This window comes from Mytilus californianus, unplaced genomic scaffold (genome assembly GCF_021869535.1).
Source record: "Mytilus californianus isolate M0D057914Y unplaced genomic scaffold, xbMytCali1.0.p SCAF_2, whole genome shotgun sequence".
Lineage (NCBI taxonomy): Eukaryota > Metazoa > Mollusca > Bivalvia > Mytilida > Mytilidae > Mytilus > Mytilus californianus.
Window position 1 is genome coordinate 5,995,245 of NW_026262668.1, and position 72,089 is coordinate 6,067,333.

At 36.9% G+C, this 72,089-nt stretch overlaps 2 protein-coding genes across 4 annotated transcripts; both read left to right on the forward strand.

The window, feature by feature from the left end:
* Positions 1–9,177: 9,177 nt before the first annotated feature.
* Positions 9,178–13,680, forward strand: LOC127729154 (integrase/recombinase xerD homolog). 3 transcript variants are annotated; one of them, XM_052236827.1, is made up of 3 exons: positions 9,178–10,067; positions 12,102–12,254; positions 13,635–13,680. In XM_052236827.1, the coding sequence occupies exons 1-3, from the start codon at positions 9,257–9,259 to the stop codon at positions 13,649–13,651; spliced, it is 981 nt and encodes a 326-aa protein (XP_052092787.1). In that variant the 5' UTR covers positions 9,178–9,256; the 3' UTR covers positions 13,652–13,680. The 3 variants fall into 3 exon arrangements, with proteins under 3 accessions (XP_052092787.1, XP_052092785.1, XP_052092786.1); XM_052236825.1 differs by lacking the exon at positions 13,635–13,680 and having other exon boundaries at positions 12,102–13,590; XM_052236826.1 differs by lacking the exon at positions 13,635–13,680 and having other exon boundaries at positions 9,178–9,677; positions 12,093–13,590.
* A 381-nt stretch (positions 13,681–14,061) lies between these two features.
* Positions 14,062–28,939, forward strand: LOC127729155 (outer dynein arm-docking complex subunit 3-like). The gene is made up of 12 exons (XM_052236828.1): positions 14,062–14,246; positions 16,609–16,730; positions 17,309–17,386; positions 17,779–17,958; positions 18,571–18,675; positions 19,140–19,388; positions 20,673–20,816; positions 21,546–21,706; positions 22,101–22,257; positions 26,695–26,850; positions 27,256–27,343; positions 28,079–28,939. The coding sequence occupies exons 1-12, from the start codon at positions 14,165–14,167 to the stop codon at positions 28,204–28,206; spliced, it is 1,650 nt and encodes a 549-aa protein (XP_052092788.1). The 5' UTR covers positions 14,062–14,164; the 3' UTR covers positions 28,207–28,939.
* The last annotated feature ends 43,150 nt before the right edge of the window (positions 28,940–72,089 follow it).

A 72,089-nucleotide genomic window follows, 5' to 3' on the forward strand; every position in this document is an offset into this window, starting at 1 on the left:
CCAAATGACATACTGCATCATAATGCTCCTGACCTGTTATGGCAATTAAAGCAACTTTGATATACTCCTGAGAATGCTCAGTGTCTTGTAAGTCAGGAATAATGTCATAAACTGAATTTGACACCATACTTGAATATATCCTTAATGGTCTGTTGTACATATTAGCTAAGGCCAAAGGCATGAAGTCAGCAAGTTCATTGTTCCAATGCCTATCAATACTACAATCTTGCAGTAGACTATCAAATTTTTGATTTTGTCCCTCAACAGTTGTTTCATGGTCAAACGATATGAACCTCTTGTAGTGGTAATCCTCACGTGACATGTGATAAACCAGCGTTTCCCTGAGGATTTGGACATTCGATCGTTCTATTCATTGCTGCCTTTTGGCTTAATCTGATGGCTTCTGTTTCTGTTAAGTTTGTTCTATTTGCTTCTGCATTACTTTCTTTTTCTTTAATTTTCCAGGTCCTGATCTGTGCCTCTGCGAGCTAGTTGCATGTATAATTTTCCTCTGCTTTTCAAACTTCTTTTTTAAACTTTTACCTTTTCTTTTCCAATTTGTGTCCCGATGCCTTTGCTTCGGTTTTACCAACTGTACACTGGATAAAGATTCTGGTTCACTTACAGAGTCCCTTTCAGATGTCATATCTGAGTCTGGAGATTGAAGATCCTTTTTACTTGGTTGATACAGTTCATCTCCTGATTCATCAGACAAATCACTTGTCGGCATAGGTGTCTGTTTCATTGGGATTTGTCTTTTACGGAAATGGTAAAGCTTTTTTCTTGGTACTGGTGTCATGTTGCTTGCTTTTGTACGTTTATCACGAACATTGTTTATATAACGTTTACCATTCAACAGCCTTTTCAAAGCACTTTTTCTCAAAGCATCTTGTTTCTTTAGCCTATGTTTGTTTTTAGTCAGCTTTATGAGTGGAGTATCATCATTTGATGAATCATTAGAGGTATAACCAGCTAAAGTTCGATGTTCAGAAGTTTCTGGTGTCGTTTTATTATTTGGAAGTACGCTTTGGTGTTTTGACTGAACATATTCATGCTGTACTTGTGTACTTTCTGATCCAATCTGCATATTTTCATCTTGATTTTCACCACTTATATCCCTTATAGTATTAGCTGATGATTGGTCTGTTAAAGTACTGGATAGTTCTATTTCTGATGTATTAGAACGACATGCATTGGTTTCATTTCTACCATTCCCAGGGATGTCATCATGCTGACTTGGCCTGTCTATGATTGTACTTGATGGTTGCTCACTTGAAATATTTGATGGTCCACTTTCAGACTCTTCAGAAACGCAATGGTTTGATTCATTGTCACCATTTCCAGGGCTCTTAGTATGTTGATTTTGACTGGCACTTGTTGTATGATGTGGTTCACTTGTAGATTGTCCACCATTTATTCATAATAGTTGTGAATTTTCAGCAGGTCAGTGCCTGACCAGTCTGACCATTCCTCCTCGCCATCCATCTGAAAAATTGAAATATTTTCACTTTTTTTTTTAATTTTTTATTCAGACCTATTTTATGCTATCAGTCCAAAAGTATCACAACATGAATTGAATACTTCTGTAGACACCCAGTCTGTCACTATATTTTGATTCAAGAGGTTAATGTATATTCAGTTCAAAAGAAGGATATCATATTTCCTTCTAAAATAATACTAAAATGAGTTTGAAATTTTTTATTTCATGATAAACAGAATATAATTCAAGTACTTAACTGTTATTTTATCAACACACCCATGTAGACCCTCAACATATTCTGCAATGATTTGCTTTGTTTTTGTTTAAAGGCATTTTTGGTGTCATAGTCTAATGAATTTAATTGTATTTACGCAAATAAAATTGAAAAATTATCATTTTTTTTTAAATTGTAATTATAGTTAATTACTTACCTTTATAATTTAATTTTCTTTGTCTTTAATGTTATTCTGTTTTTCTCAATGAATACACATTCATACACATATGTTATACATCAGCATCATGTAGAAAATAGGATGTTAAGTAATAAAATTAATAACACATGGCTTTTTCTTATCTAAATATTTGATCAGTTACTGAGAGCAAAAAGGTGCTATTTGTCAGATAGCATCTTTTTGCTCTACATGGATTGCAGATAGCACCCTTTTGCTCTTATGGTTTCTTTTAATTGCAGATAGCCCCTTATGTTAATTAACATTATTAGTTTAATTATTATAAATACATATTAGATATTTTTATACAATATAGAGTTGATCTTTTTGCATAGTTTTATATGAAAATGTAAGAAAAGTGGAAAAATGCAGATCGCACCTTTTTGCTCTGAACCCTCGATCTGACCTTGTCCTCATTTCACAGATCATTGGTCATTGGTTAAGTTTCAGTAGTTATGTCCTCTTTTAAAATACTACATTGTGTATAAGCAATAGGTCAACTAAATTTGTTGTTTAGAATGATTGTACGGTGTACAAGTCTGTCTGACCTTGACCTCTTTTTCATGGTTAATTGGTAAATTTTAAGCTTGGTTAAGTCTGTTTCTTAGATACTACGAGCAATTAGGTCAACTATATTTGATGTATGGAATGATTGTAAGATGTACATGTCTGTCTGACCTTGACCTCAGTTTCATGGTTCATTTGTCAATATTTTGCTTTCGTGGTTTTGTCTGTTTCTTGTATACTTTAAGCAAGTGGTCAACTAAATTTGATGTATGGAATGATATTAAGGTGTATATGTCTCTCTGGCAAGGTTCATCTGACCTTGACCTCATTTCATGGTTAATTGGTCAATTTTAAGCTTGGTTGTCTGTTTCTTGGATACCTGTTTGTCTGACCTTAACCTCAGCTTCGTGGTTCATTTGTAAATATTTTGTTTTCATGGTTTTGTTTGTTTCTTGTATACTTTAAGCAATTGGTCAGCTATATTTTGTGTATGAAATAATGGTAAGGTGCCTTGCTTTGTTTATCTAACCTTGACCTTATTTTCATAGATCATTGATAATGTCAAGTTTATGTGATACTTTTAGTAAAACTTTATCTACATAAAATCAGTCAGGGTTAATAAAGCAGGCAAGACCTTTCAGCTTGTGCACTCCTTGTTTTTTTTAATTTTCTACACCGTGAATTATGGCTATATTTCAGCTATTTCTGGACAGAGGCCACCCCTTTTGTGTAATTAATTTCTCTTCTTTTTTTTTAGATCAAGAGACTTTAAATTTATAAAATGTAAACATATACTTTGAAGATGTGTACCTCACTTTGTATTCACATTTAATTAATTTTTGAAGATTACCTGCATGGTGAAACTTGGTAAATTTGCCAGCAACATTCTCAATGGTGGGTTCCCAGTTTTCTTTGTAAACTCTTATTTGTTATCAACCAAGGCAAGAGCCTCTAATCAGGTCTTTCCACTTTTCCAGTGATTTTCTTGATTATTATTAATTTCTTGCATTGTTTTTTTTATTTCAGCTATTTCTGTAAACTTATTGTTTTCAACCAAGGCAAGATCCTCTAATCAGACAATTCAATTTCACAAGATGTAGCGTAGATATTTGATAAAAAATATAGAACTATTAATACACTTTTGAAGCTGACACCATTTAACAGAACATTTTACTTTGTAAGAGTTATCTTCCCAAATACTGTTTTTTCTTATGATCACTACTTCTTTGCAATTGTAAAAGATATGACCAAATCTTGTTCACAGGATATCCTGAATAATTTTGACTGAAGCGATCCAGAGACTCCATATGAAAGTTATTTCTCTTTATGTATTCTAGATAAGTGATTTGAATTGTAACTTGTAAACTGTAAGTGATAAAGTCATAGTGTCATTTGATTAGAGGTCATTAGACCATCAAAGAGAAAATTCAGTCCACAGGTATACATAACTGGTCAAGGTCATGCTTTCTTTTTTTACTTTTGCTTGTTATTGCTACACTTCAGAAAGGATATAAGATATTGACAAAAAGTTTTTACAACATTGTTATATTGTAGTTGCCACATGTTCTAACTGAAAAACTGGATCAAGGGGTAAGGTTGCATTAAATAGTTTTCTCCCCTGGAATGTTTTAAATTTACTGCATGTAGATTCAACTCATTAACCTTATATAGAAAAGTACTAGGGTCTTTTTTTTTCAAAGTTCTTACTGTATGCCCTTGAAATTTAAGTCATGGTCAAAGGTCAAGTCCTAGATAAGAAAATCAAGGTGAAAGGTTGATGTTCTAGATATTGACCTTGGCTATAACTATATACTGGTACAAGTTAGAACCATGGGGTCTTTTGCATTAGTTGAGGAGACATATTATCTTGAAAAAGTCATTTAGAAGTGATCTTGTCTAAATTACATGGAAGTACCCATTTTTGCGCTAGAAACAATATATTTTTGAAATCAGTGTGAACAACATGGTGAAGTGATACATCATATGAAACTGGAAGTGATCTATTGGTAAACAGGAAGCAACAAATCATCTCCATTTTTTCATTAAAACGTATATAGAAACAATACGTTTTTGGAATCAGTGTAAAGAAAACTATTATTTTACATCAGAAATGACTTTGAATAAACATGATAAACTGGAAATTGCTAATTATCTCGTTATTTCCTTTAAAAAAAACACCATAAATTTTCGTTTGGAATCCGACTGTAAGATTTATATTTTCATCCAAATTTTCTTATCAAAAGACAATTTGAGACAGGTGGAAAGATCTCCAATTTTTCTCTTAACAATTGGTTTATATTTTTTTATAGAATGTTAGTTCATTACTTAAATATGTGTACCTAGCTTTTATTTACAGTAGAGAAATTTTGCAGATTTTCCAGCTGGTGTTGATAATCTACTCTTGAATAATAATTAGTTTTAAGTAGTTGAATTTTTATTTCATACATTTTGTAAGTAACATGTATACTACCAACGAATGAAATTAATATTTTTTTCCCATATATTAAAGACACAAGCATCTATTTTGTCTCAATGAAGTAATACTAAGGAAAACAAAAGCATAGGGATATCAGTATTTTTCTTATTTTTCAGTTCAATAATCATTCACATACATTGACATATTGCTGAAACTTATATAGATCTGTTATATTTTCTGATATGCAAGCAGAAATTCATCCTCATTTTCCAACATGTACAGCGCACTTGTTTTTAATTCGATGTATGAAGATTTGATGGTCATTCAAAAAACCCATGAGTATTTCTTCAAATTTGTCTAATTGTTGGTTGTAGTTGGTGGATGTTCATGTAAAACTGATAATCCTAAGTCCGTCCACTTTTGTTCCTGTTCAGTAAGTGTTTCGTTGGTTGGTCCATTATCTGGTTCTAGTTCGGGTAATTCCATCTGTGGAACATTAATATCTTCCATTGGTAATTTATCTTTTCTCCATTCTTCATCCACTAAATCCATTAATCTTCCGTCTCTACAAACTTCACTGTCCATTTCATTTGTCTAGAAAAAGTAAAAACATTCTTAAAAATAACTCAAACATACAAAAAATAAATGTTGATTTCTGAGATATATCATAATACATAATGCATATTAGAACATTTTAAAAAATAAATATGAAAAAGATAGCACAACTTTGATCAATTTAACAAATTAAAGATGAGGTTCTTACACCCCATTTCAGCACAGAAAATCAAAGCCTGCTATGCTGTAGGGGTTTTACATTGTTTAATAGGGCAATTAAAAGCTGTTTGATGTACTTGTCTGGTATTGCAAATTTATAAAATAAGATATTCCAAATGCTTGAGAGCATAAAAGGTTAAACATTTCTATTAATTATCAATGAAAATTTAAACATGTTAAAGTTCAACATTTATTGAATTCAGCATTTGAACACATATCGACAATTATGTGTTATTAAAACAACAGCAGGCACTGATTTAGATGCCCCTCTCTAATAAAAGAAAAAAAAATTAAGTTTATAGGTAAAATTACAGCCATTTTTGGTCCTCTAACTTCCAATTCTCAGGAGTGCTCCCCCAAAATAAACAAACTTAAAGAATGCATCAGCTATTTGACAAATCTAGTCAAAATTACTCTCATGAAATAGTGTAATATAACTTATGGTCCATTGTTAAAAATGTCAAAAACATATATGACAGGGTATGCATCTTTTGAATATATTCAGAGGGTGGTAAAGGGTTATTTTCGTGCAGCCGTGAAAAAGGTTCGTTATTTACTGTGTTTCATGAAATAGGTAAAAAGATCAACGTGCAAGAAATTTTTAATAGTTCGTTCATCGTGAAATGGCAATTTTATTTCGCGTTCTTTCTTGCAGATACCCCCCTTTACGCCCCTCTATTCAAAATATATATGAAAAGGGTGGTGAACTGGATGTCTCCTACCACAAAGGATTGAAGTGCTACGACAAAAAAGAGGAGTGTGTCCTGTTCAGTGATTCAACAGTGATGCAAATGAGTGCAATTTATTTTTATGTGGTCATCAAGTAGTGACAGAATTTTTTTTAATTTATTTCTTCAAAATATATATTGTGTTATTTGTATTTGTTCCTTGGTTGATTATCCTTACTAAATTTTATCACATCGGTGCATACAGTACTTACTACTACTTATTCTTTTAATTATAAAAATTCTTCCACGAATGTGTTGTTTAATTTTACACTAAAAATATTTGGGTAAATAATTCGTATTCTTTGCCAAGGGAGGTAATTTCTGGGGTTACACTAAAGGCCTGAACGTGGACCTTAAACGACCTGAATAGACCTGAAGATATACTACTCGATTTATTCAAATTACAATTACTTTTTTACTATTCAAAGGATTTTCTCCAAGTCAGAATTTTATAAAAGGTAAAGATCCACGTGATAATAAAGATAAAATGTTTTAAATAAGAAACAAATTATTGATTCCAAAACTCGGACCTGAACGAAGAAATGAAAAGACATGAACGGACATGAAATTCTACGATCAGACATATTCAAACTTCACTACTAATGTTACTGAAAATATAAAAAAAGCCAGAACATCTATGTACAGTCTTATGGGTGCAGGATTACATGGGGAAAATGGATTAGACCCTGAAACACTAATTTCCTTATTTAGAACATATATCTTACCAGTTTTGACCTACGGCCTAGAAATCTTGATACCATCAGGTAAAAACTTAGATATTATACAACAACAACATAAAAGGTGGATTAAACAGATTTTATCTCTCAAACTAAATGTGGCTGACCCGGCTGTCTATTTATTATCAGGCCTTTTACTCCCACTTGAAGCAGAGATCCATATTAAAATTATAACACTATTTGGGAATATAACCAGAGCTGAAAGATCGTCCTTAGAGTGGAGAATAGCGAAACGTCAACTTCAAATTAAAACCTACTCAAGCAATAGCTGGTTTATTAATCTGAAAAAGATATGTGGCAAATATGACATCGTAGAGTTAGAACAGTATCTTGAAAAGCCATTAACAAAAATTGAATGTAAGAGGTTTATAACCAAAAAGATTCACAAGTACTGGGAGGATGCCATAAAGACCAAAATGAAGGGGTACTCAACCTTAAGATATCTTGAATGTGAATATGATATTGGCAGAATCCATCCTTCACTTAAAACAATAAGTGCAAATATAAATGAGATAAAGAAACTGTCTATTTGCTCCAAATTAGTCACAGGAACCTACATACTGCAATCTAATATTAAAAGCGGAATATTCAAATTATGCAACAAATCCGATGTGTTGACTCTGTAATAAAGCTGATGAAACTATTGAACATTTTATCCTACTGTGTGAAACAACATCACAAATAAGAACATCTCTTATCGGCAAAATACTACACGAAGGTAGTCTAGTTTTAGCAAGAGAAAGCCTGCAAATTCCTATTGACCTAATAACGTTAATAATTAACCCTTATTATTACTTCTCAAAGAAGATGTGCAAGGATATAGAAGACCGAGTCGGTAATCACTTGGTACCGCTATGCCGCCAACTGTTATATTCACTTCATTCCAAGCGCTATGATGTGTTGACAAAAATTGATACAAAAGCAAACAGAAAATGAAGAAATGTGAATTCATTTTTGTTATAATATATATATATATGTTGGGGTACACATGGATCTCCCTCTTTTATTAGTTTTAAAGTCTATTAAATTTTTTTTTACGGATTGCATAAACGGTGTTAAAAATTATAATAATTGTACTTTTTGTCTTTATTGTTAACTTATTTTTAAAATTAAGTTTTATCATTTTAATTGCATTTGAAATATTTTTAACACTGTACGTCGTGGCGTGAACATGTATATTAAATAAGATAACTTTATGTACGAACTATTGTGAACCATAAATTGAACTGTGTATATACTGGTGGAGGAATCTCATTGACGGAACTACTTTCCTCTATACGGAGGTGTGCCTTGATTGGCAGAAATTCGTTTACAGATTACAAACGGTTTTATTTTTTCAATGAAATTCAATATATTAATAATATTTTAAAAGAAATTGTGAAAAATATTATTGTGGTGTCAATGTTAATTTTTTCATTTTACAAAATCAAAAGTTGAAAGACTTCCATTGAATATTTAAAAAGTAATTGAAGTTTGAATAAGTCCAACCATATATTTTCAGGTCCGTTTGAATGGAAATGTATTTATAAAGGTTACTCGGGAACACGTGTATTTGTTTACTTTTAACACGTGTGTTTAAATCAAAACATGTTTATGTTTAATTTGATTGGACCATCAGTAAGTTATTACCGGTTTAAGTTATATCAATCATGATAACTTCATGCTAGAATTTTAGCGCTAAAATTATAATAAGATATCTAGAATTGTCATTCGAGGTTCGCCTATCCGACAGAAAGGTTCGTTTTTTCTTAAATCGCCACTTGGTAAAATGTCCGAATCTTCTCCACGTCTGGAATTGAATGAAGACATACTACTCGAAGGAGATAATAGTTTACCGCCACCTAATATTCATAAAGCAGCTGATAAGTCGTCTGATTTGGTAGATACTGTAGAGCTTTTTAAGACAATTTTAGACAGCAAGTTAGGTGAGTTGAAATCTGAACTCATACAAGAACAAGATTGCCTTAAGAGAAAAATTAAGGAGGACGTCACTCTAAAATTTAAGGGGGAAGGAAACAGAATTCAGTACACCTTTAACGAGGAATTATTAGACACTGTTAATAAACTTTCAAAATTCATCCCTAACTCCAATACTCAAGCCTATAGATTAGTTCTTGACATAACTGATAAGATCAAAAGCCGTAATAAGAAAATACGCATAGCTGATGCTTCCCCTGCTGGTTGGGGAACCGTTAGGGAATACGAATCCAATGCCGTGGCTTCAGATTCTGAAGATGAGAGAAAGATACGACAAGCTGAGACCAGAGCTATCCGTACCTCCAAGGAGAAGTCAAAATCTCGCCAGCAACCTTACCCAAAAAATCCGCCTCGTCAACAACCTGCGGAATCTTATGGTAACCCTGCTTACGCTCAGCATTATCAACGTAATCAGCAACAGCCCTTTCGTGGGAGCTTCGCAAGGCGTGAGCCTTGCTCAATCGACACGTGCCACTACTGCAAGCAACAAGGCCACTGGAGAAAAAACTGTCCTCTTCTCGCCAGTCTCAGGTCATCCAACAGCAACTCCACAACCTACCAGAAGTAGTAAAGTAGGGCCTGAACGTCACTCTCCAGTCATTGTGAATGATAAGTATTTAGACACTATTAATGACCAATTTTCTACATGTTTTGTTGATAACGATTATATAGAATCTTTTTTAGATCAAGTTCAATATTTTGAAAATTGTCAGTCATATGATAAATTTAAAGGGGTGAAAGGTAGATTAGCTTGTCATGTAAAGTATTGGGAAAATATAGGTGCTTGTCCTTTTGTGCTTGATACAATAAAAAATGGTTATGTTATTCCATTTATAGATACACCTTTTAAAATGTACCACAGAAATAATAGATCAGCACGGCAGAATACTGAATTTGTCACAAAGTCAATTGAAGATTTAGTTCAAATAGGTTGCGTAATTAAAGTGCCTTTTCAACCATATGTGGTAAATCCATTGAGTGTTGCTACTCAAAAGTCCGGTAAGAAACGACTTATTTTAGATATGAGTCAATTGAATAAACACATAAAGCGCGAAAAAATAAAATTTGAGGATTGGAAGTTAGCTATACAATATTTTGACAAAGATATGTATCTGTTTAAGTTTGATTTAAAATCTGGTTATTTTCACTTAGACATATGCTCACAGCAACAGACTTTCTTAGGTTTTCAGTGGGAAGGTCAATTTTATTGCTATACTGTTTTAGCTTTCGGAATTACTACCGGTCCGTACATTTTTACTAAATGTTTGAGGCCACTAGTAAAATTTTGGCGTGGAAACGGTATAAAAGTTGTTTTGTATTTAGATGATGGATTTGGCATGAGTCCAGATGAAAATACATGTAATGAGCAATCGTCCTTCGTAAAAAGGTCTTTGATTGATGCTGGTTTCCTTATTAACGAGGAGAAGTCTGTTTTTAAACCTGTTACCGAGTTAGAATGGTTGGGAATAGTTTGGAACTCGAAAGAATACAAATTATCTATTACTCAACGTCGAGTTGACGATTTGATTTTCTCATTGAATGTAATTTTGGCTAAATTTCCCTATGTTACAGCTAGATCTTTAGCTCAGGTTGTAGGTAGAATTATTTCTATGACTCCCGTAATCGGAAATGTGGCTAGAATTATGTCAAAGTTCTGTTACATGGAAATTGAAAGTAGAATTGGGTGGGATATTCCCATTACAGGGTACAAACCCGTCGAGGTTTTATCAGAGTTAAAGTTCTGGTTAGAAAATGTCACCATGATTAACTATAGTAATTTATGTCATTACAGTAAATCTTCTGTTGTCATATACTCAGATGCTAGTAATATTGCCGCTGGTGCATACACCGTTGAATTAGAAAATAAGATTTTCCATAAGATGTGGACATGTAGTGAAACGGTACAAAGCTCCACATGGAGAGAGCTGAAAGCTATAGAGTTGGCCCTTTTTTCTTTTAAGAATAGTTTCACAGGAAAAACTATAAAGTGGTTTACTGACAATCAAAATTGTGTCAAAATTGTTAATTCGGGAAGTATGAAAGAAAATCTTCATGTTATAGCAAAATCTATTTTTTCATTTTGCATTCAAAAAGGAATATCAATTGACATTCAATGGATTCCCAGAAAAGAAAATGAAAAGGCTGATTATATCAGCAAAATGGTTGATTTCGAGGACTGGGGAGTCACACATATATTTTTCAATTTTTTAAATGATATGTGGGGTCCTTATTCGATTGACAGGTTTGCAAGTGTCGAAAATAGAAAAGTTATGAGATTTAACTCCTTATTTTGGCAACCTGATTCTGAAGCAGTTGATGCATTTTCTAAAGTTTGGACCAATGAAAATAATTGGCTAGTTCCACCAATTAATCTTGTGATACGATCGATTAAACACATTATAGCTTGTAAAGCTCGAGGCACGTTAGTTGTGCCTAAGTGGATTTCTGCTGCTTTCTGGCCTTTGATATTCGACATCTGATTTATCAAGATTACGTAAAAGATGTTATTGTGTTTAAAAATACTGATGGTATTTATAAGCAAGGTTCGAATAAGAATACGATATTCGGAATTGAACCGTTTGGTTCGCCAGTTTTGGCTGTTTTGCTAGATGCATCTTAGACATGGCCCTAATATATATAGATATATTTTAGCAGGCATGGTCTGTTTGTGACATGGCCCTAATATATATATAGATATATTGTAGCAGTCATGGTCTGTTTGTGACATGGCCCTAGTATATGTATATTGTAGCAGGCATGGGTGTTTATGTTGACATGGCCCTAGTATCGGTAATGATATTGTAGCAGGCTTGGTTTTTTATTTGACATGGCCCTAGTATCTATAATGATATTTTAGCAGGCATGGTAATTTGTTTTACAGTTTATGGCCCTAGTATCTATAAAGATATTGTAGCTGGCGTTGAAATATTTGAATATATATTATATTTTACTGTGTACAGAAATCTGAAATATGCTAATAATTCGTCCTCTGTATATGTATATAAAATGTTATTGCAATTTTACGTTTTTCAGATATTTTTTCAGTAGGACATTGGTCAGACTTTAATTCACAAGTTGCCTCTAATAATGATCTCAGCAGTTTGTTCAAACAGTTACCAGAATTCCTTCTTTCGTCCAAGGCTGCGAGTACTCAGAAGAAATATAGATATGCCTTCAATTCATGGTGTAAGTGGACTAGTCAATATTCTTTTTCACCATTGCCAGCATCTCATTTACATATTTCTTTATATTTAATTCATTTGTCTGAAACTGCAAAATCGGTTTCAAAATTAAATGATGCTTTTTACGCCATAAAATGGGCACATAAATTAGCTGGCGTTGCTGATCCCAGTGAAAATAATCTAGTTGCATCTGTTCTTGAAGGGGCTCATAGAAAAATAGGTCATTCAGTTGTCAAAAAAGAACCTATCACACCGCATATTTTGAAAAATATTGTATGTAAATATGCTAATAATACTTGTAATTTAAAAGATGTAAGAATAGCATGTATGTGTTTATTAGCCTATGCTGGCTTTTTAAGATTCTCCGAGTTAGCTAACTTGAGAAGGTCTGATATACAGTTTTCCCCTACTTACCTTACACTTCATTTAGTCAAGAGTAAAACTGATGTATATAGGGAAGGGAAAGATGTTGTCATTTCAAAAACAGGGAATATTACATGCCCGGTAGATGTACTTCAGCGTTATCTAAAGTTAGCTAACATTCCTGAAGAATCGAATGATTTTATTTTTAGATCTATTTGTTATTGTAAATCTTTGAATATATACAAACTTAGAAAGAGTAGTCATATTTCTTACACCAGAGCCAGAGAGTTATTGTTATCTGCACTTGACAGTTTAGGTCTTGATAAAAAACAGTTTGGCTTACATAGTTTGAGGTCAGGAGGAGCTACTGCCGCGGCAGAAGCTGGAATAGATGACCGGTTGTTTAAGAAACACGGGAGATGGAAAAGTGATAAAGCCAAAGATGGTTATGTTAAAGAGAGTATACTCAACAGATTGTCAGTATCTAAGAATTTAGGATTGTAATTTATATTGTTTGTCCCCCCTTTTTCTTTATGTCCCTTTCTTTATCAATCGAAGCTTTCTGTGCTGTCGGGGCGAGCTGATAACCAAAAACTGTGTTGAGTTTTTACTTTGTAAATGCTTTATGTTCGTTTGAAGTATTGAATAAGAACATAAATGTATTTATAAAGGTTACTCGGGAACACGTGTATTTGTTTACTTTTAACACGTGTGTTTAAATCAAAACATGTTTATGTTTAATTTGATTGGACCATCAGTAAGTTATTACCGGTTTAAGTTATATCAATCATGATAACTTCATGCTAGAATTTTAGCGCTAAAATTATAATAAGATATCTAGAATTGTCATTCGAGGTTCGCCTATCCGACAGAAAGGTTCGTTTTCCCACCCACCCACCCCTTTTATTAAGACTTCATAGGAATGTGAATCAGTATGTTATGTAGAAAATAGTTGATAAAATACATGTATGTAAATCGAAATGATTTTTTCTTCAACTTATAGAACATTTTTCTATTGTAGATTGTGTTTATATGTGATGGCAGCGGTCGATGACAGCAAATTGGACATTTGTTTATTGTTTATAATAAATATAAGCTTTCTGTGCTGTCGGGGCGAGCTGATAACCAAAAACTGTGTTGAGTTTTTACTTTGTAAATGCTTTATGTTCGTTTGAAGTATTGAATAAGAACATAAGGTCTTTTCATTTCTCCGTTCAATCAGGTCCACGTTTTGGCATCAAAAAATTGTTTTTTATTTGAAACATTTTATTTCCAATAAAATGTGGATCTTTACCTTTAAAGAAATTCTAATTTGAAGAAAATCCATTGGAAAATGAAATAGTAATTGTAATTTGAATAAATCGAGTCTTACATCTTCAGGTCTTTTCAGGTCTTTTCAGGTCCACGTTCAGGTCTTTAGTGTAACCCAATTTCTGGTGTCTAGTTAGCTCCACTTGGACATGCGCACTTTGAGGGCACCTTGGAGACGCACCAACAAACTAAAAGAGGACAACAAACTGTACGAAAGATTGTCCGTCTGTAATCATCAAGATGCCGGTAGGAGGAAACGCAGTAATGCAGCGGCCTGTTCAGGAACAAATTGAAGAACTTAAGGCAAAGATCGCCCTTCTTGGTAAGACGATGCAGTCAAATATTGAAATTATAAATAATTCAATTTCCAAAAATAAGGTCATGAAGGTTCATCAGAAGTTTATTGAAAATATGGCCATGTTTAATTTACAGCTCAAAATTTACTATGAATACAGACAAACCACGTAAAGTCTAATTTGTAAACGGAGAGCATGATTTTCATTACAAAATATCTGTCTCCTCCAGGACCTGTGACTGTGTTGGACTGTTACAAGACAGCGCTTTAACTGACTGAGCTAAAGCAGTACTTCCCTAGCTCAACCGCTAACAGCTGGCTTAGTATCTACTATATGTACTTGGGGAAGCAACCCCATCTCACTTCCCCCACCTCAAGAGTCATTAATAAGACATTATACCATTATGACTCAAATAACACATACCCTGGCTAGAAATCCTCTCTGACCACCATGGGTTTTTTAGTTGGGCACCAAATGTAACCAGAGAGCATGATTTTCATACAAATCACTTTGTCTCCTCAGGGAATCCAACCCGGGACCTCTGTTACAAGTCAGCACTTTAACCGACTGAGCTAATGAAGTACTTGCTTAGCTCAACAGCTTACGACTGGCTAATTATCTACTAGTACTACACATACTAAGGGAATTGATCCCATCACAAATTCATTACAGGAACCAGATAATTAAATTTGAAATGCATTTTATGTTTCAGAAAATTTAAAATTTACCTTGATTTTGAGATTTTTTTAAATTTTTGTTTCAAAATTTAAAGGAGTGGCAAAATAAACCAACACATGAATTTCATTTGACAAGCCCACTCAAATACACAATTGTTGTGCAGATACAGGGGTTCAAGTTAACATTTGGTACTGGAAGGTCCAGGACCTTTGACACTCCAACCTGAAAGGTCCACAACCTAAATTCCAGGTCCTACTTTTACTTGAAATATTTCATAACTCAGTAAGATACAAAATTAATGTGTTTCATTGTCAGTGTCACTGTTGTATAACATGTTTAATAATAAATGTAATTGTCTTGTTTATTGTGAATTCAAATAATCTTTTTTTTTTTGGTATTGGGGAGGCCGAGGGTGTCACTGGTGGTGGGTGTGTTGTCTCAACGTTTGGTTATTAATTACTAATTATACCATTTTATTAAGCAGTTCAAATTCAAAGCTGTTTAATTGTATCATATCTAGTTGCACTATTATATTATTTCCTCTGTGAAAATAAAGTAAGAAACTTCCAGATTTTTATTACTGGCCCTTCAAAATTGAGAAGAAATTACCTCATTGAATTGTAGTAATATGTTTACACTATAAAATCATCTACATGTAATATCAGCATTTATTAATGATGAAGAAAATTACTGTCACATTTTATTGGATTTTGACATGAAAATTTGTAAACTAAAAGTAATTTTGAGTTTCTGTGTAAAATATTTCCTGCTTTTTCTTTCTTTTCAATATATCTTTTGGATTTCAATTCAAGTGTTTATATTTCATCATCATAGATGTATTTTGTCAACTGCCTGGAATTATTTTTTTTTATTGTATTTGATCGGCAAACCCGGAATAACCCTTATCCGCCCACGGAATTTGATCCGGTATTGTAATTGTCTTCATTTTCGGTTTATGGCATATATTGTTTTTATCAGTCTGATACGATTTTACTCGGATTTACACATTACTTGTTGGCGATTTTTCGGTAAAAAGCTAGCGGTTGAACAAAATGAACATCGATGTCATGAATAATAAAGATGAAAATAAATTTTGAGATCGTTTGGAAATTTATGTTAAAAAGGTTGGCAAAGTTAATTTTTATTTTCTTTCAAATCGAAGGTCCGTCTGGCGTAGCTAGTATAAACCAAAACGAAAGTCCGATTGCAATAGTGGAAGGTCGCGGACCTCGGACCACAGCTAATTTGAACCCCTGAGATATCTATTGTCAATCAAATCTGTTGCCCATGCAAATTATCTGTGATTGTTCTGCAAATTGTCAAAGAATATCATAAGAGCTATGGTTCTGCAGCTAGATGTCAATCTCAACTCACCTATATTATTGCAAAGGGGAATATCTCAAACACTTTCCAAACTTAGTTTATTTTGGAAAATTCTGTAGGAACAAAAAAAAGAAATCTTCAAAATCCATAAAACTTTTTTCTGAAATACAGAATGCATTTAGATTTTAATTGTAGATCCTTCCATTAAAAAGGATGTTATTTAATTCATCAGTTGAATCCAATTCAGTGATTTTTATCTGATAAATATGTAACCAATTCCCATCACATCTTCAAATATTTTACCTTCTGATTAATAAACTTTTGTCGTTTCATTGAAGTTACCAAACCTGTTTCACTTAAATGTTGTTTTTTATTTGTTCTATATAGAGGGTGATAGGAAGGCATACTACGAGACATCTCAACATGCTATGAAACACAATCAAGATACTGTCACAAAACTTAGAAAAGAAGCTAAAGAATTAAGAAAGAAACTAAGTGATTCCCTGTCTGTGAGTATAACTTAAATCTATAAACAATTCTTTCAGAGTTCTTTATTTTTTTTATCTTTTAACTGGGAGTATGCATATGAGGTTCTTATAATATAAAGTAACTTCCTACATGACCATCAGGTTATTTGCTTGATACCACTTACTATGAAGTATTTCATGGTACTACATTGTACAGTTATATTATTAAACTTATTTGTTGAAAGAGAAATCTCTATTTTTCAATTCCAGCTGTTTTGGTTATTTTGTTGACTATCTCATGGTTGTTTAAGACGGAGACATTAATTACTGTCTTAACCAAACCCCTGGGTTAGACAGATACACTTTGCATTTTCTTATTATGAAATTGAACATTAACAGTTGAAAAAAAATTGAACATCTGCAAACATACAAGACTAGGATACTTCAGTCACCTTTTAATCAGTTGTCCTACCAACTTGGACTCAAACAAGCCAGAAACAGGATATCTTATTATTACATGTGTGAGATTTCTCTGTCTTACACTCTTTTAATGTTTTAATAGATTAATTATTTCTCTTTTTATTTGTATGGTAAACTTTGATATTTTATGTAATTTGCAGCAAGACCAACATGTCATTAATAAAGCCTTTCAAGACAAACCTGTACAGAGAGCCGAATTCAAAAATAAGACTGGAGATGTAAGTACTAAGTATCGATAGTAAAATAAAATGTATTTCAAAACTTATTAAAAATGTTTGTTGAAAATGTCATGAATGTGGTTGATCATCATTTTACTAAAAAAGATTCTAAGCAAAAGATCAACAAATTTAAAGTAGAGACCTGTTGAAGATGACAACTTACAACTGCACAGATGTTCTTGTTGAGATGCAGAGGACCCTATGCTACCCATTTTTTTCATGGAACTTTACCACCAGATAATTCTATGAGGAAATATATAAAGTTATAAAAGATCTTCCATCTCAAAACATACATTCAAAATCAAGAAACATTAAGCCTTGGCATATGAAGCCAGCTTTATATTTTCACTACAAGAATATAAATTAATGACAGCCTATTTTTATGTTTGTAGCAAGCAATTACAGTAATGAAACACAAATTATGTGATTCAAAGAAGAAACTAAATGCCTTGAAACACCAGTCTGCCCAGAAACAAAAGAAAATAGAGATATTACAGACCCGGTATGATCAGATGCAGAAAGACTCAGCCGATGCTGTATCTACAGACAAAGGAGAGTCTGTTGATGCTCAGGTAAATAACTGATAGGGAGTAAAAAAATCCAATTTGTATTTTGTTTTTCAGGGGGATGCTGTTCATATAGAAAACAAACAGAAAAAAAAACAGATAAACTACATAAGTGGATAAAAAATCGCATAGACAATTGAGACTGCAGTACATTTTTTTTGGAAATACAGATGTAAATTTGACAAACTGATAACATGCCCTCTAGTTTTCTGTAATGTGAGGGAATGAACTTATTTCTGAACCCTTCTATCATGTCTATTGTTAAATCATTGATCCAGTAAATTTATATTTTGATTTTTCTATATGATGTATACAATGTTTTCTGATCCTGCTCCCATTTTCAATACAAAAACTGGTGTTGTAATTGAAAACAATGCCTTGGTATGTGTAACAGTTCTTGACATTTTGGAATTCTAAATTCTGGTTTTCAAACAACTTTTCTTTTGCCATTGTTTGCTAAAAATAACAAATTGCATCTTTGTGTACATGAAATATAAAATTATTACATATATTTAGGCTTTATCTAAATTCTTACTTTAAGTAAGGAGCAAATTCCATTATCATGATTTTAAAACAAAACATAAAGGGGAAAATTCTAAATATTGGTTTTTTTTTCAGACTCTTAGGTACCTGGAAAACAGTTATGACAAAACAAAATTGAAGATGGATGAAGCCACACATTTGTACAGAATTTATCAGGATATTAATAGAAAGCTGTGTGTGGTAGGTATTAAAAAAAGTTTAGTTCAACTTTTGATAGGGATATTGGCTTAAGTGATTATTAAATATTAAAGTTGACTGTAATGTTATTTGAAATAATTTATCTGACTCTTCAAAGACTGCATATTAAAAATGTTTTAAAATTTTTTTCTATCTTTAAATAAAAGAATGAAAATATTTAATTTCTTTTGATAAAAAGGATTGTTGTCATACAGAACGATCTTGTCTAGCTATTGTGTGTATTGTCAAGTGGACATTTTCATGTTCAACTGGTATTGAAATTGCTTCAGAAAAACAGTCCCACAATGGGTAACAGCTGACAAGGCAACACTACTTCAATGGACAAATACATTTTTACTTTAATGTCATTTATTTCATTTCAAGTCTAATTTGACGTTAAACTTCATTTTGAATCACTTATACTAACAAGATATATTAACTTAAAGAATTATGATGTTATGATATAGGAAGCAGAAAAATTCCCAAGTGTATTGGACTCCATGGAATGTGAAATTAGAAGTGTAAAAGCAGAACTGAAAGAGCTCAAAGCCATGCACGATGATGCCCAGATCTCCAAAACAGCAGCACAGGAAGAATTAGCTAAACATGAAAAGATTGTATACTCAGAGAGGAAACAGAGGGAAATTGAATTACAGAAAATGAAGAAAGAAGCTGAGGAAAAGAAAATACAACATGAAAGAATAGAAAGAAGAATTGTAAGATTGTTATCTCCCTTTAGAAAATACATTTTTAGGATAACTTCTTTTTTTGTCAGATATATTTGGAGTTAAAGAATAAATGTGTGCAGTTTTTATATGCCCGTCAATTTTTGACAGGACGTATTATGTTATACAAATGTCCTGTGTCCGGCTGTCTGTCCGGCGTAAACATGTCGCACCGTAACTTGAGAATGACTTATCCAAATTTCATGAAACTTAACATAGTTGTTTCTTATGATGGTCCAACGATCTGTATACTTTTTGGTGAAAATAAGATTAAAACTTTTTGAGTTACAGGACTTAGTAACTAAAACAGGTGTGTGTTTTTTTTCACATGTCGCGCCGTATCTCAAAAACAATTTATGATTATTGCTTAAAACTTTACACACTTCTTAATTATATTAATCTTAAGATCTGTATACTTTTTGGTGATGATTCAAAATTTTATTTTAGAGATATTGAGTATTTTGTTAAAAAAGGGGGAGGGGTTTTTCACATGTCGCGCCGTATCTCAAAAACAGTTTATGATTATTGCTTAAAACTTTACACACTTCTTAGTTATATTAACCTTAAGATCTGTATACTTTTTGGTGATGATTCAAAATTTTATTTTTGAGTTATTGAGTATTTTGTAAAAAAAGGGGGAGGGGTTTTTCACATGTCGCGCCGTATCTCAAAAACGATTTATGATTATTGCTTAAAATTTAACACACTTCTTAGTTATATTAATCTAAAGATCTGTATACCGTTTTGGTTTTGATTCAAAATTTTATATTTGAGATATTGATTTTTTTTTTTTTTAAAGGGGGGTTTTCACATGTCGCGCCGTATCTCAAAAACGATTTATGATTATTGCTTAAAATTTTACACACTTCTTAGTTATATTAATCTTAAGATCTGTATACTTTTTGGTTTTGATTCAAAATTTTATTTTAGAGATATTGAGTTTTTTGTAAAAAAAAAAGGGGGTTTTCGCATGTCACGCCGTATGTCAGAAACTATTTATGCTTATTGCATAAAAATTCACACACAAGACATCGGGCGTATCATGCGCTCATGGCGCAGATGTTTATTAGGTATTATTATTCTATGACTATCAAATATATATCTTATACTGATCAAAAGCTAAATCAATAAAAGATTGATCACTAGAAAAAAAGAAATATTGTTGATTTAAAAATTTATTATAAACAGATCAAATTAATTAAATTTCATTCCAATGCGACTTACAGAGAAATAGTTTTCTGCATATGTACATCTGTTAAATACTTTACACTGTAGCAACAGAGAGGTTCTATACAGCAAGATGAACTAACACCACAGGAGAAACAGGCCTTACAGGGTGAAGAACAACAACAAAAGATTACATCATATGAAGAAGCTTTCAGAAGAATTAAGGAAGCAACTGGAGTTTCTGATACCATGGTAATTTATACATACAGTTTATCACTTGGACTGTTTGATACTTCAGTAGATTTACAGCAGTGGAAAAAAAGAAAACAATATGTTTTCATATCTTCATATCATCGCTATTTTTAAACTTCACAACATATTTCATTTAATGTGAAATTCAATGAAAGCTTTAAATTTTGCATTTAGCCATGCATGTTCTGATAAAAAATGTCCCAGGTAACAGACATATGCAAATGAACATATAGGGTAAAGTCATACTCCAGTGATGAAAAGTAATTTAGTTATATCACAGAACAACTAACAATAAAACAGTTATTCCTATCCCATTACAATCAGCCAACAATTAAATAGTAATTCATGCCACTCAAAAATCAATTATATATTGCAAAACATGTATTAAACATTCAACCTTATAATTAGTTGCATGATATATATAGTCGTCAGTGATACAACAGATATTTACACTAAACAACAAGCAACCCAAATGGTGTGATTGGCTTATCAGACATCTAGAAGTTCATCAAGACATTGAGGTCCATGTCATCTATGTTTTCATTAGAACTGTAATACAGATTTTAATATGGGAGAAAGAGCAACAGGATGGCATCCAGATTTTCATGGCTCCTGTTAATAAAATGAAAATAAAAAAGATGCAAATTAGTCAAACTTAGTAAATAATTTATACATTACTAGATATTCATTAAACACAAAAAAAAATGAAACGATTGTAAATGTTTACAGGAAGTTGTAAGGCGATTTGAAAACCAAGGAGATACTACAAAACATCTTGAAAATCTACAGAAAGATAATGAAAAGGGTATAACAAGACTGAAGGAGGATAAGGAGAAATTACAACAAGAATTTGAAGAAATGAAATATTCTGGTGATGCTAAACTGTCAAGGTAAGATGTCAGTGATTATCCAAGGCAGTAATCAAGAAGACCTATTCTGCTCTAAATTATCATCAAGCCCAAAACTCCAAACACAACCTTAGGCTTAAAAAAATTACCAACCACCTAATTTCTGTAGTGTCTACTGCCATGGGTTTTTTCTTTTTCTTGTCCAACCTTTCATTGCATTTTGATTTTATGGTGTACTGAACCACATTTCAATTTAAATGCACAGAAATATCCCCCTGGAGCTGCTTTTAAAACTTCATCTTTTGGTCTCCTGTGGGTAGTTGTCTCATAAGCAATCATACCATACCTACTTACTTTTATATCAAATGCTAATAATTGATTTTGAGATGGAAAATTTATTTCATAATCTTGAAATTGTTGAAATTTGACATTCTAGTGGAGAAAGAATGCTTGAAGAATTCCAGGGACATTTACAAAAAGAGGAGGACAGACGAGGTGATGCTGAGGATGAGTTACAGAGGAATAGTACAATTATGGTGTCCGTCAAGGCTGGTGTTGAACATTTAACAGACAAGTTATATCTTCTTAAAGCTGTAAGTTTCTTCATCAGGGTATATATTTTACTGAGATCTTTATTTTAATGCAAGATTGAAGGAATGGTATAGTCTTGATTTTAGGTAGGACTTTTCATGATCATTGATAATTTGTTCTCCCCAGGAATATAATAGATAATAGAACTGTAGTTCGACTGGGTTGTTTTAATAAAAAAAATTGGAAATGAATTCTGATTTTCATTGTTTAAATCAAATGAAGTAAAAGGTTTTAATAACTGCAAATATATTTTTGGTCGTATCAATACAACATTATTTTTTTCTTTTTCATTGTTATAAAAGTTGTGAACAAATTTCAGAGAAAACTCCATGATTAAATTTTGGGAAATGTAGTATTTTCTCAAAATCAGATATTAGAAATGATAATTTCTTTAAGACTAAAATTTAAAATATTTTTAATTCAAATAGCTTCATAAATGACTGATATTGAATCATGAATTTGACAATTGCAGAGTTATAAAGTAAGTTTCTCGTCTCCATGGTAACCATCAGTATATGATTATATATTTAGAATTTATATATTCAATATTTTTATAATAAACTACAGGCAGAACATAAGAGAAAGGTAGTATAGAATTCCTGTAGAAATTTTTATGTTATAATTAAATTGTGAAGTTTGTCTGACAAAAATCAGTTCATTTCCTTTCATGATTTTATGTGCCTTTGTTTTTATGCCCCCGCCGTACCGGAGGGGGCATTAAGTTTTACCCTTGTCCGTCTGTACGTACGTCCGTCCGTACGTCCCGAAATTGGTTTCCGTTCTCTAACTTGAGTTTGCCTCAACCAAATGTTATGAAACTTATACACAATGCTTATTACCACAAAACACAGATCAAGTTTGAATTTTGGTGGCGTCACTTTAACCGATCTAGAGTTATGCCCCTTTATAAAAGGAAAAATTGCAAAATTTTTATTTTCTTCTAAATATCAAGTTTATATAATATATTTTTAAAATTGGAGTTATCTTCCTTTGACCATGATTATAGTTGAATCAACTACAATCAATGCTTTATACAATGCAATGTTTAATTTTGACTACCACTGATAAAACACAGATCAAGTTGAATTTGGATAGTGTCACTTTAACCATTATTGAGTTATGCCCCTTTATAAATAGAAAGATTGCAAAATTTTTTAGTTTCCATTCTGTAACTGAAGTTTTCCCCAACCAAACATTGTGAAACCTATACACAATATTCATTCCAACAAAACTCAGTAAAGATCAAGTACATTTTTTTTTGTTTCAGTTCTCTAACTTGAGTTTGCCTCAACCAAATGTTATGAAACTTATACACAATGCTAATTACTACATAATACAGATTAAGTACGAAATTAGGTGGCAACACTTTTACCATTCTAGAGTTATGTCCCATTATAAACATAAAAATTGCTGAATTTTTTAGTTTGTCTCAACCAAATGTTGTAAAACTTATACACAACCGTTCTAGAGTTATGCGTCATTACAAATAGAAAAATTGCTGAATTTTTAGTTTCTGTTCTCTACTTAAGTTAGCCTCAACCAAATGTTATGAGACTTACACACAATGCTTATTACCACAAAACTCAGATCAAGTTCAAATTTGGGTAGTGTCACTTTTACCGTTCTTCAGTTATGTCCCTTTATAACTATATGATATGCAAGCGGGGGCATCATCTGTGTCCACATGTGGACACTTTTCCACATTTATTTAGTCATATTCTTCCATCAAAAGTTTTTTGATTGATGGCTCTATGTTTATTGTTTTAAAAGACATTTTAGGTTAAGGCTATACAAATTATTTCTTTAGCTTCTGAGGTCATTTTGAAAATATCAAGTTGGGCAGAGCAGCTTCTCCTACTTATATTACTAAAATCATATTTGTTGATTTTAATACGATTTTGTTTTCACTCTGTGACTTTTCTGTTTGAAAAAAAAAAATTGGTCCACAACATCAGTTTTGTGTAGATATAGAAGTGTCAGTGAAGCTGAACTTTGTAATTATTCTTTATAGTGGATTTTATTTGAAGAACTTCCATATGGGCTGTTCCCAAATTTATCAGGTGGGGAATGGGAGGCACTCAAGTTAATAAATTAATTAATTAATTTTAGAACAGCCCTTAATATATGAATGATTATAAGTAAAGTGTTAAAACTGAAATTTTAAGCACATAAATAATGATAAGAAAAAATTACAATGTTGAACTTAATGTAATTAAGCTATTTTTATTCAAAGAACTTGCTTAATTATGCGAATGATTAGTACTGTATAGTAGAGTGTCAGTATTGAAATTATTAGCAGCATTTTGTTGAATGCATTAGTATTTTCTGTTAGTTAAAGGTCCAAGTTTCTACTAAGTTTCTAAGCCAGAAAAAATAGATAAAAAGATGAATGTTGTTCCCTAAGGGGTTCAGCCAAAATTTGACTGCCTTCCTATGGAGAAATTTAAATGAAATAGCCTTAAGACAAGTAGAAATTATTAGACAAATATTGTCCCTTTTTAGCTCACCGGGGCCCAAAGGGCCCCATGTGAGCTTATGCCATCACTTGGCGTCCGTCGTCTGTCGTCGTAACTATTTCAAAAATCTTCTCCTCTGAAACTACTGGGCCAAATACCTTCAAACTTTATCTAAATGTTTCTTAGGGTATCTAGTTTATAAATTGTATCCGAAGTTTTGATCCATCAACAAACATGGCCGCCATGGCTAAAAATAGAACATAGGGGTCAAATGCAGTTTTTGGCTTATATCTCAAAAACTAAATCTTTTAGAGCAAATGTGACAGGGATAAAATTGTTGAATTGGTCAAGATCTAACAGCCTTGAAATTTTCAGACAAATCGAAAAACCCATTGTTGGGTTGCTGCCACCGAATTGGTAGTTTTAACAAAATTTTGCAGTTTTTTGTTATTATTTTGAACATTATTACAGATATATATAAACTGTAAGCAGCAATAATGTTCAGCAAAGTAAGATCTACAAAAAAGTTAATATGACCATAATTGTCAATTGACCCCTTAAGGAGTTATTGCCCTTTAAAGACAATTTTACACAATTTGTTCATCAAGTTTGCTAACATTTAAAAATCTTCTCCTCTGAAACTACTGGGCCAATTACCTTCAAATTTTAACTAAATGTTCCTTAGGGTATCTTGTTTATAAATTGTATCCTATCCATCGACAAACATGGCCGCCATGGCTAAAAATAGAACATAAGGGTCAAATGCAGTTTTTGGCTTATATCTCAAAAACTAAATCTTTTAGAGCAAATGTGACATGGGGTAAAATTGTTGCATTGGTCAAGATCTAACAGCCTTGAAATTATCAGACAATTCGAACAACCCATTGTTGGGTTGCTGCCACCGAATTGGTAGTTTTAACAAAATTTTGCAGTTTTTTGTTATTATTTTGAATATTATTATAGATATATATAAACTGTAAGCAGCAATAATGTTCAGCAAAGTAAGATCTACAAAAAAGTCAATGTGACCAAAATTGTCAATTGACCCCTTAAGGAGTTATTGCCCTTTAAAGACAATTTTACACAATTTGTTCATCAAGTTTGCTAACATTTAAAAATCTTCTCCTCTGAAATACAGGTGAGCGATTCAGGCTCTTGAGAGCCTCTTGTTACAATATTCAATATTCCTGGACCTTTGACTTATATATTTTGAATCCCTATATATGTAAATAGTTATCTTATTTCAGGTCTGTAGTAGTTGATATATACATTTGTATTAGATAAATGTGAAGGACTCATTATGTAAAGATACAGCCATTAGTAGCAATACTGTACATAGTAGTTTTTTTTTTCTTCTTAAATTGTCCTTTCTGTCTATTTGCTATTTCTGTAGTGAAAATATTATACTGAAAACAGATATAGAGAGTAGCAAATTATAAATCTATAAGATATTTTCCATTTCATATTAAGGTTTAATACTACATTTCATGTTCAAATTGTATTGGTATTACGTATACTTGTACCAGTACTTAAAACAGTAAAAATATTTGGTAAATGATAGTACTTGTAGTTATAAGATCAATTTGAGTGTGTCATTAAAGTATAAGGACCATATTTAACCAAATATTTATTTCAAAAGACCCAGAAGAAAATATCATGATTGAAGGCAGTATGATACCATGTTTTGTTCGGAAAAATAGAGATTTTGAGATCTATTGTATATCAGGGTAGCAAGATAAAAAAAACCAATCGTATAGAGCAAAATAACAAAAATACCAAACTCGAGGTCAAAGGCTCTCTTGACCTCAAATTAAGAAAATTTAATATAACTTCAGTTAGAATTAATATGTTGGTTTATAGATTTTTCCTTCTTTGGAAATGGATATTTTCTTTATATTTTTACTACAATTAACTTGCATGCCATTGGAAATCTTTATTGCATAACTGTGATCATTTTAATCAATGCAATTATTCTCATTATAGACCAAAGGTCATGTCCCTACTGCCAAGATACCACAGACATCAGATGAATATGTCCTGGATCAGTTATCAACTTGTGAAGAGAAACTACTGAAATTGTTAGAGGAGCTAGATGGTAAAGATCTGAATGAAGTCTTCAAACAGATGGAGGAGGAAGAGGTAAGAATTCCTAGCATGGCAGGACTTCTGGTTAAGTGTATTGTGAAGAGGGACAGTTAGATTTCTAAATAAAAAACAACTTTAGAAATGGAGAATTTGGTTTTTAAACCAGTTTTCTCCCTTCAGGATTTTAGAATAACATTAAAATTAAGTTGCCAACAGAATTTTAATTGTAAACCCTAAGAATTCTTATATGAGATCTTCTTCGTGTTGAAAATTATAAATGCAGATATCGTATATATATTCCAAACAGACTATTTGAGTATTTGGGAATCTATCCGACTGGAAAATATCTTATGTTTATTATCGATTAATGAACAGATGGACAGATTTGTTACCAAGTGGACAACATATTAGGTTATTTTTGTCATAAATTATTTTTAGCTAACTGTTTTTTTATTTCAGTATCATGCTAGTTTTGATTCTAAATTACCAACACATAACACAAGAGTTAAATTACCACAGAAAGAACGAGGAGATGCAGTATTTGAAGGTGTGTATATTTTTTCTCATTGTTCCCTGTCAAAAGAACCTCTGTACATAGTAATAGTAATCATCCATATTATGTCACACATTTAAACTTATATCATTAGCCAAAAACTTTTAAAAAAAAATTATTTATCACTTTCTATTGACCATACTTTACAGTCATTTTACAATTCTTGTGAAAGCTATTCACAATGGCTTCAGGTGAAAGCAACTTCTGAGACTGACAGAATATTTTCATATATGTCAATCAGCGGAAGGGCTATAGCGATCAGCTTGTGAGTTGGTCCTTCAAAAATCACAATGACACCTTGCAAACACAACTCCTCTTAGACTGTGTAATAGAAAACTCTCATACTTAGTTGGACTGTTTGCCATTTAATGTAGTTAACCATATTTTTAAGTCATTTTGATTTGACCTTTTCATCAGGAGTTATGGGACTTTGATGTTATTAAAATCTTGTACCACGGTGACCATTGTGAATGGAACTCATGTATCATGTATCATGCTTAAGTGACACAGGTTCACACTAATTGACCTTCATTTAATGAATGCATGCATGACTTGTGTTAAGTTTGAATTTAAAATTTAGAACTTGAATTAAAAAGAAAAAGGAGAAAAATAATGAGAGGGGATAAGCTGTCATTCAACATGGTTTAATTCTTTCTTCTACTGTAAATTATACAGATCACTGCCATTAACATATGTATAGAAAGTTAATGATAAATTTTGTGTTCACAGATGATGAAGACAGCGGTGAAGATGATGGAGAAGTTCCAAACAGAAATGCAATTAAGAAACAATCCCAGTTTATAGTAGACTCTAAAACAAAACGTAGAACAACCAAAAAGAAGAAGAAAACTAAATAAATGAGTCAAATATCTTAAAGACAGTGACTATTTTATCTTCAGTTTTGTTACAAGCTGCATTTGGTTATAAACATTGTTTTAAAGGCAAATGATGGATGCCTTAGAATTGTATTTGGAAAGATATATTAAATCTATGAAATAATTCACAAAAGAAATAAAAACAGTTTTACACTTCAAGAAAAAAGGGCAAATGGCTCAATGCATAATTTTTGAATTTCCAAATGCCTGTTGTGAACACTTGGATGTTTTCTAGATCTCATATTTTAGTCTTTTCGTAATAACATTTTTTAGATATTCGGACTTTTAAATAAGAGGTACGGTTTTGTTTGAAATATTTAAACTATGAAATAAGAGTTGAGTTTGTTGTAATATTGTATAAAAAAATACTTTAAACACTTCTTTTTCAAATTTTATGATGATAGTAAAAGTTTTTGGACTAATTTGATCGATGTCAGCTTTAATTTTATTGTGTATGATGGAAACACTAATGGTTCTTAACACCATAATAGAATGAGTGTGTTGTAATGAAGACTGGATTTTACCAAAATAAAGAAATTGAAATATTCCAATATAATTGCTTGAAAAAGGATTGATGCAAAAACAGATTTTTTTTAATTCTTAACATGTTGTTATTTTATTAGAAATTTATGTACTATTTTATTATGTTAAATACTTCTGTGATCATGTTACTATTTATACACGAAAATATTTGAATAAATTATTTTAAAACCTTTATTAATTTTATTACTAGGTCAAGGATATAATATTAGTAAAAAGATAGTTTAAATCTGATATACTTTAATACACCAACTTGCTATCCATACCTGATGGCTCTATAATTGTGATCTGTTATCCTTCCAATAAAAAAAAGTGTGCAATGACATTATGTATTATTGACTTTCTGAAAGCTCAATTATACCGACACACAACAGGAGGATATTTCATTTTGATCAGCTTGTAGCCGTAATAGAAATCACAACATTTAGCCTGTTGTCCCCACACAACAGAAGGAAACTTCATTTTGAACAGTTTGTAGCCATAATAAAATATACATTTAGCCTGTTGTCCCCACACAACAGATAGTTAGTAGCCATAATAGAACTTACATCATTTAGCCTGTTGTCCACACACAACAGAAGGAAACTTCATTTTGAACAGTTTGTAGCCATAATAGAATTTACATTTAGCCTGTTGTCCCCACACAACAGATAGTTGGTAGCCATAATAGAACTTACATCATTTAGCCTGTTGTCCACACACAACAGAAGGAAACTTCATTTTGAACAGTTTGTAGCCATAATAGAATTTACATTTAGCCTGTTGTCCCCACACAACAGATAGTTGGTAGCCATAATAGAACTTACAACATTTAGCCTGTTGTCCACACACAACAGAAGGAAACTTCATTTTGAACAGCTTGTAGCCATAATAGAATTTACATTTAGCCTGTTGTCCCCACACAACAGATAGTTGGTAGCCATAATAGAACTTACAACATTTAGCCTGTTGTCCACACACAACAGAAGGAAACTTCATTTTGAACAGTTTGTAGCCATAATAGAATTTACATTTAGCCTGTTGTCCCCACACAACAGATAGTTGGTAGCCATAATAGAACTTACAACATTTAGCCTGTTGTCCACACACAACAGAAGGAAACTTCATTTTGAACAGCTTGTAGCCATAATAGAATTTACATTTAGCCTGTTGTCCCCACAGATAGTTGGTAGCCATAATAGAACTTACAACATTTAGCCTGTTGTCCACACACAACAGAAGGAAACTTCATTTTGAACAGTTTGTAGCCATAATAGAATTTACATTTAGCCTGTTGTCCCCACACAACAGATAGTTGGTAGCCATAATAGAACTTACAACATTTAGCCTGTTGTCCACACACAACAGAAGGAAACTTCATTTTGAACAGTTTGTAGCCATAATAGAATTTACATTTAGCCTGTTGTCCCCACACAACAGATAGTTGGTAGCCATAATAGAACTTACAACATTTAGCCTGTTGTCCACACACAACAGAAGGAAACTTCATTTTGAACAGCTTGTAGCCACAGTAGAGTTTACAATATTCAGGCTGTTGTCATAAGTATATATTTTTTATGGTTTTCTTTTGGCATGGTTGCAGAAAGTCAAAAATGGTCTGGTGGACTGGGAACAGGGTACATATTTAGTTTTCCACCTGGATCTTTGTAACTTTGCAATAAGATTGCACACATGTTGCAGTTGTGCACTGGCTATTTTAAAATTGAGAAATTTTTTTCTAATTTTTCTACACTTGAGAACTTGGTTATTCTCCATTGTTTGAGGAAACAATCTGTGCAACCAATCAATTTCAATTTGTTCCATTTTTCACTTTTATAGAATAAGGAGATGTGGTATGATTCCAATGAGACAACTATCCAACAGAGTAATAATGACATGGATTGACACAATTATAGATCACTGTAAGGCCTTCAACAATGAGCAAAACCTTTACCATATTGTTAGCTATAAAAGGTCCTGACATGACAAAATGTGAAACAACTGAAATCTAAAAAGCAATAGCCTAATTTATGACAAAAGATTGAAAATGATAAAGGAAAACATATAACAGACATAAAGACAAAACACTCAAAATACCAACTTAAGATTACTCACATTTAATCAAAACTAGTAACAACTAAAAGATAAAACATGTTCTCACAGGAAGCTAAACTATGTATATAAAGCTTTATATTTCAGAAGGTAGCCGACCTGAATAACTTGTATGCAGACTACATGTGTACTGAAGTTTCTGTCTGTCAACTGTCCATGGTCCTTGACCTCATTTTTGTTGTTCAGCTACTGCCTACAAACACTTTATTTTTGATCACACGACTTTTTCACCTATGAGTGATGGGATAACATCTACTTGTCTGTCAGACAGGGTTCACTTAACCTTGACCTCATTTCATGGATCAGTGGTCAAGTTTTCAACTCCATAAGCAATTGGTTAACTATATTAGGTGTATCAAATGATTGTAAGGTGTAGATGTCTGTCTGGCAGGGTTCATCGTATCTTGACTCATTTGTTTTGCCAATATTGTGTTTTCATGGTTTGGTATCTTTCTCCGATACTATAAGCAATAGCTCCGCTATATTTGGTGTATGGAAATACTGCAAGCTGTACATGTCTGTCGGGCAGGGTTCATCGTATCTTGACTCATTTTTTTTGCCAATATTGCGTTTTCATGGTTTGGTATCTTTCTCAGATACTATAATCAATAGCTCCGCTATATTTGGTGTATGGAAATACTGCAAGGTGTACATGTCTGTCTGGCAGGAAGCATCTGACTGGCCACATTTTCAAGTTTCATTCGTCAATGTTTAGTTTTCGTGGGTAGGTCATTTTCACAGATACTAAAAGCAATAGGTAAACTATATTTGGTGTATGGGATAATTGCAAGGTGCAAATGACCTTTTGTTAATTCATTGTCTATGTTGAGTTTCCACGGTTAGGCATATTCCTCAGATACTCTAAGCAATAAGTTAACTATATTTGGATGTATCAGTTGTATGATTGTAGTGCGTAAATGTCCATCTGGCAGTGTTCACAATGGCATTATATGGTAAATATTCTGAGAAAATTTCAATAGAATGTGGGAGGATAAGTTGCAAATACACATTGGGTACAAAGACCACGCTTTGTTGAGTGAACCCAAACATAGTTCAGATAAAAAAATACAAAATGTGTGGGGCACAATGGATTATATGGTGAAGATTCTGATTAGGGGGTAATGGAGGAGAATTGGGTACTTGATAATGACTGATAGTGGTTTTTCACATCAAAGTGAATTTTTTTTTACTGAAATATCAATGGAAACCAGACCGATGCTTAAAAATTGTGACAAGTTGTATTGTCAAATATTTCCTGGGGCTTAGCTCCATATACGCTAACACGCCATGGCGTGCACTTCATCTAAACACAGAAAATTTTGAGAGAAAAAAATAAAGATATATTATTATTTTATCTTATTGCTACTGTATTAAACTAGTCTACTTCTACTGCAGCCTCATTAGAAATATATTGGTATCAACTTTAAGGCCAAGTTCATTAAATTTTGAAACGTATTGTGTTTATTGTGGTCACTTATAACTTTTCCTTCAGTGGATTGTTTTCACCTACTTTGGCATACTATACGTTAGTTATTTCATCCCCTCTTTTGGCCAGACATGAAAAATAAGAACGCAAAACGGAAGTTTTGTTTGTGTCTGTTCCGTTTTTCCCGCTATTGGAAAATGCAGATGCCTCGTTCACACGTACATTTAATTTGAATCGAATGCGAATCGAATTCGCTAATCGCGTTCACACACTCTTCTCTTTTAATTCGAATTGGCTAAATCGCATAATGCTGCGTTCACACGTAATTCGAATTTGATTCGCATTAACTAATTCGAATTAGTTTAATTCGCATTCGAAACGTTTTACGTCCAAACGTAAATTCTAATTCGAATTGCAATGCGCGTCAAATTCGTTTTACTGTCCGAACGACGTTTACTTTAATTCGTATTAACAAAAACGCATTTTTAAGAGAAGCTTCTTACAAAGATTTTGTTAGAATTGGCCACGTATATACACAGGCAGTCTTTTTTGTTTTGGCTTTGGTAATCTAAACATGCAGATATTAATATAGCTTAAACATTCCCTTAATATGCAGGTATAAATGTCAACTGAACAAATCTGTTTAAGTTGGTAACTGAAGCATTAACCAACAAAATCATTTGATAAGCGAATATAAATCATTTTTCTGGCAAATTCATTCGTATGATCGACTGTTTTAAAGCACATTTGTTACTGAATTTTCATATCCCCACTCTGAAAGGAGGGGTATAATGGTTTCATCCTGTCTGTCCATCCGTTCGTCCGTCAAATAAAAGTCTATGGAACCCAAACTTTTTGTATCAAGCTTCAAGCTATACAGTGTGATGCATTTTGACATTCATTGCCCAACATCTTCCTGTTTACTGAATACATGTAGTTATATATCATTACAGATAATAGTTATGTATGACATTTATATCACATTTTTCTCATGAACTAAAAATTAGAACAAACTAACTTTGGTATCATCATTCCTGTGTTATGCGTTTTCACATACATTGCTATTCAACTTCCTGTCTATATTAGCGTTATCATATGTTCATGATGTGAGCAGTAACTTACAGATTAATTGTTTAGTTGGTTTTGTTATTAACCAGCTTAAAAAGTTAGGAATACTAGTTTTCTTTCATCCGTCCGTAGTTCATTTATGTCGCATTTTTTTTCGGAAAGTGATCTAAGACCAGAACTTTTTGGAATTCGGCACCGATATAAGAATTGGTAGCTAAAACCTTTGTGTTTATTTACTTTCGGGACGAAAAAGGGGTTATCTTTTATATGAAAGATAAAAATCAATTTTAACTTCTAGTATTTGTTAATTTTTAAATGTATAATTATGTGACAATGAGAACTAAGACTTCCGAATATTTTTTTTTAGAGAAACTGGTAACCGCCAACGCCGTCTGTCTGAAAAATTGGCTTTTAGGATATATACATGGTTAAGACATTCAGTTAAAGAAGATGCTGCATTTTGTGTTCTATGTGTTTTGCATGTTCGGCCGAAAATGATGTCTGAATAAGTCTTCTATTTAAGTCTGAAATGCCTCCAGAATGCGCCATTTTGCGTTTGGTGAAACAAAAAAATCGGGGGGGGGGGGAACCCCCCATACATCCTTTCTTTATTCTGTCGTGCACATTATATGAACCCAGCTTCGCCCCTGATTTCCACTTCAAAAAAAGAAGCTGTTGATGAACAAATTCGTAGCCCACTTTATGGGTCGACTGCATATAAAGACGCAACCATGTCAATCGTAATAGGGACGTTAAATCTGATTTTTTGTGCAGCCGTTTGGAAATATGCCTCGCTCTCCACGTTGAAGTAACATTGCAAAAATTCTTTGAAGGTTCAGTAGGTCTCCAGTTACGAGGCAAAATTTCTTATCCTGCATGCTTCCATTTTCCACTGACTGGCAATCAAAGTTTTGCCCTCCATCCCGGCCAAACTTCTTTGCAGAGCGTCCATTCGGTTTGTTGTTATTTTTCTCGTCTGAATAAGTATAAAATATTCGTCACTGGACGTTCCAGAATTATACATGAGAAAACATTTGTGTATAGAAAGAAAACTTACTTGAAAACAGAATTTTAAAACAAAATATGTCTTATGAAATTAATTGAGAAAAGTAAAAGAAAATTCAAAATGGAAAATGTACTGTCCATTTCTTTTAAAGATTAATTATAATACGTTCTCATCTAAAATTAAAAAAACTTTTTCCAGTACACTTAATTAAAATAATAGCAATTAATTACAAAACAAAATAGTTTTTTTATACTTTGTATTGGTAATTGATAAAAAATCAAAGAACAAATGGACTATTTATCTGCGTTGAATGACCTCTAATAACACCGTATGTCACGCGCTCTTATATGACGTCATTTCTAAATGTAAACAATGAGAATGATCAATGACGGAGTTCCCGTCACGGAGAAAAAAACGGACAGTTCATTGAAAAGTACGCTCTATTATCATCTAAATTTTAATATACAGAAGCAAAACAGAATGCTAGTACATTTAAGGTAAGTAAACCTCGCTGTTTTTGTACATTTTCCACGAATTTAATAGAACACCCCCTTTTTTTAAATTGACTCAATCCGACTTGAAAACTGTTATTAAGATTATTGATTATAGATGCTAATTGTGTTTTCTCAAGAGGTTTGTCCACTTCAGTCAATTTCATGCTAGACATCGTATGGCTAACTATCAAGCTGCCCCCCCTCCCAAAAAAAAAAACCCAAAATAGCCTTGAAAGACGTCATAAGTATTTGGACTACCTCCCCCCCCACCCCGAAAGCATTTAGAGAAAAAAAATGAATGGGAAATACGATTAGGTGTACATCCACAGTGATGTCTCCTTGCATTAGTTCCAGAGGCGGATTTAGGGGGTGCTTTGTGGGAAAAAATTGGTTGATTATTGAGGAAAGCATGACTGGAGCGGTCCATCTCTAAGGTAGTCAGTGCCCCCCCCCCCCACCACCACCACCACCACCACCACCACCACATATGAAACTGTGGATCTGCCACTGAGTTAAGTCTCCCGGCTTTTGTTTTAAATTGAAATTCAGCCCCTATCCAGATTTTCAAAATGCATGACCAATGTCCTTCAGTTAACCTATTCAGTTCTTATTCTAACAATTCTTAGGGAAACAACTGTCCCAGGTAAGGGCGAGGTTTGAGCGCTCACATGTTAAAACCGGCCACACTAGTCTTTATGTGCCTGTCCCAAGTCAGGAGCCTGTAGTTGAAGTTGTCATTAATAATTGGTTCATGTATGTCGTATCTCTTTTTCGTAAATTGTTTCGCTATAAATTAGGTCGTTAGTTTTCTCAATTGCGTTGTTTCTTATTTTTCATGGTGGGACCTTTTATCATCTGACTATACGGTATTGGTTTTTTCTCATTGGTGAAGTCCGTACGGTTGCCTATACTTGCTTACATCCACTCCATTTGGACTTTGGTGGATAGTTGTCTCGTTAGCAATCATCCCACATCTCCTTATTTTTACAAGGAGGTTGTATGATGTTCTCCTTGTTTGGGAAAACCGTAGAGTACATTTGTCACATGATCATGCAGCATTCTGTGATGTGTGTATGTAAGAAGCTGTTACAGGGTAATTTATGAAAAACTATCAACAAAATCGAAAGACAGACAACAAAATCAAAAGACAGACTGAGACAGAAAACTTTTGAAATTTAGTGAGCAATAAAAAACAAAAAAGAAGTAATTCAAACAAATCAAACATACATTTATTGCGAAAGGATCTGAACAGCACATTTCAAGAGTGTTCAAATTGGAAAAAATGAATGTTATTAAGGAAATTACATATTTCATCGATCTTCAATCATATGCATGGTTACAAAAAAACTTTCAAGGGAACAACTTCAATTCAACCACTAAGAACCCTTAGTTCAATAAATTCTAAAATCAGTAATTGTGATAATGTTAAAGTTATGAAGTGTATAATATTTACATATATATATATATATGTATATAATATGTAGTTTCCATTTCTCGTTTCAGCATTTTTCAAACAGTTGCTAAACCTTTCATGTAACTATTTATGTGTTGCTTATGAATTGAATTGTAACACTTCTTAGTGACTGGATAGGTTAAACCAATGCCTTCCTAGAAAACTACCACACCAATGAACAGCACCTGACCTTTTGCTGTTCCTGCTTATAAAGTAAAAATGGCTTCACTAGAAAAGGACGACACCTAGAAAAAGCATCAATTCTTTGGCTTTCCTGATTGAAGGATTTATTTTCATAACTCCAGTGTATATGACTAGACTCAAGCTGGCAGCCACTTTTAGCAGCCAATCAAGATAGCAGCCACTTTTTTCCAGCAGCCAATTTTGATGATATGTCTAAAAACCAAAAAACTGTATAAGACTCAATCGTTCCAAATATCTCAAAATCTTAGTTAAATGTAATTCAACAGCGGAATTTGACAATTTCACGGCTTGTAGTCATTCTCAAAGGATTTCAGTCCGTTCTAAATACCAATAATGATAGCAGTCACTTTTTTGTTGGCAGTTGTAAGGAATCGTATTATATATATAATTCAAACCAATTTGGAATGAATAAACAAGATGCAATGCACGATAGAAAAGTTACATACATGCTTTCCATAAACTCGGCATCCTCAAATATCAAGTATTTTCGCTGAAATCATTTTTAATATTTTTTTTTTGTACATATGAAATGAAAACATTTTGATATACTTGTAATGGTTATCTATATTTTGATGTGAACAAGTATTTTCACAAAACTCCTGCGTGGACTATTTTGTACGGCATGCATCATTACCAACTCATTGAATTAAAACTGAAACTTTCCTTGTCAAATGTGCCAGTACAAATAATTGACATATTACTAAAACTGTGGGTAAACGGACCCGGATCCCAGAAAAATATTTAAGCGGGGAATAACCTAGGTCAACACCTTTAAAATGAACTAGGTCTGGTTCGGAACTTTGCCGTAGGATGTTGCCGAGGAGTACCGAAAGCATGTGTAGTAAATAGGAAAAGTACGTATAGGGACAACTTTGAACCCCTGTGGTGGCCAGACGTATTTTTTTCTATAACAACAACTTTGAAAATCTACAAATACCGAATGGGCTTAACTCCCAAAAAAAACCTTCCAGTGGGCCCTTCCCTAAGTTATTACTTTTCATTTGAGCCATGTCCGGTAGCGAACTTTGCCGTACGAAGCTGGCGAGGCTTACCGAAAGAGTGTAAGGTGGAGACGTATTTTTTTTCTATAACAACAACTTTGAAAATCTACAAATACCGAATGGGCCTAACTCCCAAAAAAACCTTCCAGTGGGGCCTTTCCTAAGTTATTACCTTTCATTTGAGCTATGTCCGGTAGCGAACTTTGCCGTACGAAGCTGGCGAGGCTTTCCGAAAGAGTGTAAGGTGGAGACGTATTTTTTTCTATAACAACAACTTTGAAAATCTACAAATACCGAATGGGCCTAACTCCCAGAAAAATATTCCAGTGGGCCCTTCCCTAAGTTATTACTTTTCATTTGAGCCATGTCCGGTAGCGAACTTTGCCGTACGAAGCTGGCGAGGCTTACCGAAAGAGTGTAAGGTGGAGACGTATTTTTTTTCTATAACAACAACTTTGAAAATCTACAAATACCGAATGGGCCTAACTCCCAAAAAAACCTTCCAGTGGGGCCTTTCCTAAGTTATTACCTTTCGTTTGAGCCATGTCCGGTAGCGAACTTTGCCGTACGAAGCTGGCGAGGCTTTCCGAAAGAGTGTAAGGTGGAGACGTATTTTTTTCTATAACAACAACTTTGAAAATCTACAAATACCGAATGGGCTTAACTCCCAAAAAAACCTTCCAGTGGGCCCTTCCCTAAGTTATTACTTTTCATTTGAGCCATGTCCGGTAGCGAACTTTGCCGTACGAAGCTGGCGAGGCTTTCCGAAAGAGTGTAAGGTGGAGACGTATTTTTTTCTATAACAACAAATTTGAAAATCTACAAATACCGAATGGGCCTAACTCCCAAAAAAACCTTCCAGTGGGCCCTTCCCTAAGTTATTACTTTTCATTTGAGCCATGTCCGGTAGCGAACTTTGCCGTACGAAGCTGGCGAGGCTTACCGAAAGAGTGTAAGGTGGAGACGTATTTTTTTTCTATAACAACAAATTTGAAAATCTACAAATACCGAATGGGCCTAACTCCCAAAAAAACCTTCCAGTGGGGCTTTCCCTAAGTTATTACCTTTCGTTTGAGCTATGTCCGGTAGCGAACTTTGCCGTACGAAGCTGGCGAGGCTTTCCGAAAGAGTGTAAGGTGGAGACGTATTTTTTTCTATAACAACAACTTTGAAAATCTACAAATACCGAATGGGCTTAACTCCCACAAAAACCTTCCAGTGGGCCCTTCCCTAAGTTATTACTTTTCATTTGAGCCATGTCCAGTAGCGAACTTTGCCGTACGAAGCTGGCGAGGCTTACCGAAAGAGTGTAAGGTGGAGACGTGATTTTTTTCTATAACAACAACTTTGAAAATCTACAAATACCGAATGGGCCTAACTCCCAAAAAAACCTTCCAGTGGGGCCTTCCCTAAGTTATTACCTTTCGTTTGAGCCATGTCCGGTAGCGAACTTTGCCGTAAGAAGCTGGCGAGGCTTTCCGAAAGAGTGTAAGGTGGAGACGTATTTTTTTCTATAACAACAACTTTGAAAATCTACAAATACCGAATGGGCTTAACTCCCAAAAAAACCTTCCAGTGGGCCCTTCCCTAAGTTATTACTTTTCATTTGAGCCATGTCCGGTAGCGAACTTTGCCGTACGAAGCTGGCGAGGCTTACCGAAAGAGTGTAAGGTGGAGACGTATTTTTTTTCTATAACAACAACTTTGAAAATCTACAAATACCGAATGGGCCTAACTCCCAAAAAAACCTTCCATTGGGCCCTTCCCTAAGTTATTACCTTTCGTTTGAGCCATGTCCGGTAGCGAACTTTGCCGTACGAAGCTGGCGAGGCTTTCCGAAAGAGTGTAAGGTGGAGACGTATTTTTTTCTATAACAACAACTTTGAAAATCTACAAATACCGAATAGGCTTAACTCCCAAAAAAACCTTCCAGTGGGCCCTTCCCTAAGTTATTACTTTTCATTTGAGCCATGTCCGGTAGCGAACTTTGCCGTACGAAGCTGGCAAGGCTTACCGAAAGAGTGTAAGGTGGAGACGTATTTTTTTTCTATAACAACAACTTTGAAAATCTACAAATACCGAATGGGCCTAACTCCCAAAAAAACCTTCCAGTGGGGCCTTTCCTAAGTTATTACCTTTCATTTGAGCTATGTCCGGTAGCGAACTTTGCCGTACGAAGCTGGCGAGGCTTTCCGAAAGAGTGTAAGGTGGAGACGTATTTTTTTCTATAACAACAACTTTGAAAATCTACAAATACCGAATGGGCCTAACTCCCAAAAAAACCTTCCAGTGGGGCCTTTCCTAAGTTATTACCTTTCATTTGAGCTATGTCCGGTAGCGAACTTTGCCGTACGAAGCTGGCGAGGCTTTCCGAAAGAGTGTAAGGTGGAGACGTATTTTTTTCTATAACAACAACTTTGAAAATCTACAAATACCGAATGGGCCTAACTCCCAAAAAAACCTTCCAGTGGGCCCTTCCCTAAGTTATTACTTTTCATTTGAGTCATGTCCGGTAGCGAACTTTGCCGTACGAAGCTGGCGAGGCTTACCGAAAGAGTGTAAGGTGGAGACGTATTTTTTTTCTATAACAACAACTTTGAAAATCTACAAATACCGAATGGGCCTAACTCCCAAAAAAACCTTCCATTGGGCCCTTCCCTAAGTTATTACCTTTCGTTTGAGCCATGTCCGGTAGCGAACTTTGCCGTACGAAGCTGGCGAGGCTTTCCGAAAGAGTGTAAGGTGGAGACGTATTTTTTTCTATAACAACAACTTTGAAAATCTACAAATACCGAATAGGCTTAACTCCCAAAAAAACCTTCCAGTGGGCCCTTCCCTAAGTTATTACTTTTCATTTGAGCCATGTCCGGTAGCGAACTTTGCCGTACGAAGCTGGCAAGGCTTACCGAAAGAGTGTAAGGTGGAGACGTATTTTTTTTCTATAACAACAACTTTGAAAATCTACAAATACCGAATGGGCCTAACTCCCAAAAAAACCTTCCAGTGGGGCCTTTCCTAAGTTATTACCTTTCATTTGAGCTATGTCCGGTAGCGAACTTTGCCGTACGAAGCTGGCGAGGCTTTCCGAAAGAGTGTAAGGTGGAGACGTATTTTTTTCTATAACAACAACTTTGAAAATCTACAAATACCGAATGGGCCTAACTCCCAAAAAAACCTTCCAGTGGGGCCTTTCCTAAGTTATTACCTTTCATTTGAGCTATGTCCGGTAGCGAACTTTGCCGTACGAAGCTGGCGAGGCTTTCCGAAAGAGTGTAAGGTGGAGACGTATTTTTTTCTATAACAACAACTTTGAAAATCTACAAATACCGAATGGGCCTAACTCCCAAAAAAACCTTCCAGTGGGCCCTTCCCTAAGTTATTACTTTTCATTTGAGTCATGTCCGGTAGCGAACTTTGCCGTACGAAGCTGGCGAGGCTTACCGAAAGAGTGTAAGGTGGAGACGTATTTTTTTTCTATAACAACAACTTTGAAAATCTACAAATACCGAATGGGCCTAACTCCCAAAACAACCTTCCAGTGGGGCCTTCCCTAAGTTATTACCTTTCGTTTGAGCCATGTCCGGTAGCGAACTTTGCCGTACGAAGCTGGCGAGGCTTTCCGAAAGAGTGTAAGGTGGAGACGTATTTTTTTCTATAACAACAACTTTGAAAATCTACAAATACCGAATGGGCTTAACTCCCAAAAAAACCTTCCAGTGGGCCCTTCCCTAAGTTATTACTTTTCATTTGAGCCATGTCCGGTAGCAAACTTTGCCGTACGAAGCTGGCGAGGCTTACCGAAAGAGTGTAAGGTGGAGACGTATTTTTTTTCTATAACAACAACTTTGAAAATCTACAAATACCGAATGGGCCTAACTCCCAAAAAAACCTTCCAGTGGGGCCTTTCCTAAGTTATTACCTTTCATTTGAGCTATGTCCGGTAGCGAACTTTGCCGTACGAAGCTGGCGAGGCTTTCCGAAAGAGTGTAAGGTGGAGACGTATTTTTTTCTATAACAACAACTTTGAAAATCTACAAATACCGAATGGGCCTAACTCCCAAAAAAACCTTCCTGTGGGCCCTTCCCTAAGTTATTACTTTTAATTTGAGCCATGTCCGGTAGCGAACTTTGCCGTACGAAGCTGGCGAGGCTTACCGAAAGAGTGTAAGGTGGAGACGTATTTTTTTTCTATAACAACAACTTTGAAAATCTACAAATACCGAATGGGCCTAACTCCCAAAAAAACCTTCCATTGGGCCCTTTCCTAAGTTATTACCTTTCGTTTGAGCCATGTCCGGTAGCGAACTTTGCCGTACGAAGCTGGCGAGGCTTTCCGAAAGAGTGTAAGGTGGAGACGTATTTTTTTCTATAACAACAACTTTGAAAATCTACAAATACCGAATAGGCTTAACTCCCAAAAAAACCTTCCAGTGGGCCCTTCCCTAAGTTATTACTTTTCATTTGAGCCATGTCCGGTAGCGAACTTTGCCGTACGAAGCTGGCAAGGCTTACCGAAAGAGTGTAAGGTGGAGACGTATTTTTTTTCTATAACAACAACTTTGAAAATCTACAAATACCGAATGGGCCTAACTCCCAAAAAAACCTTCCAGTGGGGCCTTTCCTAAGTTATTACCTTTCATTTGAGCTATGTCCGGTAGCGAACTTTGCCGTACGAAGCTGGCGAGGCTTTCCGAAAGAGTGTAAGGTGGAGACGTATTTTTTTCTATAACAACAACTTTGAAAATCTACAAATACCGAATGGGCCTAACTCCCAAAAAAACCTTCCTGTGGGCCCTTCCCTAAGTTATTACTTTTAATTTGAGCCATGTCCGGTAGCGAACTTTGCCGTACGAAGCTGGCGAGGCTTACCGAAAGAGTGTAAGGTGGAGACGTATTTTTTTTCTATAACAACAACTTTGAAAATCTACAAATACCGAATGGGCCTAACTCCCAAAAAAACCTTCCATTGGGCCCTTTCCTAAGTTATTACCTTTCGTTTGAGCCATGTCCGGTAGCGAACTTTGCCGTACGAAGCTGGCGAGGCTTTCCGAAAGAGTGTAAGGTGGAGACGTATTTTTTTCTATAACAACAACTTTGAAAATCTACAAATACCGAATAGGCTTAACTCCCAAAAAAACCTTCCAGTGGGCCCTTCCCTAAGTTATTACTTTTCATTTGAGCCATGTCCGGTAGCGAACTTTGCCGTACGAAGCTGGCAAGGCTTACCGAAAGAGTGTAAGGTGGAGACGTATTTTTTTTCTATAACAACAACTTTGAAAATCTACAAATACCGAATGGGCCTAACTCCCAAAAAAACCTTCCAGTGGGGCCTTTCCTAAGTTATTACCTTTCATTTGAGCTATGTCCGGTAGCGAACTTTGCCGTACGAAGCTGGCGAGGCTTTCCGAAAGAGTGTAAGGTGGAGACGTATTTTTTTCTATAACAACAACTTTGAAAATCTACAAATACCGAATGGGCCTAACTCCCAAAAAAACCTTCCAGTGGGCCCTTCCCTAAGTTATTACTTTTCATTTGAGCCATGTCCGGTAGCGAACTTTGCCGTACGAAGCTGGCGAGGCTTACCGAAAGAGTGTAAGGTGGAGACGTATTTTTTTTTCTATAACAACAACTTTGAAAATCTACAAATACCGAATGGGCCTAACTCCCAAAAAAACCTGCCAGTGGGGCCTTTCCTAAGTTATTACCTTTCGTTTGAGCCATGTCCGGTAGCGAACTTTGCCGTACGAAGCTGGCGAGGCTTTCCGAAAGAGTGTAAGGTGGAGACGTATTTTTTTCTATAACAACAACTTTGAAAATCTACAAATACCGAATGGGCTTAACTCCCAAAAAAACCTTCCAGTGGGCCCTTCCCTAAGTTATTACTTTTCATTTGAGCCATGTCCGGTAGCGAACTTTGCCGTACGAAGCTGGCGAGGCTTTCCAAAAGAGTGTAAGGTGGAGACGTATTTTTTTTCTATAACAACAACTTTGAAAATCTACAAATACCGAATGGGCCTAACTCCCAAAAAAACCTTCCAGTGGGGCCTTTCCTAAGTTATTACCTTTCATTTGAGCTATGTCCGGTAGCGAACTTTGCCGTACGAAGCTGGCGAGGCTTTCCGAAAGAGTGTAAGGTGGAGACGTATTTTTTTCTATAACAACAACTTTGAAAATCTACAAATACCGAATGGGCCTAACTCCCAAAAAAACCTTCCAGTGGGGCCTTCCCTAAGTTATTACCTTTCATTTGAGCCATATCCAGTAGCGAACTTTGCCGTACGAAGCTGGCGAGGATTACCGAAAGAGTGTAAGGTGGAGACGTATTTTTTTCTATAACAACAACTTTGAAAATCTACAAATACCGAATGGGCCTAACTCCCAAAAAAACCTTCCAGTGGGGCCTTCCCTAAGTTATTACCTTTCATTTGAGCCATGTCCGGTAGCGAACATTGCCGTACGAAGCTGGCGAGGCTGACCGAAAGAGTGTAAGGTGGAGACGTATTTTTTTCTATAACAACAACTTTGAATCCTAACAATTCAAAAATAGGCCTAACTTCAACAAATATTTTAGTAGGGCCTTCCCCAAGTTATCACCTTTTATTTGAGCCATGTCCGGTTGCAAACTTTGCCGTACGGAGCTAGCGAGGCTAACCGAAAGAATTTAGGATGTACACGTATTTTTTCTCTTAACAGCAACTGTGAAACCCAACAATTCCCAAATAGGCCTAACTCCCCAAAACACATTTCAGTGGGGCCTTCCCCAAGCTCTTACCTTTCATTTGTGCCATGTCCGGTGGCGATTTTGCCGTAGGGAACTGTACATAAAAACTGAAAAATGTGCCTATATCCATAATTGATAGTTAACTCATACTTTGAACGACCAGTGAAGTCATCATTTGCATTTTCCAACCCAGGTCTTCATATGTGTTGAAGAAATGGATAATAGTTTTCAATCAAACCACCTGTGGTCAAAAACTTTGCAGTAGGGAAATGGGAGGATAGCGATTCCTACCACCACCGCTGTGCTACAAAATGAAACATTGGCTATATTTCTGGTGCACTTTCCCACCCAGGCATTATTATGAATAAAAGGGGCTTGGACAAGCTTTCAATTCTACTAGCTGTATGTTAATCTTACCAGTAGGACATTGTATACAAAGACTGAAAATAGTGAGACGAATGTACGGTGGACATTTCAACTATTAAAAAAGAAAAAAAAGAAACATAAACTTTGAACCCCTCCAATCCCTAGTAGTTTCTAAGTTAGTGTACATTTTCTCGCATTGTCTCTGCAAGCATGACCAGCTCTGTACGGCAAATTTAGTCACCGTACATGGCACAACCGAAAGGTAAAAAATCAGAGCAAGGCCCACGGAAATATATTTTTTGGGGGTTGGAACCTTCTGGGAAATTGATGTGGTTTCAAAGTTGGTGTTAAATTTATTTTTCACGTGTCCATCGTTTATTTTTTCGGCAATCTTCAAAAGGAAATAAAAGGTAATAAATCAGAGCAGGGCCAAATGAAATTCTTTTTCGGGGGTTAGAACCTTCTAAGTGTCGTGAAAATGGGCCAAAAGACTTTAGAACATTATGTTATGTAATTGTTTCCCATACTTTCCCGCACTATTGTAATGTAACGTAGCACTATTGTTACTTATCGCACCGCGGGTAATTTATTACGTTGTGATTGGTTCAACACCGTCACGTGATGACCCCCTTTAGATCCGTAGAGGGTTAGTAAATTTTATAGTGGGTTCATGACGTCACGTCTACTGTTAATGGTGACGTCATCTATTGATGTTGTTGTATTTATTGTTTATTTTTCTACAAAACGCTGCAGAAAAAGTCTCGCGTGCGATAAATTCGTTATACGGTTCACTTCTTACCCCCTACGGACCATAGAGGGTGAATAAAATTACTAACCCTTTATGGATCCGTAGGGGGTCAGTAGCGAACCATATAACTTATAGTATCTACGTATCTAAGTATAACAAAGTTAATAGATAAATAAAACAAATAGAGATGGTTCGCAACTCAAAACAGTACGAGCAGCACATCGACGAGCAGTAATAAAGCTTCTGTAAAAAGGAGACCAGACAGAAGATGTTGTTAACCTGAAATCCATCATGGAGCTAATCAAAACAAAGCAAAAGACATTGTCCGATCTTAATGAGAAGACTACGGAAATTATTGAACAAGATTAAGACATCGACGAAGAAATTGAAGAAGTTGACATATACGAGTTAGAGATCCAGATTGGTTTCACGAAAATTGAGTACATCTCAAAGAAGTAAGTCTGTCAAAAAATCAATCCGCATTAAACCCTCAAGCACCAAACTTCATATGCACTAACCCCAGCGTGCAAGAACATTAAAATCCGATAAATTTCAACTCAGAACAAATTGCCTAAAATCAACCTACCCACTTTTGGCGGAAATAAACTAGAATGGTCAACTTTTTGGGATACATATAATTCTGCCGTACATGAAAATCCTTCATTGAGTATTGAGTGACGTACAAAGATCTAATTATCTGAAATCGTAACTTTACGGAGAAACTAGCCAGTGTATATCGGGAATGCAAATTACTAGTACAAATTATAACCAAGCAATACAAATTCTAGACGAGATTGTGGCCAACAACACAAAATTGTATACGCATACATGCAAAACATAATAAATTTGCCTGCACCAACGCCCAGAATTAAAGGACACGATGGAAAGTTATATACGTGAACTAGAAGGAATCGGTCAATATCAAGAATCGTCTCGAAGCCAATTAATACCACTAATACTCAACAAATTTCCAAATTTAGTCAGACAAAACATTACTCGAGACCACGGTGATGATGATTGGGATATCTCAATTACGTAAATTACGTAAAGCAATAAAGAGAGAAATTTGTATACAAGAGGCCGCTAATGCCAATCATATTGAAACCGACATTATCTCAACCGCATCGATCGTTGGAAACATAAACTACAAATACAAAATGGAGGTCAACATGGTCTAAAGATAGTAACGACAAATGTACATTCAAGACTAAAAGGTCGTGTTTGTTTTGTCAAACCACGTATTACCCAAATGAATGTAAATATCACTGATATAAACGGCCGCACAAAAATTGTCCAGGAAAAAAAGAGTTTGCTTTAACAGTTTCGGTAATCATGCATAAGGGTTCGGAATGTAAGTCACAATATAGTTGCTGATGAGTTAGACACATCATAGTAGCATTTGCCGTAATAATTTACAAAATAGAAATTCCACTTCGAATGAAGATAAAGCCTAATAAAGCCTAACAAAACCTGCTAATGGAGATTTTCTAAGTACTACAGATACAAAGAGCATCGCTATTCATTCTGCCGTTACAGCACCTACCGAAATTCTACCAAAAACTGCCGAAGCGCCCGAGTGATACCATGACGAAAGTGACTAACATTCTACTCATGGAAGGCACACAAAACTCATTTATTTCTCAAGAAGTTTAAGAAAAACTCCATATCATACCGAATGGTATAGTAAGCAATCAAATTTCAGCATTTGTCGGGAAAGAAGATTAGGTACGCAACCTGGAGAAAGCGACAATATCGATTGAGACCGAAAGAAAAGAAAGAATTCCAATGGAAGTAATAATTGTTCCATAAATTGCCCAACCGATACATATGAAGAAACGTGTAAATATCAACATCTTGTCCTATTTACGAGGATTACAACTTGGCCACACCGTCACACACGATGAAAAGTTCAACATTTCACTACTCGTTGGAGCGGATTACTACTGGTCTTTAGTAGAAGATGAAATTATCCGAGGTGACGGACCAACAGCGGTTAAATCCAAAATAGCCTATATGCTGTCAGGACCGCTGAACACAGGTATTAATACTTGATAATGGACCTCTACGGTGATGAATGATTTAGTGGCGGACAAACCGAAGGAGTGCGCTTTACAGAAATTTGGGGAGATTGAGTCGAACTGTTAAGAGATGGATTCTGTTGAAAATATAAAAAATGTACAAAACCTAATGCTTGAGTACCAAAAATAAGCATAACTTTTGAAACTTCCAAACTTCCATGGAAACCAGATCACCCAGAGTTACCTACAAATGAATATAAATCAAGAATGAGGACCAAGAATGTTACAGCTGGGTTAGCTAAAGACCCGGATATGTTACATTTATACAAAAAGATAATCAAAGAACAGGAGATGAAAGACTTCATAGAAAATGTACCCTCTACAGAAATCGATCGCGAAAATGAACGAATCCACTACATACCGCACGATCCTGTTAAGAAGGAATCAAACACGACCCCAATTAGAATTTTATATGACTGCATTTGCCATGGAAATCTAGATTTACCCAGCCTTAATGACTACCTATCTTCAACACCACCTGTTTTGAATAAATTATCAAACATTCTTAGATTTAGATAAAAAAAAATATGGAATCACAACAGACATAGAAAAGGCATTTTTACAAGACAAACTTGACAATGAAGACCGAGACGCTACACGATTCTTTTGGTTGTCCGATTCAACTGAATCAACACGTGACTTGACAATGTACAGATTTAAAGTTGTACTTTTTGGAGGGACGTGTTCGCCGTTCATTTTAAACGCGACATTCCTAAAATATATATCGATGAATCCGAGAAAAGTAGCTACAACTTGTCGTGAAGATAGCGCGAATTACGTTCCTATGTTAATGTACTTTTGTTTGTCTAAGTCGGAACAATGACTTCGGCGTGGGCGGAAGTCGAAACTACATGTATATGTTATGAAATAGTTGACTAGAACGGCTGTATTTCTATATATCTCTATCGCCACTACTTTTTGGTGCCGTGACTGTCAGAAACATTGGAATCAAAGTTAAAAGCAGTACGGGCAGGACACAGAGGGCAAGTTACAAAGTTATTAAAGAAATTTGATGAAATTGAAAAGAATTCGGACTTAGACAAAGACGATGTAAAATCGGATGCAATTAAACAGAAACAAAGGACTATAGTAGATTTGAATGTAAAGATACTGGATTTGACATCGGAGGAGGATGTAGCGGTAGAAATTCAAGAGTCTGATGAGTATATGTTTAATTTCGAGTCCAAGCTTCGGAAAATTAGAAAAATATCACATACTGATTCACTTTCTCAAAATGTCGCATCAACGTCTTTAGATCCAAACGTAAACAGTTTTACGTCATCTTACCCCACAAATTCATCTCTTACCAACGACAATGTTATACACAGCAATAAAACTGAGATTAATGTACAGCAAACCCACTTTTATTATTTCCGCTCCGTGCAAAATACACATCGTGATTTGCATTCTACAAATAATTTGCACAACCAAGGCTTTTCTTCGGTATCAAATAGTAGTCAAAACGACAGATTAATTAAACTTAAACTAAATTTACCGCAATTTGACGGAGAAATTTAACAACGGCAAACCTTTTGGGATTCGTATGAATCAAATATTCATTTTAACATTAATTTGACAGAGATACAGAAATTTAGTTACTTGAAGGCCCAACTCCATGGTCATCACTCCTAAATTATTGAAGGTTTTGCACTTACAAATGCCAATTACACCACAGCCGTAAATTTGCTCAAAGAGCGTTTTGGATCGCCCAACAAGATAATTTATTCCTACATGAAAGCGTTAATGGAAATGCAGAGCCAAGCAACAGTTTAAAAACTTGAAGCATATGTCCGGGAACTACAATTATTAGGTCTGACGCAAGAGATGTACGGAGCCCTGTTAATTCCGGTAGTACTTTGAAAACTCCCAGCTGAAATTCGCAAAAATATCGCACGAGAACATGACAGCGACAACATTTCTTTGATTGAATTATGCAAATCGATTGTAAAAGAAATCGAAATACTAGAAGTAGGCCAAACTACAGATTACGGAAATAATCACATGACCGCTACCTTTTTCGCCAGAGCAAAGTCGAGACAACAACATCATTATGACCATAAACAGACAAAAGGGACACATACTTGCGTTTTTTGTGACGGAAGATAGTGGAGGATAAGGTGATACGAGATGATGGACCTACAGCAGTAGGCTCGAAAATTGGTAATTCATTGTCAGGACCAGTTAAGGATCACAGGACTTCATCAATTTCTCCCGTCCTTTTGAATATTATTTCAAGTCATCATATGGAGGAGAAAAGTTTTGAAAACTTCTGGAAGCTAGAACCACTTGGGATAAATCCAGGTGAAACAGATGAAGATTTAAAGTACCTACATACATATCAGCAGACTTCACTGAGATTTGAAAATAGACAGTACCACGCCAAATTGCCATGGAAACAGGACCACCCTGACTTGCCTTCAAATTTTTATATCGCTAAATCGAGAACAGAGAGAACAACCAGAAGACTTTTTTTGAGAACCATAGATACTACATAGATATGGGGATATTATTCAAGAGCAAGAGAAAAGAGGATTCATAGAAAAGGTAAATGAAGACACAAATCCAGTCAAAACTCATTACGTTCCTCACCATGCTGTTAAAAAAGACTCAGCTACCACACCCATTAGAATAGTATACGATTGGAGCTGCAGACAATCGCCATACCATGCCAGCTTAAACGACTGTTTAATGCCAATACCACCAGTACTTAATGATCTAACAAAATTCTGATGAGATTCCGACAAAATTGGAGTAAGCACAGATATTGAGAAAGCCTTTCTACATGTTGGCCTAGACAACAGTGACAGAGATGTAACACGCTTCCTATGGTTGAGCGATCCGAACGATCAAACAAGCAAGCTGACTACTCACAGGTTTAAATCTGTATTATTTGGCGCCACATTTCTCCATTTATCTTAAATGCAGCATTACTGAAACACTTAGATAAATACAAAACGAAAACTGCATCCACTATGAAGAATGATTTGTATGTTGATAATGTTTTGTCAAGCCTTGAAAATGAGAAGAATGCTCTTACAAATTTCTGTGAAGCAAGATCGTTAATGTCAGAAGCTGGTTTTGATCTACGCTCTTGGACATCAAATAGAAGCCATCTACGAGAACTTGCACAATCTGAAAATGTACTTGACAAAGACACCAAAACGAAAATACTTGGACTACGTTGGGATACAGTTACAGACAAACTTTCTTTTCCGGAAGTAAAATTGAACTAGGAAATCGGGAATATCACAAAGCGGGAGATTTGAGGCCAGTCATCAAGGATTTACGATCCGTTAGTACTTTTAAGCCCCATAACTGTGAGTGCTAAAACATTAATGCAAGATTTATGGAGACAGAAAATTGACTGGGACAAACCTATACACTCGGCAGAACTACAACATCTATGTATAAAAATTGTCAAAGATTTAAAGATAACAACAACTGCAGAAATTGAAAGGCACTATTTCACAAGCTGGTTAGTTATTATGGACCACAATGAATTACATATTTTCGTCAATGCAAGTATGGACGCATATTGAGCATTATCATATATTTGTAATGGAAGACATTCAGCAGTAGTAATGGCGAAGAATCGTGTAGCACCACTAAAGAAGGTGACTCTTCCACAATTAGAACTCATGGCCGCATTTATTGGCGCTCGCCTCGCTAGCCACATTAGAACTACTCTACCTATCAACAAAGTGGTTATTTTGGTCAGACAGTCAAATTGTTCTACACTGGTTGAATACGTCAAGACAGTTAAAACGATTTGTTCAAAACAGAATTGATGGGATCAGAAATTTGACTGCACAGGATGAATGGAGATATTGTCCAACTAAAGAGAATCCAGCAGATTTACTGACTCGAGGATTGACTGCAGAACAGTTTTTTACAGAACGCACTCTGGTTTAACGGACATGAATTGCTAACCGATGAGAAAGAATGGCCGACATGGATGTCAACACTCACAGATAGTACCGTATAACCATCCTTCGAAGAACACGAAAACAACGACGACCCAACAACAAAAGAAGAAAGTAACAGTCTAAATGAAGCTGGAATTGACATTATTATTGACAGTACTTGGTACAGCACTTTATTCAAAACTATCCAAATTCCATAATCATAGAGAAAACCCAACCAGCTTACAACTAATGAATTACAAACATGTACAACATGCCATGGAACTATGAATAATGAACTGTCAGCAGAGACAATACTCGGAGGAAATTGCAAACTTTAAGTCATAGTACAGCAAAAGATTGTCGATCGTGAAACAGTTAAGACTATTTCTTGATACAACTGGAACTATTCGTTGCGGGGGAAGGATTCACAACGCACCATTGACAGAGACTGCTAGATTCCCTTATTTATCAATTAGAGACCACCCACTTACTCGATTGGTTGTTCTGGGTGTACATGAAAGATTGAAGCATTCTGGAGTATTAGCTACAGTAACTCAGATGTGAAAAAACATACTGGATTCCATGCATTCGCCAGTACGTGAAGAAGGTTCTACACAAATGCATAACTTGCCTAAAAGTCAGCGGAAAACCATACATAGTACCTTATCCGCGGCCATTGCCGAATATCAGATTGACAGAAGCTCTGCCTTTTACAGACACTGGAGTGGACTTTGCAGGACCCCTGTACGTTAATGACAGACATTGAAATGAGAGGAAAGTATTTATCTGCCTGTTTACGAGTTCTGCAACACGTAACAGTCATCTTGAAGTAGTACCTGACCTAACAGAAGAATCATTTATACAGTCATTTAGAAGATTGACTAGCCGTAAATCTCTTCCTCGTACAATGATCTGGATACGGCGTCTACATACCTAGCAGCAGCAAACACAATAGAGAAATTCACAAATTCATCAACTTTGAAGGACAAGCGGCTTACAAAAAATGGAACTACATGGAAGTTCATACCACGACGCGCACCTTCGTATGGAGGCTTTTAGGAGCGTCTTATTGGTTTGACAAAAACGTGTTTGAGAAGGACACATGGTAGGTTATACGTCACTATGGAGACACTTCAAACTATCACCACAGAAATTGAAGCGATTATCAATGACCGACCCCTGACATATGTTTCTTCAAACATCGCAGACGAAGAGCCTTTGACACCATCACACCTGCTATATGGGAGAAAAATAACTGCAACCCCGTATCCGCAAACAGACAATCAAGATATAGCAAATATTTGCAGTGGAAAATCGGATATCTTGAAACGTGCACAACTACAGAGTAACATACTGGACAATTTTTTGGAACAGTTGGGAAAGGGAATATCTCACGTCATACGAGAATTCCATCGGACTACAGGAAACAACGAAAGAGCAATCAACACTGATGATGTCGTGCATATTCATGAAGACATGTTACCAAGAAGCAAAATGAAACTAGCACGTCAGATCTGCCGCAGTGAGAACTAGCACAGGACACACAACGCGACCCATTGTTTAACTCTATCCAATTGAAGTGAATCTAAAAACTGACTTTGTACGAACAAACGATTCTAACGATCACGTTAAATCTCACGAAAACACATGTCGTACTTTATCAAAACGAGAAGCATCAGTTCGAGCGAATGAAAGAATTCACCAGTTTGTATTTTGTGAAAGTTACAATTAAATTTTAGTGAAATCTAATATTGACAGTTTAAAGTTAATTTCACTTTCAACCGCAACTACACATGGACAATGTTGAGAATTATTTTATTTTCTAAAAGCAATTAATTGGTAACAGGAAAATTGATTTTTTTATAAATTGTGTTTATTTTCTTTTGCGCGCCCGGAGAATGTCGTGGATTACGTTCATATGTTAATGTACATGTTTGTCTACGTCGGAACGTCAATGACGTCGGCACGGGCGGAAGTCGAAACTATATGTTATTTAATTGTTGACTAGAATGGCTGTATTTATATATATCTCTTATTGTCACTACACAACTCTACAAGAAGACTTATATGTTGATAATGAACTTACCAGCATGTACTCCGAATAAGCAGCAGTTAAATAGAATCATTTTCATAACAGCGTGGACATGACTATTTCTTGGCGCGCTCAGGGTTATCAATTGACTGGGTCTGATTAGGTGAACGTTCGACTGTAACGCCCAGTTGTCATATCGTACGTGTTATACACATTTAAACTGTAGGTCGCCAAAGGTTGTAAACGCCTAAATCAAATTATACAAATAACTAGAGGACTAAATCTTGTGTGCTGATTTAAATGTGGAATACTTAAACTTTTTTTCCCTCTCGTGCACCTGTTTGTATTTTACTCTTTTATTCCATTTATATCCCCACTTGAAGGCCTCTGACAGTCTGAGTGAGCGTAAAATCACTGTTATCGATAGCCGATGACAAACCAGTTTAAAGAAAATGATTCAGTTGCATTACCAATTGTCCACGCTGTTATGAAAATTATTCTACTTCAATGAATCGAGAAAATTACATAAAAAGGGAGGCTTTAACTTACAGTCATGGATGTCAAACAGCGACAAACTCAGAGATTTTGCCCCATCTGAAAAGTACTAGACACAGACAAGGAGACGAAAATATTAAGTATGCACTGGAATACAGTATCAGATACACTCAGTATTGCCGAAACGAAACAATTAAACAAGGACACACAATTGACAAAAAATGTACTTTTGCGACAGTCTTCCGCTATTTGTGATTCGTTAGGACTACTCGTACCGATCACCATTAGAATAAAAATACTTATTCAAGAAATTTGGGGAAAAGGATATGCATGGGACGAGACACTACTGAAAGAAATTGAAAACCCATGGACGATGTAGAGAATGACATCTTATAGATAACTTCGAAACCTAAATTACAGAGATACTATTTTGCAAACCATGACGACGAAACTAGCGGTCTACACATTTTTTTTATGAAAATCAAAAAGCATATGGAGCTTCTGTTTACTTGAGTAAAGGGACAGTGTCGACACTTGCTATCGCATAAAACCGTGTTGCGCCTTTGAAATTGATAACGTTACCGAATTAGAATTAATGGCTGCAGTGATCGGAATACGACTCTCATAAGATGTAATCGAAAACTTAGGAATTAAAAAGCAGTATTTTGGAGCGATAGTCAAAAAGTTCTACATTGGCTTACCTCATAAAAACCGTTAAAAAATTAAACAAGGACACACAATTGACAAAACGTGTACTTTTGCGACAGTCTTCCGCTATTTGTGATTCGTTAGGACTACTCGTACCGATCGTGTAAGTGAAATTAAAGATATAACTGAAACTCACGAATGTAAATATGAACCCACAGAAATGAACCCAGCTGACCTTCAAACACGTAGAATAACTGCATCGCAATTTGAAGATTCGACATTATGGATTTATGGACACCAGTGGATAACGGACGAGCGTAAATGGCCTACGTGGACAGGACATATGGAGATGAGCACTAATATATCCAATCTAACAGGAACAGAGAGACACAAAATTGACGATAATACTGTACGCAGCGAATTTCACAGATCATAGATATGTCAAGGTATTCTAATCTACATAAAATTATAACTGTGACTGGATACGTCTTGAAATACATAAATAATTGTCAGAAAAACGACCAGATCGACTTAGAAGTTCACAAGGTGACAGGAAGCTCAAAAGAATTTTAACAAAATAGGAAATTTCATTAGCTATGAACTTATGGATCAAAGATACACAACAAGGCAGGTTCGTGAAAGACCCAGAACATATTTCATTGATTCCGAAAATTAAATCACTACCGCTTGTGTAACAATAACGTTTATATCTGGATGAAAGTTGAATCATACGATTTAAAAGCAGAATACAAAATTCATCTCTTTAAGAAAACGCTAAGTTTCCTATTTAATACCCAAGAACTACAAACTTACAGATTTTGTTATGAGGGACGCACCTCTAAGAAATCTACATGCAGGAGTCGGACAGACAATCATACTGGATACCAGCAATTCGACAATGTGTGAACAGTGTCTTACGTAAATGTGTACAATGCCAAAAATTATTGGTTAACCATATAACAGACCAGAACCTCCATCGCTACCAAATGATCGAGTAAAAGACAGCATACCACCAGACATGCCTCAAATGAAAGGTAATAACTTGGGAAAAGCTCCACTGACATGTTCTTGGGGAGTTAAACCCATTCAGGAATTGTTAGGGTTCAAAATTGCTGTTAAAAAAAAAAAGAACGTGCCCACCCTTCATTCTTTCGGTAAGCCTCGCCAGCTTCGTACGGCAAAGTTCGCTGCCGGACATGGCTCAAATGAAAGGTAATAACTTAGGGAAGGCCCCACTGGAAGGTTTTTTTGGGAGTTAGGCCCATTCGGTATTTGTAGATTTTCAAAGTTGTTGTTATAGAAAAAAATACGTCTCCACCTTACACTCTTTCGGTAAGCCTCGCCAGCTTCGTACGGCAAAGTTCGCTACCGGACATGGCTCAAATGAAAGGTAATAACTTAGGAAAGGCCCCACTGGAAGGTTTTTTTGGGAGTTAGGCCCATTCGGTATTTGTAGATTTTCAAAGTTGTTGTTATAGAAAAAAATACGTCTCCACCTTACACTCTTTCGGTAAGCCTCGCCAGCTTCGTACGGCAAAGTTCGCTACCGGACATGGCTCAAATGAAAGGTAATAACTTAGGGAAGGCCCCACTGGAAGGTTTTTTTGGGAGTTAGGCCCATTCGGTATTTGTAGATTTTCAAAGTTGTTGTTATAGAAAAAAATACGTCTCCACCTTACACTCTTTCGGTAAGCCTCGCCAGCTTCGTACGGCAAAGTTCGCTACCGGACATGGCTCAAATGAAAGGTAATAACTTAGGGAAGGCCCCACTGGAAGGTTTTTTTGGGAGTTAGGCCCATTCGGTATTTGTAGATTTTCAAAGTTGTTGTTATAGAAAAAAATACGTCTCCACCTTACACTCTTTCGGTAAGCCTCGCCAGCTTCGTACGGCAAAGTTCGCTACCGGACATGGCTCAAATGAAAGGTAATAACTTAGGGAAGGCCCCACTGGAAGGTTTTTTTGGGAGTTAGGCCCATTCGGTATTTGTAGATTTTCAAAGTTGTTGTTATAGAAAAAAATACGTCTCCACCTTACACTCTTTCGGTAAGCCTCGCCAGCTTCGTACGGCAAAGTTCGCTACCGGACATGGCTCAAATGAAAGGTAATAACTTAGGAAAGGCCCCACTGGAAGGTTTTTTTGGGAGTTAGGCCCATTCGGTATTTGTAGATTTTCAAAGTTGTTGTTATAGAAAAAAATACGTCTCCACCTTACACTCTTTCGGTAAGCCTCGCCAGCTTCGTACGGCAAAGTTCGCTACCGGACATGGCTCAAATGAAAGGTAATAACTTAGGGAAGGCCCCACTGGAAGGTTTTTTTGGGAGTTAGGCCCATTCGGTATTTGTAGATTTTCAAAGTTGTTGTTATAGAAAAAAATACGTCTCCACCTTACACTCTTTCGGTAAGCCTCGCCAGCTTCGTACGGCAAAGTTCGCTACCGGACATGGCTCAAATGAAAGGTAATAACTTAGGGAAGGCCCCACTGGAAGGTTTTTTTGGGAGTTAGGCCCATTCGGTATTTGTAGATTTTCAAAGTTGTTGTTATAGAAAAAAATACGTCTCCACCTTACACTCTTTCGGTAAGCCTCGCCAGCTTCGTACGGCAAAGTTCGCTACCGGACATGGCTCAAATGAAAGGTAATAACTTAGGGAAGGCCCCACTGGAAGGTTTTTTTGGGAGTTAGGCCCATTCGGTATTTGTAGATTTTCAAAGTTGTTGTTATAGAAAAAAATACGTCTCCACCTTACACTCTTTCGGTAAGCCTCGCCAGCTTCGTACGGCAAAGTTCGCTACCGGACATGGCTCAAATGAAAGGTAATAACTTAGGAAAGGCCCCACTGGAAGGTTTTTTTGGGAGTTAGGCCCATTCGGTATTTGTAGATTTTCAAAGTTGTTGTTATAGAAAAAAATACGTCTCCACCTTACACTCTTTCGGTAAGCCTCGCCAGCTTCGTACGGCAAAGTTCGCTACCGGACATGGCTCAAATGAAAGGTAATAACTTAGGGAAGGCCCCACTGGAAGGTTTTTTTGGGAGTTAGGCCCATTCGGTATTTGTAGATTTTCAAAGTTGTTGTTATAGAAAAAAATACGTCTCCACCTTACACTCTTTCGGTAAGCCTCGCCAGCTTCGTACGGCAAAGTTCGCTACCGGACATGGCTCAAATGAAAGGTAATAACTTAGGGAAGGCCCCACTGGAAGGTTTTTTTGGGAGTTAGGCCCATTCGGTATTTGTAGATTTTCAAAGTTGTTGTTATAGAAAAAAATACGTCTCCACCTTACACTCTTTCGGTAAGCCTCGCCAGCTTCGTACGGCAAAGTTCGCTACCGGACATGGCTCAAATGAAAGGTAATAACTTAGGGAAGGCCCCACTGGAAGGTTTTTTTGGGAGTTAGGCCCATTCGGTATTTGTAGATTTTCAAAGTTGTTGTTATAGAAAAAAATACGTCTCCACCTTACACTCTTTCGGTAAGCCTCGCCAGCTTCGTACGGCAAAGTTCGCTACCGGACATGGCTCAAATGAAAGGTAATAACTTAGGGAAGGCCCCACTGGAAGGTTTTTTTGGGAGTTAGGCCCATTCGGTATTTGTAGATTTTCAAAGTTGTTGTTATAGAAAAAAATACGTCTCCACCTTACACTCTTTCGGTAAGCCTCGCCAGCTTCGTACGGCAAAGTTCGCTACCGGACATGGCTCAAATGAAAGGTAATAACTTAGGGAAGGCCCCACTGGAAGGTTTTTTTGGGAGTTAGGCCCATTCGGTATTTGTAGATTTTCAAAGTTGTTGTTATAGAAAAAAATACGTCTCCACCTTACACTCTTTCGGTAAGCCTCGCCAGCTTCGTACGGCAAAGTTCGCTACCGGACATGGCTCAAATGAAAGGTAATAACTTAGGGAAGGCCCCACTGGAAGGTTTTTTTGGGAGTTAGGCCCATTCGGTATTTGTAGATTTTCAAAGTTGTTGTTATAGAAAAAAATACGTCTCCACCTTACACTCTTTCGGTAAGCCTCGCCAGCTTCGTACGGCAAAGTTCGCTACCGGACATGGCTCAAATGAAAGGTAATAACTTAGGGAAGGCCCCACTGGAAGGTTTTTTTGGGAGTTAGGCCCATTCGGTATTTGTAGATTTTCAAAGTTGTTGTTATAGAAAAAAATACGTCTCCACCTTACACTCTTTCGGTAAGCCTCGCCAGCTTCGTACGGCAAAGTTCGCTACCGGACATGGCTCAAATGAAAGGTAATAACTTAGGAAAGGCCCCACTGGAAGGTTTTTTTGGGAGTTAGGCCCATTCGGTATTTGTAGATTTTCAAAGTTGTTGTTATAGAAAAAAATACGTCTCCACCTTACACTCTTTCGGTAAGCCTCGCCAGCTTCGTACGGCAAAGTTCGCTACCGGACATGGCTCAAATGAAAGGTAATAACTTAGGGAAGGCCCCACTGGAAGGTTTTTGTGGGAGTTAGGCCCATTCGGTATTTGTAGATTTTCAAAGTTGTTGTTATAGAAAAAAATACGTCTCCACCTTACACTCTTTCGGTAAGCCTCGCCAGCTTCGTACGGCAATGTTCGCTACCGGACATGGCTCAAATGGAAGGTAATAACTTAGGGAAGGCCCCACTGGAAGGTTTTTTTGGGAGTTAGGCCCATTCGGTATTTGTAGATTTTCAAAGTTGTTGTTATAGAAAAAAATACGTCTCCACCTTACACTATTTCGGTAAGCCTCGCCAGCTTCGTACGGCAAAGTTCGCTACCGGACATGGCTCAAATGAAAGGTAATAACTTAGGGAAGGCCCCACTGGAAGGTTTTTTTGGGAGTTAGGCCCATTCGGTATTTGTAGATTTTCAAAGTTGTTGTTATAGAAAAAAATACGTCTCCACCTTACACTCTTTCGGTAAGCCTCACCAGCTTCGTACGGCAAAGTTCGCTACCGGACATGGCTCAAATGAAAGGTAATAACTTAGGGAAGGCCCCACTGGAAGGTTTTTTTGGGAGTTAGGCCCATTCGGTATTTGTAGATTTTCAAAGTTGTTGTTATAGAAAAAAATACGTCTCCACCTTACACTCTTTCGGTAAGCCTCGCCAGCTTCGTACGGCAAAGTTCGCTACCGGACAAGGCTCAAATGAAAGGTAATAACTTAGGGAAGGCCCCACTGGAAGGTTTTTTTGGGAGTTAGGCCCATTCGGTATTTGTAGATTTTCAAAGTTGTTGTTATAGAAAAAAATACGTCTCCACCTTACACTCTTTCGGTAAGCCTCGCCAGCTTCGTACGGCAAAGTTCGCTACCGGACATGGCTCAAATGAAAGGTAATAACTTAGGGAAGGCCCCACTGGAAGGTTTTTTTGGGAGTTAGGCCCATTCGGTATTTGTAGATTTTCAAAGTTGTTGTTATAGAAAAAAATACGTCTCCACCTTACACTCTTTCGGTAAGCCTCGCCAGCTTCGTACGGCAAAGTTCGCTACCGGACATGGCTCAAATGAAAGGTAATAACTTAGGGAAGGCCCCACTGGAAGGTTTTTTTGGGAGTTAGGCCCATTCGGTATTTGTAGATTTTCAAAGTTGTTGTTATAGAAAAAAATACGTCTCCGCCTTACACTCTTTCGGTAAGCCTCGCCAGCTTCGTACGGCAAAGTTCGCTACCGGACATGGCTCAAATGAAAGGTAATAACTTAGGGAAGGCCCCACTGGAAGGTTTTTTTGGGAGTTAGGCCCATTCGGTATTTGTAGATTTTCAAAGTTGTTGTTATAGAAAAAAATACGTCTCCGCCTTACACTCTTTCGGTAAGCCTCGCCAGCTTCGTACGGCAAAGTTCGCTACCGGACATGGCTCAAATGAAAGGTAATAACTTAGGGAAGGCCCCACTGGAAGGTTTTTTTGGGAGTTAGGCCCATTCGGTATTTGTAGATTTTCAAAGTTGTTGTTATAGAAAAAAATACGTCTCCACCTTACACTCTTTCGGTAAGCCTCGCCAGCTTCGTACGGCAAAGTTCGCTACCGGACATGGCTCAAATGAAAGGTAATAACTTAGGGAAGGCCCCACTGGAAGGTTTTTTTGGGAGTTAGGCCCATTCGGTATTTGTAGATTTTCAAAGTTGTTGTTATAGAAAAAAATACGTCTCCACCTTACACTCTTTCGGTAAGCCTCGCCAGCTTCGTACGGCAAAGTTCGCTACCGGACATGGCTCAAATGAAAGGTAATAACTTAGGGAAGGCCCCACTGGAAGGTTTTTTTGGGAGTTAGGCCCATTCGGTATTTGTAGATTTTCAAAGTTGTTGTTATAGAAAAAAATACGTCTCCACCTTACAATCTTTCGGTAAGCCTCGCCAGCTTCGTACGGCAAAGTTCGCTACCGGACATGGCTCAAATGAAAGGTAATAACTTAGGGAAGGCCCCACTGGAAGGTTTTTTTGGGAGTTAGGCCCATTCGGTATTTGTAGATTTTCAAAGTTGTTGTTATAGAAAAAAATACGTCTCCACCTTACACTCTTTCGGTAAGCCTCGCCAGCTTCGTACGGCAAAGTTCGCTACCGGACATGGCTCAAATGAAAGGTAATAACTTAGGGAAGGCCCCACTGGAAGGTTTTTTTGGGAGTTAGGCCCATTCGGTATTTGTAGATTTTCAAAGTTGTTGTTATAGAAAAAAATACGTCTCCACCTTACACTCTTTCGGTAAGCCTCGCCAGCTTCGTACGGCAAAGTTCGCTACCGGACATGGCTCAAATGAAAGGTAATAACTTAGGGAAGGCCCCACTGGAAGGTTTTTTTGGGAGTTAGGCCCATTCGGTATTTGTAGATTTTCAAAGTTGTTGTTATAGAAAAAAATACGTCTCCACCTTACACTCTTTTGGTAAGCCTCGCCAGCTTCGTACGGCAAAGTTCGCTACCGGACATGGCTCAAATGAAAGGTAATAACTTAGGGAAGGCCCCACTGGAAGGTTTTTTTGGGAGTTAGGCCCATTCGGTATTTGTAGATTTTCAAAGTTGTTGTTATAGAAAAAAATACGTCTCCACCTTACACTCTTTCGGTAAGCCTCGCCAGCTTCGTACGGCAAAGTTCGCTACCGGACATGGCTCAAATGAAAGGTAATAACTTAGGGAAGGCCCCACTGGAAGGTTTTTTTGGGAGTTAGGCCCATTCGGTATTTGTAGATTTTCAAAGTTGTTGTTATAGAAAAAAATACGTCTCCACCTTACACTCTTTCGGTAAGCCTCGCCAGCTTCGTACGGCAAAGTTCGCTACCGGACATGGCTCAAATGAAAGGTAATAACTTAGGAAAGGCCCCACTGGAAGGTTTTTTTGGGAGTTAGGCCCATTCGGTATTTGTAGATTTTCAAAGTTGTTGTTATAGAAAAAAATACGTCTCCGCCTTACACTCTTTCGGTAAGCCTCGCCAGCTTCGTGCGGCAAAGTTCGCTACCGGACATGGCTCAAATGAAAGGTAATAACTTAGGGAAGGCCCCACTGGAAGGTTTTTTTGGGAGTTAGGCCCATTCGGTATTTGTAGATTTTCAAAGTTGTTGTTATAGAAAAAAATACGTCTCCGCCTTACACTCTTTCGGTAAGCCTCGCCAGCTTCGTACGGCAAAGTTCGCTACCGGACATGGCTCAAATGAAAGGTAATAACTTAGGGAAGGCCCCACTGGAAGGTTTTTTTGGGAGTTAGGCCCATTCGGTATTTGTAGATTTTCAAAGTTGTTGTTATAGAAAAAAATACGTCTCCACCTTACACTCTTTCGGTAAGCCTCGCCAGCTTCGTACGGCAAAGTTCGCTACCGGACATGGCTCAAATGAAAGGTAATAACTTAGGGAAGGCCCCACTGGAAGGTTTTTTTGGGAGTTAGGCCCATTCGGTATTTGTAGATTTTCAAAGTTGTTGTTATAGAAAAAAATACGTCTCCACCTTACACTCTTTCGGTAAGCCTCGCCAGCTTCGTACGGCAAAGTTCGCTACCGGACATGGCTCAAATGAAAGGTAATAACTTAGGAAAGGCCCCACTGGAAGGTTTTTTTGGGAGTTAGGCCCATTCGGTATTTGTAGATTTTCAAAGTTGTTGTTATAGAAAAAAATACGTCTCCACCTTACACTCTTTCGGTAAGCCTCGCCAGCTTCGTACGGCAAAGTTCGCTACCGGACATGGCTCAAATGAAAGGTAATAACTTAGGGAAGGCCCCACTGGAAGGTTTTTTTGGGAGTTAGGCCCATTCGGTATTTGTAGATTTTCAAAGTTGTTGTTATAGAAAAAAATACGTCTCCACCTTACACTCTTTCGGTAAGCCTCGCCAGCTTCGTACGGCAAAGTTCGCTACCGGACATGGCTCAAATGAAAGGTAATAACTTAGGGAAGGCCCCACTGGAAGGTTTTTTTGGGAGTTAGGCCCATTCGGTATTTGTAGATTTTCAAAGTTGTTGTTATAGAAAAAAATACGTCTCCACCTTACACTCTTTCGGTAAGCCTCGCCAGCTTCGTACGGCAAAGTTCGCTACCGGACATGGCTCAAATGAAAGGTAATAACTTAGGGAAGGCCCCACTGGAAGGTTTTTTTGGGAGTTAGGCCCATTCGGTATTTGTAGATTTTCAAAGTTGTTGTTATAGAAAAAAATACGTCTCCACCTTACACTCTTTCGGTAAGCCTCGCCAGCTTCGTACGGCAAAGTTCGCTACCGGACAAGGCTCAAATGAAAGGTAATAACTTAGGGAAGGCCCCACTGGAAGGTTTTTTTGGGAGTTAGGCCCATTCGGTATTTGTAGATTTTCAAAGTTGTTGTTATAGAAAAAAATACGTCTCCACCTTACACTCTTTCGGTAAGCCTCGCCAGCTTCGTACGGCAAAGTTCGCTACCGGACATGGCTCAAATGAAAGGTAATAACTTAGGGAAGGCCCCACTGGAAGGTTTTTTTGGGAGTTAGGCCCATTCGGTATTTGTAGATTTTCAAAGTTGTTGTTATAGAAAAAAATACGTCTCCACCTTACACTCTTTCGGTAAGCCTCGCCAGCTTCGTACGGCAAAGTTCGCTACCGGACATGGCTCAAATGAAAGGTAATAACTTAGGGAAGGCCCCACTGGAAGGTTTTTTTGGGAGTTAGGCCCATTCGGTATTTGTAGATTTTCAAAGTTGTTGTTATAGAAAAAAATACGTCTCCACCTTACACTCTTTCGGTAAGCCTCGCCAGCTTCGTACGGCAAAGTTTGCTACCGGACATGGCTCAAATGAAAGGTAATAACTTAGGGAAGGCCCCACTGGAAGGTTTTTTTGGGAGTTAGGCCCATTCGGTATTTGTAGATTTTCAAAGTTGTTGTTATAGAAAAAAATACGTCTCCACCTTACACTCTTTCGGTAAGCCTCGCCAGCTTCGTACGGCAAAGTTCGCTACCGGACATGGCTCAAATGAAAGGTAATAACTTAGGGAAGGCCCCACTGGAAGGTTTTTTTGGGAGTTAGGCCCATTCGGTATTTGTAGATTTTCAAAGTTGTTGTTATAGAAAAAAATACGTCTCCACCTTACACTCTTTCGGTAAGCCTCGCCAGCTTCGTACGGCAAAGTTCGCTACCGGACATGGCTCAAATGAAAGGTAATAACTTAGGGAAGGCCCCACTGGAAGGTTTTTTTGGGAGTTAGGCCCATTCGGTATTTGTAGATTTTCAAAGTTGTTGTTATAGAAAAAAATACGTCTCCACCTTACACTCTTTCGGTAAGCCTCGCCAGCTTCGTACGGCAAAGTTCGCTACCGGACATGGCTCAAATGAAAGGTAATAACTTAGGGAAGGCCCCACTGGAAGGTTTTTTTGGGAGTTAGGCCCATTCGGTATTTGTAGATTTTCAAAGTTGTTGTTATAGAAAAAAATACGTCTCCACCTTACACTCTTTCGGTAAGCCTCGCCAGCTTCGTACGGCAAAGTTCGCTACCGGACATGGCTCAAATGAAAGGTAATAACTTAGGGAAGGCCCCACTGGAAGGTTTTTTTGGGAGTTAGGCCCATTCGGTATTTGTAGATTTTCAAAGTTGTTGTTATAGAAAAAAATACGTCTCCACCTTACACTCTTTCGGTAAGCCTCGCCAGCTTCGTACGGCAAAGTTCGCTACCGGACATGGCTCAAATGAAAGGTAATAACTTAGGGAAGGCCCCACTGGAAGGTTTTTTTGGGAGTTAGGCCCATTCGGTATTTGTAGATTTTCAAAGTTGTTGTTATAGAAAAAAATACGTCTCCACCTTACACTCTTTCGGTAAGCCTCGCCAGCTTCGTACGGCAAAGTTCGCTACCGGACATGGCTCAAATGAAAGGTAATAACTTAGGGAAGGCCCCACTGGAAGGTTTTTTTGGGAGTTAGGCCCATTCGGTATTTGTAGATTTTCAAAGTTGTTGTTATAGAAAAAAATACGTCTCCACCTTACACTCTTTCGGTAAGCCTCGCCAGCTTCGTACGGCAAAGTTCGCTACCGGACATGGCTCAAATGAAAGGTAATAACTTAGGAAAGGCCCCACTGGAAGGTTTTTTTGGGAGTTAGGCCCATTCGGTATTTGTAGATTTTCAAAGTTGTTGTTATAGAAAAAAATACGTCTCCACCTTACACTCTTTCGGTAAGCCTCGCCAGCTTCGTACGGCAAAGTTCGCTACCGGACATGGCTCAAATGAAAGGTAATAACTTAGGGAAGGCCCCACTGGAAGGTTTTTTTGGGAGTTAGGCCCATTCGGTATTTGTAGATTTTCAAAGTTGTTGTTATAGAAAAAAATACGTCTCCGCCTTACACTCTTTCGGTAAGCCTCGCCAGCTTCGTACGGCAAAGTTCGCTACCGGACATGGCTCAAATGAAAGGTAATAACTTAGGGAAGGCCCCACTGGAAGGTTTTTTTGGGAGTTAGGCCCATTCGGTATTTGTAGATTTTCAAAGTTGTTGTTATAGAAAAAAATACGTCTCCGCCTTACACTCTTTCGGTAAGCCTCGCCAGCTTCGTACGGCAAAGTTCGCTACCGGACATGGCTCAAATGAAAGGTAATAACTTAGGGAAGGCCCCACTGGAAGGTTTTTTTGGGAGTTAGGCCCATTCGGTATTTGTAGATTTTCAAAGTTGTTGTTATAGAAAAAAATACGTCTCCACCTTACACTCTTTCGGTAAGCCTCGCCAGCTTCGTACGGCAAAGTTCGCTACCGGACATGGCTCAAATGAAAGGTAATAACTTAGGGAAGGCCCCACTGGAAGGTTTTTTTGGGAGTTAGGCCCATTCGGTATTTGTAGATTTTCAAAGTTGTTGTTATAGAAAAAAATACGTCTCCACCTTACACTCTTTCGGTAAGCCTCGCCAGCTTCGTACGGCAAAGTTCGCTACCGGACATGGCTCAAATGAAAGGTAATAACTTAGGAAAGGCCCCACTGGAAGGTTTTTTTGGGAGTTAGGCCCATTCGGTATTTGTAGATTTTCAAAGTTGTTGTTATAGAAAAAAATACGTCTCCACCTTACACTCTTTCGGTAAGCCTCGCCAGCTTCGTACGGCAAAGTTCGCTACCGGACATGGCTCAAATGAAAGGTAATAACTTAGGGAAGGCCCCACTGGAAGGTTTTTTTGGGAGTTAGGCCCATTCGGTATTTGTAGATTTTCAAAGTTGTTGTTATAGAAAAAAATACGTCTCCACCTTACACTCTTTTGGTAAGCCTCGCCAGCTTCGTACGGCAAAGTTCGCTACCGGACATGGCTCAAATGAAAGGTAATAACTTAGGGAAGGCCCCACTGGAAGGTTTTTTTGGGAGTTAGGCCCATTCGGTATTTGTAGATTTTCAAAGTTGTTGTTATAGAAAAAAATACGTCTCCACCTTACACTCTTTCGGTAAGCCTCGCCAGCTTCGTACGGCAAAGTTCGCTACCGGACATGGCTCAAATGAAAGGTAATAACTTAGGGAAGGCCCCACTGGAAGGTTTTTTTGGGAGTTAGGCCCATTCGGTATTTGTAGATTTTCAAAGTTGTTGTTATAGAAAAAAATACGTCTCCACCTTACACTCTTTCGGTAAGCCTCGCCAGCTTCGTACGGCAAAGTTCGCTACCGGACATGGCTCAAATGAAAGGTAATAACTTAGGGAAGGCCCCACTGGAAGGTTTTTTTGGGAGTTAGGCCCATTCGGTATTTGTAGATTTTCAAAGTTGTTGTTATAGAAAAAAATACGTCTCCACCTTACACTCTTTCGGTAAGCCTCGCCAGCTTCGTACGGCAAAGTTCGCTACCGGACATGGCTCAAATGAAAGGTAATAACTTAGGGAAGGCCCCACTGGAAGGTTTTTTTGGGAGTTAGGCCCATTCGGTATTTGTAGATTTTCAAAGTTGTTGTTATAGAAAAAAATACGTCTCCACCTTACACTCTTTCGGTAAGCCTCGCCAGCTTCGTACGGCAAAGTTCGCTACCGGACATGGCTCAAATGAAAGGTAATAACTTAGGGAAGGCCCCACTGGAAGGTTTTTTTGGGAGTTAGGCCCATTCGGTATTTGTAGATTTTCAAAGTTGTTGTTATAGAAAAAAATACGTCTCCGCCTTACACTCTTTTGGTAAGCCTCGCCAGCTTCGTACGGCAAAGTTCGCTACCGGACATGGCTCAAATGAAAGGTAATAACTTAGGGAAGGCCCCACTGGAAGGTTTTTTTGGGAGTTAGGCCCATTCGGTATTTGTAGATTTTCAAAGTTGTTGTTATAGAAAAAAATACGTCTCCGCCTTACACTCTTTCGGTAAGCCTCGCCAGCTTCGTACGGCAAAGTTCGCTACCGGACATGGCTCAAATGAAAGGTAATAACTTAGGGAAGGCCCCACTGGAAGGTTTTTTTGGGAGTTAGGCCCATTCGGTATTTGTAGATTTTCAAAGTTGTTGTTATAGAAAAAAATACGTCTCCACCTTACACTCTTTCGGTAAGCCTCGCCAGCTTCGTACGGCAAAGTTCGCTACCGGACATGGCTCAAATGAAAGGTAATAACTTAGGGAAGGCCCCACTGGAAGGTTTTTTTGGGAGTTAGGCCCATTCGGTATTTGTAGATTTTCAAAGTTGTTGTTATAGAAAAAAATACGTCTCCACCTTACACTCTTTCGGTAAGCCTCGCCAGCTTCGTACGGCAAAGTTCGCTACCGGACATGGCTCAAATGAAAGGTAATAACTTAGGGAAGGCCCCACTGGAAGGTTTTTTTGGGAGTTAGGCCCATTCGGTATTTGTAGATTTTCAAAGTTGTTGTTATAGAAAAAAATACGTCTCCGCCTTACACTCTTTCGGTAAGCCTCGCCAGCTTCGTACGGCAAAGTTCGCTACCGGACATGGCTCAAATGAAAGGTAATAACTTAGGGAAGGCCCCACTGGAAGGTTTTTTTGGGAGTTAGGCCCATTCGGTATTTGTAGATTTTCAAAGTTGTTGTTATAGAAAAAAATACGTCTCCACCTTACACTCTTTCGGTAAGCCTCGCCAGCTTCGTACGGCAAAGTTCGCTACCGGACATGGCTCAAATGAAAGGTAATAACTTAGGGAAGGCCCCACTGGAAGGTTTTTTTGGGAGTTAGGCCCATTCGGTATTTGTAGATTTTCAAAGTTGTTGTTATAGAAAAAAATACGTCTCCACCTTACACTCTTTCGGTAAGCCTCGCCAGCTTCGTACGGCAAAGTTCGCTACCGGACATGGCTCAAATGAAAGGTAATAACTTAGGGAAGGCCCCACTGGAAGGTTTTTTTGGGAGTTAGGCCCATTCGGTATTTGTAGATTTTCAAAGTTGTTGTTATAGAAAAAAATACGTCTCCACCTTACACTCTTTCGGTAAGCCTCGCCAGCTTCGTACGGCAAAGTTCGCTACCGGACATGGCTCAAATGAAAGGTAATAACTTAGGAAAGGCCCCACTGGAAGGTTTTTTTGGGAGTTAGGCCCATTCGGTATTTGTAGATTTTCAAAGTTGTTGTTATAGAAAAAAATACGTCTCCACCTTACACTCTTTCGGTAAGCCTCGCCAGCTTCGTACGGCAAAGTTCGCTACCGGACATGGCTCAAATGAAAGGTAATAACTTAGGGAAGGCCCCACTGGAAGGTTTTTTTGGGAGTTAGGCCCATTCGGTATTTGTAGATTTTCAAAGTTGTTGTTATAGAAAAAAATACGTCTCCACCTTACACTCTTTCGGTAAGCCTCGCCAGCTTCGTACGGCAAAGTTCGCTACCGGACATGGCTCAAATGAAAGGTAATAACTTAGGAAAGGCCCCACTGGAAGGTTTTTTTGGGAGTTAGGCCCATTCGGTATTTGTAGATTTTCAAAGTTGTTGTTATAGAAAAAAATACGTCTCCACCTTACACTCTTTCGGTAAGCCTCGCCAGCTTCGTACGGCAAAGTTCGCTACCGGACATGGCTCAAATGAAAGGTAATAACTTAGGAAAGGCCCCACTGGAAGGTTTTTTTGGGAGTTAGGCCCATTCGGTATTTGTAGATTTTCAAAGTTGTTGTTATAGAAAAAAATACGTCTCCACCTTACACTCTTTCGGTAAGCCTCGCCAGCTTCGTACGGCAAAGTTCGCTACCGGACATGGCTCAAATGAAAGGTAATAACTTAGGGAAGGCCCCACTGGAAGGTTTTTTTGGGAGTTAGGCCCATTCGGTATTTGTAGATTTTCAAAGTTGTTGTTATAGAAAAAAATACGTCTCCACCTTACACTCTTTCGGTAAGCCTCGCCAGCTTCGTACGGCAAAGTTCGCTACCGGACATGGCTCAAATGAAAGGTAATAACTTAGGGAAGGCCCCACTGGAAGGTTTTTTTGGGAGTTAGGCCCATTCGGTATTTGTAGATTTTCAAAGTTGTTGTTATAGAAAAAAATACGTCTCCACCTTACACTCTTTCGGTAAGCCTCGCCAGCTTCGTACGGCAAAGTTCGCTACCGGACATGGCTCAAATGAAAGGTAATAACTTAGGAAAGGCCCCACTGGAAGGTTTTTTTGGGAGTTAGGCCCATTCGGTATTTGTAGATTTTCAAAGTTGTTGTTATAGAAAAAAATACGTCTCCACCTTACACTCTTTCGGTAAGCCTCGCCAGCTTCGTACGGCAAAGTTCGCTACCGGACATGGCTCAAATGAAAGGTAATAACTTAGGGAAGGCCCCACTGGAAGGTTTTTTTGGGAGTTAGGCCCATTCGGTATTTGTAGATTTTCAAAGTTGTTGTTATAGAAAAAAATACGTCTCCACCTTACACTCTTTCGGTAAGCCTCGCCAGCTTCGTACGGCAAAGTTCGCTACCGGACATGGCTCAAATGAAAGGTAATAACTTAGGGAAGGCCCCACTGGAAGGTTTTTTTGGGAGTTAGGCCCATTCGGTATTTGTAGATTTTCAAAGTTGTTGTTATAGAAAAAAATACGTCTCCACCTTACACTCTTTCGGTAAGCCTCGCCAGCTTCGTACGGCAAAGTTCGCTACCGGACATGGCTCAAATGAAAGGTAATAACTTAGGGAAGGCCCCACTGGAAGGTTTTTTTGGGAGTTAGGCCCATTCGGTATTTGTAGATTTTCAAAGTTGTTGTTATAGAAAAAAATACGTCTCCACCTTACACTCTTTCGGTAAGCCTCGCCAGCTTCGTACGGCAAAGTTCGCTACCGGACATGGCTCAAATGAAAGGTAATAACTTAGGGAAGGCCCCACTGGAAGGTTTTTTTGGGAGTTAGGCCCATTCGGTATTTGTAGATTTTCAAAGTTGTTGTTATAGAAAAAAATACGTCTCCACCTTACACTCTTTCGGTAAGCCTCGCCAGCTTCGTACGGCAAAGTTCGCTACCGGACATGGCTCAAATGAAAGGTAATAACTTAGGGAAGGCCCCACTGGAAGGTTTTTTTGGGAGTTAGGCCCATTCGGTATTTGTAGATTTTCAAAGTTGTTGTTATAGAAAAAAATACGTCTCCACCTTACACTCTTTCGGTAAGCCTCGCCAGCTTCGTACGGCAAAGTTCGCTACCGGACATGGCTCAAATGAAAGGTAATAACTTAGGAAAGGCCCCACTGGAAGGTTTTTTTGGGAGTTAGGCCCATTCGGTATTTGTAGATTTTCAAAGTTGTTGTTATAGAAAAAAATACGTCTCCACCTTACACTCTTTCGGTAAGCCTCGCCAGCTTCGTACGGCAAAGTTCGCTACCGGACATGGCTCAAATGAAAGGTAATAACTTAGGGAAGGCCCCACTGGAAGGTTTTTTTGGGAGTTAGGCCCATTCGGTATTTGTAGATTTTCAAAGTTGTTGTTATAGAAAAAAATACGTCTCCACCTTACACTCTTTCGGTAAGCCTCGCCAGCTTCGTACGGCAAAGTTCGCTACCGGACATGGCTCAAATGAAAGGTAATAACTTAGGGAAGGCCCCACTGGAAGGTTTTTTTGGGAGTTAGGCCCATTCGGTATTTGTAGATTTTCAAAGTTGTTGTTATAGAAAAAAATACGTCTCCACCTTACAATCTTTCGGTAAGCCTCGCCAGCTTCGTACGGCAAAGTTCGCTACCGGACATGGCTCAAATGAAAGGTAATAACTTAGGGAAGGCCCCACTGGAAGGTTTTTTTGGGAGTTAGGCCCATTCGGTATTTGTAGATTTTCAAAGTTGTTGTTATAGAAAAAAATACGTCTCCACCTTACACTCTTTCGGTAAGCCTCGCCAGCTTCGTACGGCAAAGTTCGCTACCGGACATGGCTCAAATGAAAGGTAATAACTTAGGGAAGGCCCCACTGGAAGGTTTTTTTGGGAGTTAGGCCCATTCGGTATTTGTAGATTTTCAAAGTTGTTGTTATAGAAAAAAATACGTCTCCACCTTACACTCTTTCGGTAAGCCTCGCCAGCTTCGTACGGCAAAGTTCGCTACCGGACATGGCTCAAATGAAAGGTAATAACTTAGGGAAGGCCCCACTGGAAGGTTTTTGTGGGAGTTAGGCCCATTCGGTATTTGTAGATTTTCAAAGTTGTTGTTATAGAAAAAAATACGTCTCCACCTTACACTCTTTCGGTAAGCCTCGCCAGCTTCGTACGGCAATGTTCGCTACCGGACATGGCTCAAATGGAAGGTAATAACTTAGGGAAGGCCCCACTGGAAGGTTTTTTTGGGAGTTAGGCCCATTCGGTATTTGTAGATTTTCAAAGTTGTTGTTATAGAAAAAAATACGTCTCCACCTTACACTATTTCGGTAAGCCTCGCCAGCTTCGTACGGCAAAGTTCGCTACCGGACATGGCTCAAATGAAAGGTAATAACTTAGGGAAGGCCCCACTGGAAGGTTTTTTTGGGAGTTAGGCCCATTCGGTATTTGTAGATTTTCAAAGTTGTTGTTATAGAAAAAAATACGTCTCCACCTTACACTCTTTCGGTAAGCCTCGCCAGCTTCGTACGGCAAAGTTCGCTACCGGACATGGCTCAAATGAAAGGTAATAACTTAGGGAAGGCCCCACTGGAAGGTTTTTTTGGGAGTTAGGCCCATTCGGTATTTGTAGATTTTCAAAGTTGTTGTTATAGAAAAAAATACGTCTCCACCTTACACTCTTTCGGTAAGCCTCGCCAGCTTCGTACGGCAAAGTTCGCTACCGGACAAGGCTCAAATGAAAGG

What these genes read in the sequence shown, in the direction of transcription:
- LOC127729154 (XM_052236825.1), top strand. Translation starts at nt 9,257, where the DNA reads ATGCTTCCCCTGCTGGTTGGGGAACCGTTAGGGAATACGAATCCAATG. An exon ending in TGTTGCTACTCAAAAGTCCG is followed by an intron (nt 10,068 to 12,101) that starts GTAAGAAACGAC and finishes TACGTTTTTCAG; the next exon opens with ATATTTTTTCAGTAGGACAT.
- LOC127729155 (XM_052236828.1), top strand. Translation starts at nt 14,165, where the DNA reads ATGCCGGTAGGAGGAAACGCAGTAATGCAGCGGCCTGTTCAGGAACAA. An exon ending in TTAATAGAAAGCTGTGTGTG is followed by an intron (nt 18,676 to 19,139) that starts GTAGGTATTAAA and finishes GTTATGATATAG; the next exon opens with GAAGCAGAAAAATTCCCAAG. An exon ending in AACAGATGGAGGAGGAAGAG is followed by an intron (nt 26,851 to 27,255) that starts GTAAGAATTCCT and finishes TTTTTATTTCAG; the next exon opens with TATCATGCTAGTTTTGATTC.